Here is a 72,089-nt window from a genome sequence, read left to right as displayed (position 1 = left end):
GTCCCATGTGCGCTTGAGAAGAATGTATATTCTGTGGCTTTGGGGTGGAATGTTCTGAAAATGTCGATTAATTCCATCTGGTCTAGCGAGTCATTTAGGATTGATATTTCTTTGCTGATTTTTTGTTTAGATGATTTGTCAAAGGGTGACAGTGGGGTATTAAAATCTCCTACTATGATTGTATTGCTATTAATCTCTCCCTTAATGTCCTCCAGCAATTTTTTTATATATTGGGGTGCTCCCGTATTGGGTGCATATATATTTACCAGGGTTATTTCTTCTTGTTGGATTGCTCCCTTTAGTATTATGAAGTGGCCTTCATTATCTCTTGTTATGTCCTTCACTCTGAGATCTAATTTGTCAGATATAAGTATTGCTACCCCAGCTTTTTTTTCATTTCCATTCGCCTGGAAAACCTTTTTCCATCCCTTCACCCTCAGTCTGTGTGCATCCTTTTTTCTGAGGTGGGTTTCTTGTAGACAACAGATATATGGGTCTTGTTTTCTTATCCAATCCGTTACCCTATGTCTTTTGATTGGAGCATTTAGTCCATTTACATTTAAAGTTATTATTGATAGATACTGATTTGACGCCATTTTTATTCTATACCCCTGTGTTCCTTCTTTGCTTTCAATTTCTTTAATTTTACAGTAGACCCTTTAGCATTTCTTGCATTGCTGGTTTGGTGGAGATAAATTCCCTTAGTCTGTTTTTGTCTGTGAAGCTCCTGATTTCACCTTCACTTTTGATTGATAGCCTTGCTGGGTACAGTATTCTTGGATTCAGACCCTTCCTTTGCATGACGTTGTATATTTCATCCCATTCCCTTCTGGCCTGATAAGTTTCTGTGGAGAAATCAGTTGCTAGTCTGATGGGGGCTCCTTTATATGTAACTGTCTGTCTCTCTCTGGCTGCTTTTAAAATTCTTTTTTTGTCGTTGGTATTTGCCAGCTTAATTATAATGTGCCTAGGGGTGGATTTTCTGGGGTTCATTTTGCTTGGGACTCTGCGAGCATCTTGGATTTGTGTGGGTTTTTTCTTCTCTATCTCAGGAAAGTTTTCTGTCATTATTTCTTGAAATACGTTTTCCATGTCTTCCTCAATTCCCTTTCCTTCTGGAACCCCTATTATTCTAATATTGTTTTGTTTTGTATTGTCCCAAAGTTCCCTTAGACTTTCCTCCTGTTTTTTAATTTTTTTTTCCAGAAGCTGTTCTAATTGGGTATTTTTTTCCATCTTGTCTTCTAGCTCACTGATGCGGTCCTCTGCTTCTTCTAATCTACTCTTGATGCTTTCTATTGAGTTCTTTACAGTAGCAATGTCATTTTTCATTTCTTCTTGGTTCTTCTTCATTTCCTCTTGGGTCTTACTCATATTGTCAAATTTGTCTTCCATTCTTTTTAGCCATCTTATGATCATTACTCTGAATTCTTGCTCTGGTAGGTTGCTTGAGTCTATCTCGTTTACTTCCTTTTCTGGTGAAGCCTGCTTTTCTTTCATTTGCGGACTGTTTTTTGGTCTGCCCATTATCTAGGATGTCTGGTTGTGTAGTTCTCTCTCTCTCCTGCTTTGATTTAAGGGCACAAAATACAACACAACCAGGTACTACACACAGGCACTGAATAGAAATGTGTTTGCAATATTAATAACCACCAATAATGGTGACTAGAACCCGGCTAACAAAAACATACAATCAAACAAAAAGCATAGGCAAATCAATCTTATATAAAAAAAAAAGCATACAACTTCAGTATAGTTAACATTCAACATACAACTTCAAAGAGTTAGAGAGATAGACTGTTTTTTTGTTTTGTTTTGTTTTGTTTTGTTGTTAGGACAACTACGAGGGAGGTGTGAATGGGCTTGGAGCAGGTAGTTGGAAATTAGATATATACAAGTAGGGTGAAATTTTAGGAGGGGGTAGACAGAAGGAATGGGGAAAATCTAGAGCAGGAAAGGGTTAAGATAAACGGGGTACCAAAGGAAAAGATCGGAAAGAGGGTGAAGGCATAAAGGTAGGGTTGAGATAGAATAAAGCGTTGGAGAAGGAAAGATAGATAAAGACTGTAGAACAGTAATCCTGAGATAAAAAAAAAAAAATCTATATAATCAAATGAAATAAAAATAATAAAAAGAAATAAAAGAAAATAAGATGAAAAAGGTAAATTAATAGTAGTAATAATGTTGATTACATATACAATGTAATAATTATAAAGATAAAATCAAGTGAGGAAAAAGAAAAAAAAATAGTTTCTTGAGTAAACGTTGCAAATAATGAAAACAAAAATAAAAAACAAAAATTTAAAAATTAAAAAAATAATAATAAAATTTAAAAAATTTAAGTAAAATTTGCAGTAATGAAGGTCATTCGCTTCCTCTATTGTTATGATCCAGTCCTGATTTTTAGGCAGGTTTTGCTTTGTTTTTATTACACTAGAATCAATTTGTGAATTAGCCTCTGGGGGCAGCGTTTCTAGGTTGAGTTTCCAGACTCTAGTCTAGAGCCTCTCCAGCTTTTTTTTTTTTTTTCTCTCCGCCCTCTCTGCAGCAGGAACTATGGAGTGGGGAGGGGGCAGGCCCGAGCAACTGCAATCTCCCGCAACTCTCCGATATCCCTCCGAGCCAGATCCAAATGTGTTGCTCTTTAGATATCTCCCCTGTTAGGAGCCCCGTCCACTCTCACGGGTGACACCCGCCCAACAGCGGGGGCTTCTACTTGTAATCACTGCCTTTGTCCTCCAGCTTCCGCGAGCGCGGGCGCGCAGGCTTTTTATCTTCGCCGCGAGCACTCTCCACCCTCTCCCCGCGAAATCTGACCTTTTCGCCGAGCAGTGGGGTATTCCAATGCAGTCAGGTGTTCGCACCGCCTGGGATCCGCGTTCTGAGGGGCACCGCTGCTTGGTGGTCGCTGCGGCTGTGGATATTCAGGCCTCTGACACGATCCTATCTTCCTCTCAAGATGGTGAGGTTTCCCCGTGCAAGCCGGTAGGTAGCTCCGGGCAGGGACACAGCCCGCGTGGGTGCTTCCCTGTGAGGGGCACCTCCGTCAGCAGCCCCCCAGCAGTTTCTTCTGGTGTTCGCTGTCTCCCAGCTTGCTAATAAACACTCACAGCACAAGACCATCAGCTTCTCTCTCTTTCTGCTTCGGGAGCGGGCTCAGAATCCGCCCATCTATTCTTCCGCCATCTTACCTCCTCTCTGAAATCAATAAAAATATTTTTAAATGTAATGAACTTGACCTAAGGATGTCTTCTTGAGCATGCTACCCTCCATAATAGTTTCCTAAAGTAGTCACATTACCAACTTTAACACATTCGTTAAATGAAAACCACAATGAGGTATCAAACCTTCAAGCTTAGGCAAGAAGGCCCCACACAAGGAGCAGAGACTCGGCCTCTTCTGGAATTCCCAGGAGAATGCTGATGGCTACAGTGCACTGAGCCTTAGTCCTATCCCCCTCAAGCAGACCCACCTTTGTGAGAGGATGAGGTCTGAGATGCAGTCCATGACTATTAGTCTGCACTGGGCCCCTTAACTAACCTGTTCTCACTATATCTCCCTATGTGGTAGGGATATAGTTGGAACCCAGGTGCTGTCAATCTCTTACCCTTTGCCCCCACAGCAACTAAATATGATTTTTCACACACCTGCCAAAGTCTAGACCCCTGAATACACTGAACTATTCTCCATAGAACTTGATTGAATCACCTGCCAACCTAACCTGGGAAACTGATGGTTTGGTTCGCTCACCTATCTGGTTTACCCTACCAAGCCATGTATACTGTATGATTGGCACTGTGAGAATGGGTATGTTAACGAAAAAACCATTGAAACCTATAAAGAATTTTTTGTGAGTTTATTTGAGCCTTACTGTCGACATATGCCGGGAAGCAGAACCTCAACGGATTGAGATAATGCTCCGAAGAATGGCGGGTTACATTTCTCTATTTATACACTGAAATCAAAGGAGGGACATAAGTGGGTTACATGAAATTCATTGGTGATGGAGTAAGGAGGCGGGAGAAAGCAAAGCGGTGGGAAACTCCTGGGATTGGATAAAAAGGGAAACTCCTGGGATTGGATAAAAAGGGAAATGACTTGTACTCAGTGAGTTCAGGAACAATTAACATGATAACGAAGGAATTTGAGGCACCTGTCCTGGCGCTCACCACATTTGGTTGTGCCCCAGGGGCTCTGGAAAAAGGGAAGTTACAAGTTACCCAGACATCTCATAGATATGTTATCTTAGAGGCAAAAAGGCAAATGGACTCAGTAAAAAGATCAAAGTTGATCTTTGTCTGGGAAAATATCTGGGACATGACTACCTACTATAACCTGTTAGATATTTAATTTTCAAACCATCTTTTGTGGTTATCTTAGGTCTCTGGGTTTGCAAGACTGCCACACAGGCCTTCCCTGAGCTTGTCAGGTTAGCATGTGGCTCTTTTCTTTCAAAGGTAGTATCCAAAAGATGGGAGAGAACGAGTGCTAAAGAGGATATGGAGAAAAGGGAACCTTTGTGCATTGTTGGGGGAAACATAATTGGTGCAACCACTATGAAAAATAGTATGGAAGTTCCTCAAAAAATAGAACCACCATATGATTAAGCAATTCTACTCCTGAAAATATATCCAAAAGAAACAAAAGCACCGTGTTGAAGAGATATCTGCACCCTCATGTTCAAGGCAGCATCTGTGGGAACCCCTTTCACGTCCCACATGGTTCAGGGTTCAGGTTCAGGGTTCTGAAGGAGGCTGCACACAAATGAAAGTGACTAGAAAAGTATTAATTTGATGATATTGGGGACCAGGCGGGAGCCCACCTCTAGAGGGAGGACTATATCCCTGCTCTGGCCTTGCTATCCCTTTTATTAAGATTATGGGATACACCCATAGCCTTTAGGCAGGCAATTCCAATAATAGCCAATAAGCAAGAATTTACATAAGACTAACAGGTGGAGGCCGCTTCAGCTACCAGTGTCTCTACTAAACAGTGAGTGATTAGCTCTGATCTTTCAGAGCTTCCAAGGTTAACCAGCTTTCTGGGTTCCTTATCCACACCTTTCTGCTAGTCACTAGTGGGACAATGATTGGTTTCAACAAGCATCTATATATAAAAGGCTAATATGCAGTGTCCCCTTGGGAGTTCAACTGGGAGACTAGTAGTTCTATTGCTCACTAAGATATGCGCTGACCACCAGGGGAGGCGTGGAACAAAGGAAGGCCCAGCTGGCAGTGGCAGCCGAGGAAGGAAGGCCCCAGCCAGAAGTCAGAAGGCCAAGATCAGTCCTGATTGCTGACCAGACCTAGGGACAATACTCGTGCATGAATTTCATGCACTGGGCCTCTAGTTAAATGGCCACGACCTGGGAACAATGTAAGTTTTCATCAAGAGATTAATGTATGAAAGTTGTGGTACACACACACACACACACACACACACACACAGTAGAATATTCTAGAATGCTCTGAAGTCTAGGGGACTGTGTAGACAACTTTGTGTAATGTGGTTGTGGATTTGTTGTGGTTTATTTCCTGTAAGTTTGATTTTAGGTACTGAAGAAGACTCATCTGAGTGGAAAATTCTCCTGGAGAGTGATCTTACTGACATTTTATTCTGTGAATGCTAGAAGCTAAGCTCCTATATTAGAAATGATTGATCTAATTAGACCCTGAACTTACACTTGGCTGCTACTTTCTGATGTAATTGTTCTTGTCACTTCTGCTGAGACTTACACAATGAGCCGCTGACAAGTCATATACCATGACATTTTAGACTCTGGCCTCTACTTATGACCTCTTTGACTTCTTTCAGCTTTCTTTACAGATCAAGCATGAATCATTTCTTCCAGAAGCATTCTGATTCAGTTTATTCTCCTTGAAAATCCATTTCCCTGGAAGGCAAAATGCTGAGTAGTACTGAACTTTTGCTCTTTAGTTTGGCATATCTATCTTACCTCTAGGCCATTTTATTGTAATATAATTTCTTTTTCCTAACCTGCTGTCAAAAGCTTTTCAATACAAGAATCTTACCTAGGTTATAGAAAACCAAGGGGGAAATTCTGCAGCTGTGGGAGCAATGGGAAGAAGACCACCAGCTGTTTCAGAGGAGTTAGTACTGGCATGAGCCATAAACCCTTCATCCCCATGACCCATATCTCTTCTCTGGTCCTTTGTTCTCTACCTGCTCTTCTCTTCTCCTGCTCTACCTCCATTGTTACCAAATGCTCAGGCCCCCAGTCTACAGGTCAAGGGTAAATATTGGCTAAATATAGCTCATTTTTAAACCCAAGGTGGACTGTGGCCTGCTAACCTCCCTTTGGGATTTGTACCTGCAGTCAGTACTATTTCCTTGGCCTTGGGCATACTCTCCTTTTGCCAGCCTGGAGACTTCGTACATTTTGTCATTAGCCATTCAGCCACAGATTTTCCTTCTTCAGGAAGCCAAGAAATGGAGAGTCAGCTGGTTCCAGTGAGGCTGTTCCCCCACCACAATCCATCTAGGCTCACAGTGCCAATCATACAGTATACATGGCTTGGTAGGGTAAACCAGATAGGTGAGCGAACCAAACCATCAGTATCTCAGGTTAGGTTTGCAGGTGAGTCAGTCAAGGTTTTATGGAGACGAGTTCAGTATATTCAGGGGTCTAAACCTTGGCAGGTGTATGAAAAGTCATATTTAGTTGCTGTGGGGGCAAAGGATAAGAGATTGACAGCACCTGGGTTCCAACTATATCCCTACCACATAGGGAGATATAGTGAGAACAGGTTAGTTAAGGGGCCCAGTGCAGACTAATAGTCATGGACTGCATCTCAGACCTCATCCTCTCACAAAGATGGGTCTGCTTGAGGGGGATAGGACTAAGACTCAGTGCACTGTAGCCATCAGCATTCTCCTGGGAATTCCAGAAAAGGCCCAGTTTCTGTTCCTTGTCTGGGGGGGGGGGGGACCTTCTTGCCTAAGCTTGAAAGTGCCCTGGATACAGATGACCTGCTGTCATCCTTCGCCATATTCTGAAACACCCTAAAAACCCAGAAGGAGGATGGCTGGACTCTTGCATGGCTAACCCAACTTTCCCCCTGAACACTCCCTGACCACCTAGGCTTTAGTTACCCTTTGCTCACCCTGGCTACCCCACTACATTGTGCTGCCTATGCCTTAGGAGACAGAATTGGGCCAAGCATAGACTCCTACTTTCAGAGGGACTGACCACACAGATCCAGTTTTCCTAGACATTGAAGGATGTTATCTGCCAAGTGCTTGAAATCACCCATCTAATGCTAAACAACCTTCATGTTTTCCCAATACTGTCTTCTCTTTACCTAACCTGAAATTGCTACTGTGGACAGATTTATATGTGTGGCTGAGTGGGAGGGGTACGGGAGATGGAGGAGAAAGTTGGCCCAACTTTGAGAAGCCAGGGGTGTCGTTCCTGGGTGTGACCAGTGTCAGTCCTAGCCCTTCAAGTGAGCCAGAGTGAGACTGGATTTATTCCTTTCTGTGCTTGTTAATATTAATTTGTTAATTTTGTATTTCACCCTGATCTCCAGCTTCCCCTTGAGACTAGGCATGTCATAAATGATCGAGTGAAATAAATAATGAATAAATGCTTCTCTCTTGCATTCCAATTTAAATCCAAGGAGCCCTGGTGATATCTGAGGACTGGTCCTATCAATTGCTTCTTCCAGATTGACCTCTGGTTACTAATTGGCTCATTTAAATTCCTTCTTTTGAGGACATGTTACAATGGAAGTAAAATAATTAAAGAGTAGCAAACCGGAATTTGTGGTTGGATACCTTTGAAGCTATGTCATTACCATTATGATACTGGACACTGTATAAAATTGTTGTTCAAGGAAATGACAGTGGATTTTAATTTGTCTCCTACAAGTGATGTTTTATAGTAATATTGGAATATTAATAATGACCCTTGATCCTTGTTTGCTAATATTTCCATGTGCACTAAAAATACTGGCTTAAAGCAATGATTCCCAAAAATCTCCACATCATATAACACAGAATAAAAGACATGATTTCATTTGTATGGCATAAAGGGTAAATGGATAGGGTTATTCCATGCCTGGAAGTGAGTAGTTTGGGAGATCCAGCCACCAAAGACCCTGTACCTTTATCCAGAGAGCTGATGGCCTCCAAATTCCACATGCATATAACCCATTTGTGGTGGGACCTATCATTTAGGAAGACATGAAATATTATTTAAACAAACATATACAGTATTAGTAGAGGATAAAAGAAATTCAAGGTGTATTTTAGAAGTGGGAGTCATAGTAGACCATAAACTGATCTTGAATCTTTTTTATTGTTACTAACAGCTTATTGTTACTAACAGCTTTGCCTGCATTTTCCTACTGAATGCTGAGCACAACTGCAGAGCTCCACTTAACAGTCGAGAAATCTTATGTTTAATACCAAGATTCGAACCCAGGTCTAACTGACTTCAGAAACCCAAGCTCTTAACATGTATGCTCTTTTAGAAAGGAGTATGACAACAAAGAATCATCCGTTTCTAAAGAAAATTCTTAGGACTGATGTGTCAATGTGGATGTAGCAATAATAAGTATTTTTAGTTCTGTGCTAAACCTAAGAACGGAAACCATCATATTTTCCTATCCCTGAGCTGAACAATATGCGAACCAGTCAAAATAACTTGGCTACATGATACCAGGAAATACTTGCTCCTGGAATATAAAACTTTGAACTGACAAAACTTCATTATTTATCAAGACTAACTGCTTGCTCAAGATTCACTTCAAGACCCCGAGCTATTTATTATGTCATAGATTTTGCCAATCTCAACCAGTTTTCTGCCCTGCAAAACTGACCTTAAAAACCACCCAACCAGTCCTGGTTGGTTTGGCTCAGTGGCTAGAATGTCGGCCTGTGGACTAAAGGGTCCCAGGTTCAATTCTGGTCAAGGACATATACCTTAGTTACAGACACATCTCCAGTAGGGAGCGTGCAGGAGGCAGCTGATAGATGTTTCTCTCTCATTGATGTTTCTAACTATCCCTCTCCCTTCCTCTCTGTAAAAAAAAATAAATAAATAAATAAAATAAACCAATAAAATATAGAAAAAATAAATAAATGAGGCAGCTTTAAAAAACAAACAACAACAAAAAAAACACCCAACCCAGTTCCATCCACACTGTTGCAAACGGTAAGACCTCCTTCTTTTTTACCGCAGTGTAGTATTAGAGAGCATTATGCTAAGTGAAATAAGCCAGTCAGAGAAAGATAAATATCACGTGATCTCACTCATTTGTGGAATATAATGAACAACATAAACTGATGAACAAAAACAGATCCAGGGACAGAGAAGCATCGATCAAACCATCAAACCACAGAGGGAAGGTGGGGGAGAGTGGGGTAAGGGAGAGAGATCAACCAAAGAACTTATATGCATGCACATAAGCCTAACCAATGGACACAGACACAGGAGGGTGAGGGCATAAGTGGGGACGTGGAGGGGGGGCAATGTGGGGATAAGAACACATATGTAATACCTTCATCGATAAACCTATAAATCCTGTGCTAATTTCTCCTAATGTTTGAGACACTGTTAAGACTTTGCCAATGTGAGGTTCCCTTTATTGTAGCAAGTCTATCAAACTTAGCTTTCCTGGATCATGTTTTCTGGTAATCTTTTGGGAGGTCAATGATTAAGCAGTATCTGATAGGATACTTTACTTTGAGGCTCTGACTCCTAAAGGGGGGCTAAGAAGGTTCATATAAGAGCACAACATTCATGTACAGAGTGTCAAGGGATTTGGATTAGAGAATAGAAATTTCTGTTCTCTAGATGCAAATTTAGAGTCTCCTTTTTTTGATTATGCAAGGCAGATACATTTGCTTCTGGGGATCAGATTTCAATCTTTTTGTATCTAGAAGACAAAACTTAAAAAGTCTCTATCAAGGCGTGTGGTGGTAGAGGAGATGGGATTTATTGATGGGAGCAGGGGAGAGCCATAAGGTTTTAAATAATTAAACATTATATTTATTGCTCCAAATTCAGGTGCCTGGAATCACAGGAATTTGAAGACAGGCTGATACTGGCATTTAATTCTTGGGTTTCAAGAACATCAAGGCCTGTGTGATAAGCTGAATAATGGTCCTGACAAAGGCGTTCATGCCCTAACCCCCGAACCTATGAACATATTACTTTATATGACAAACAAGACTTTGCAGGATGATTAAGTTAAGGAATATAAAATAGGGAGATTATCCCGTATTATCCAAATGGTCCAACATAATAACAAGTGTCATCATCAGAGTGAGGCAAAAGGGTCAAAGTGGTAGCAAGAGATTGGAGTGATGTAGCTACAATCCAATGAATACCAGAACTTCTAGAAGCTGGAAGAGGCAAGAAATGGATTCTCCCCTGGAGCCTCCAGAAGGAACTGGGTTTGTTGCCACATTGATTGTTAGCGCTATAAGACTCATTTCAGACCTCTGGAAATAAAATATCCAAGTTTGTGTTGTGTTAAGCCCCTACGTTTGTGATCATGTGTTACAAGGAGCAATAGGAAACTAACGGAGCCCATACATTAAATTGGTTCCATAGCAAATGGTTGGGCTGCTTGTGGAAGAAGCTGAGCTGCCCTCACTCCCTTTGGCCTGAGTGGTTTCCACCTGCCAGGAAACTGGCCTGTAGGATGCACGTGGCAGCTCTGTACAGTCTAAACACAAGGCCCATCGAACGCTGGCAGCTTCATTGTGCCCATGTTAAGGGCCCTGCATTTGCATCTCCCGTTCACTGGTTGATGCTGATAAAACGCTAGCTGGCTGAAGACACATACCGGGCAAGCAGACCTCCTTTGCTCCTGTTTTGAAAACGAATCAGATTCACGACCAGCCCTATGTAGTGTCTATCTGGTTTGGGGAACACCGTTTCCCAGGCTAGATGCTGGTTTTTTCAGAGCAGAGTTGCAAAGATCTTTTCTGTTTCGTTCCACTGAGATTCCCTCCAATAATCTTACAGGACTCTCAGACAGCACTGGAGATGCCAGGAGCTATTAGCTACATATTTTTGGAATTTATTTAGCCCAGAATAACACAGGCTGTTTGGGGAACATCTCGGGTGGTCCCAGTACAATATAGTGTCTAAAACAAACACATCTTTGACGGCCAAAGCCTAGAGCATAGTGTACACCTTTATTGCACCACATGCTTCCTAGCCAAACTTCCCTAAAACCCTCCTAACTCTGTCTCCCTAGGGGCCTAGGCCAGTGGTCAGCAAACTGCGGCTTGGGAGCCACAGTTTGCTCTATGGCCTCTTGAGTGTGGCTCTTCCATAAAATACCACGGCCTGGGCGAGTCTATGTTGAAGAAGTGGCGTTAGAAGAAGTTTAAGTTTTAAAAATTTGGCTCTCCAAAGAAATTTCATTTGTTGTCCTGTGGATATTTGGCTCTGTGGACTAATGAGTTTGCCGACCACTGGCCTAGGCTGTCAAGGCAGCTTTTGAAAAACTCCCTTCTCCCCTCCAGCTGCACTCCATAATTCCAAGTTGATATTCTGAAAAATTCTCTTCTCCCCACCTTTTTTTTTTTTTTTTGCTTTTCCCAGATAAGTTCCTTGCCCTACAAAGCAATTCCACCCCTCCCTGTTCCCACAAACTTTCCCCCTCCCCCATTACCCAGCTGGATGCAACAGAAGCTGAGGAACCAAGCAGTTCCAAGAACAACAAAAATCTTCTCGGGAGATTAGGGCAGAGAAAAGGCTGTGGAGATGAGACATTAATGTTTTTATTTATGTTGCAACTGGAAAGTGAGAAGGACAGGCAAATGTGTTTGGAGGAAATTCTGGGTGGAGGTGATACCTTTTAGTTTCCTTTCCTCATGAGGGACTTGAATGCTTTAGGATTTCCGTCAATAAGGAAACAACAGTGTTTGACCACAAGATGGCGCTCTTCTACAACAAATTTAGGTGGCTCCTTGGCACAAGAGGCTGGGAGACAGTCTCAGTTGAGAAATCTCAGATTGCAGAGAAGGGCTAGTCAGGAACAACAGAAGACCAAAGGGGCGAACAAAGACAATGGAGCACATGGCATTTAACATTCAGAACTCACTGATGATGCTTGTGATTTGCTTTATCATTCAGCCATGCCATCTGATCTGATCTAAATGTCTGTGGCCCCCGCCACAAATTTGTTGAAATTCTAACCCCAAAGTTGAAGGTATAAGAGGTGGGGCCTTTGGGGGGTGATTAGGGGACGAGGGTGGAGCCTTTGTGAATGGGATCAGTGCCCTTATAAAACAGACCCCACAGAGATCCCCGCCCCTTCCATCCTGTGAAGATCAGCTAGAACCTTGGTCAGCAAACAGCGGCTCTCTAGCCACACGCTGCTCTTTGGCCCCTTAAGTGTGGCTCTTCCACAGAATACCACGGCCTGGGTGAGACCATTTTGAAGAAGTGGCATTAGAAGAAGTTTACGTTTAAAAAAATATGGTTCTCCAAAGAAATTTCAATCGTTGTACTGTTGGTATTTGGCTCTGCTGACTAATGAGTTTGCTGACCACTGAGCTAGAAGCCAATGAACCAGAAAGTGGGTCCTTACTAGACACCAAATCTGCTGGCGTTTATGGCATTTTGTTAATAGCAGCCCAAATGGACCAAGACACCATCTCACTTTTTATTTCCTACCTCTGCCCTATGCAGTGTCCTTACCAACTTGCTACACAGTGAGTTACAGAGGCCTGAGGACAGATCCTAGAAACCGCCTCTTAAATCTCATGTCCTTCTAGAAACTTCCCCTGCATTCGTAGTATTTTATACTTATGATAGCACTGGCCAGAGCCTAACCAAATTTCTTGCTTGGTATCTACAGTAGATTATGTGCTCCGTGAGGTAAATTCTGTCTTTTCACTGCTGAAGTTCAGTGGTACCTACCAGCACATAGTAGGTGCTCAATATTTGTTGAATGATTGTAAAAATACAGGGCAATAACTGCTCACAAAAATTCAAAAGTGCCTTCTTTCTGCTTCTATTCTAAGAGGTCAATGAATAACAGCTAATGCTTGTTGTTTGCTACAACCCAAATTACTTAATTTTCCCATCAATTATAGGGCAAGTTTAGGTGTGTCCTATTTATTTTGGTGCTAGCAACCCATCCAGTGTCTCATGGTGTTGCTCTGCGGACATTTAAACAACCCTCCTACCCACCCATTTTCCTTCTCTTTTTCTTGCTCCCATCCCACCACCCAAGGATACACCCACACCACCACCCCGTGCCACAGTTTTCCCTATGGATCTCGGTGGTTCTTAGAAAATATCTGAGGCCCATTAAATAGGCAAACATGGTTCCCACTGAGGTGTGGCTATAAAGGAGTATAAATAAATGTCTTGTATGAGTCATGCATGCATGGAGTGAAGTCTTGCTTGAGGGACCTGCTATACACCTTGAAGGAATCCCAAGTTCCCTGGAGCCAATTTTTTCACATGAGGCCCTTAAACTGCCCTTTCAAACCTGAATCCAGGTAAGACAACTAGTTGACATCAGCTGGTATTGAGACCTGCATTGGAATTCTGAAGAGCCTGGCTTTGGTCAAGGAAGGAAACCAAGCCCTGGGCGCTGACAAAGGAAAGGGGGGTTGTTACTATTGCCCAGTACCTTCATTTGTTTCCTTCCAGTTCCTCCAGTGACTCTACGCTAAGGCACACGCTTTGCATTTTACCACCACCTCAGAGTAGTGGTCAGTCTAGTTTTAAAAAATGTATTCATTCCCTGTTGATGTCCTGCTTATTGGAATTACATTATAGGCAACAGAGATTAAACACTGACAAAAGAGTTGTGATTTCCACCTCATAGTAAGGGTGCAGTTTTTCCAATTAACTTTGGCACTGCTCATCAATTCTGACATTGACATAGTAGGAGATAAGCATTGCCTTGGGATGGACTGGGCGCCAGGTTACTTCTTGTGGGAGATTTTTGATCTAAGAGGACTTTATTCCTCTCTCTCCCCTACTTCTCTTTGTATCCTTTACTGTGGGGAGCTGGCACCGCCATGGCATACTCAGCCCAGGCGGCCTATGTACCAGCCAGCTCAGCCAGGGTCAGTGACCCTGAGAGGGGGCAGTGAAGGATTAGAAAAGACTGACAAGAGAAGGAAAGCTGGGTCTTGGTGAGACGCTGCTTCTGTGATGGAGAGACAGCGCCACAGACTACAAGCCCATCTTTATTTTACAGCCGATGCCACGAGGCAAAGGAAGGTCTTGGTCAAGATGTTTACAACATTCTGGCGGGTTTCCATCCCACTCAACTCATGTACCTGATCAAGCTGTGTTTACTTGCAGCCTATATCACTCAGGCATGTGGGGCCACGTGTTTGGACCACAGGTTCAAGCTGACAACCACAGCTGTTGGCTGTCATGGTGCTGGGAGAGCTCTGCCCTCCATGCTGGGACTTGCACATGACCATGAGGGGACTGTGCCCTCTCGTCAGTCCGAGGCTTCAACCTGTCGGAACACTGTGGCCGCACCCCACACTTTATCAGGCCTTTCTTACCTGCTCCAGGAAGTTTTACAAAATGATTGCTGGCCTTGCCGCTTGTTCCTCAGGAAATCGAAGACATCCGAAAAGACTTTATCATTCATGTAATGTAAAAACAAGCCTTGCATTTATTTATGAGACTTGAGAACCATTTGGACATGTGAGCAAAAACTTCAAATATATCTTGATTGGTCAGCAATCTTTGAAAGAAACTTGAATGTAAATGATTTTCTCAGGGACAGATACTCTCCAGGTCAACCACAGTTCCCACTACTTCTTAATCATCATGCCTGCTGCTCATTTTTGGCTAACTCCTGAAGACGTCTGCTTAGAAATGCATATTCTCCCCCACCATCCACTTTGATCTTTCTACTGATATATTGTAGAGGGGGCTCCTTTATTGAGACAGAGTTTGAAACATTTTCAGAGTTCCTTCCAAATCAGATTTTTTTTTCGTTTACAGAAAGAATAGTGCAGAAACATCACCATTTATTTATTTATTTATTTATTTATTTATTTATTTGCCATCCATTTATTTACTTATATATTTGTCCACAGTCACGGAAGCCTCACATTGAGGCAGAGGCCATGCTTTGCACATAGTACATGCTAAATACACATCGGTGGCATGAATAGCTGAAGCTACTGATTTCTCTGTGGAGCAAATTGCTTGTTCCCCTTCTAGTCCTCTGTCTCTCCAAACCTTTATCATCACTGGTTTGAGGGCCAGGGAAGAGGTGCAGGTTGGGGTGAAGACCACCTACTCCTTGATGTGAGAAGGCTGGGTTTTGGGTGTGATGAAGAATGCTAATTATACACCAATTGAAGCAATATAGTCTGCTTTGACCCGAAAATGCCCTCAAAATGGGTCAGTGAGCAAGGGAGGCCTGGGAAGGAGCATCTGCCCTTCCTCTTTGCCCAGAAGAGAATGTGAATTTGCTTCTGAGCAGGGCTGGAAGCTGCCAGTCCTTGCCATCAGCAGCTTGAAGGTTTGTGGGGCAATTGGGGAAGGATTAGGAGGTGAAGGTCAGACAACCAAACGACTAAATAAGCAGGCTGTGTGGGGCAACCAGGCCTGGCGGGGGTGGGGTGGGGGGTATGAAGGGTGACCAGGCTGGCAGAGGGGGGCAGTTGAGGGTGACCAGGCTGGCAGGGGGGGCAGTTGGGGGTGACCTAGTCAGCAGGGGGCAGTTAGGGGTGACCAGGGAGGCAGGCAGGTGAGCGATTAGGAGCCAGTGGTCCAGGATTGTGAGAGGGATGTCTGACTGCCGGTTTAGGCCCGATCCCAGGGCTCCCCCAAGAGAGGGAGAAACCACAACAGCAAACTGAACAAAGAGGCCAAGCCATCAAGGAGAACCGGTAGGCAGAAGCTGCTTCCAGTGTCAACCTCCAGGAGGCAACTGCAGCTGTGGCTCTGCTGACATTCCACATCCTTGGAAGTGAACTGGGTTCCTCCTTCCCAGCCAGGCCAGGGAGGAGCAAGGGAGGGGCGCAGCTCTGGGCAGCCGTCTGCATCTGCTCCACCAAGGCCTGGAGTGAGCCTTCCCTAATTTGCTGAGCAGATGTGGATGGCGGTGGGTCCAGCTAGTCAGGGCTGTCCCTGGCATCTCTGACTTCACCTCCCTGCAGACCCTCAACCTGTGAGAGCAATGGCAACTCCACCCCCATGGGCTGGGGCAGACCTGGAGGTGAGGAAGGATTTTCTGCTCTGGACCGGCTCCTCTTGATTTTTTTCCTCTCAAACGTTTGTCGTCTCAATAGATCCCAGGAGGGGCACAAACTTGAACTCGGCCGTAGAGCTGAGGAGGGCGCCCCAGGGAAGTAGGAGTCAGGTGCAACCTTCCCCAAAGTGGAGGCTGAAGCAGTTACCTGGAGAGGGAACATGCAAGGGTCCAGGGCAAGGGCTAGGCTGTCAGCCCTGGGACTGCCAGGGGACTGAGAGGGCGCTAAGGAGGGAGTGTCCAGCGGGGCCTGCCCTGCTGAGGAACTGGAAGAAAAGGGCCCTGGGTCCTTGGTGACATTTCTCCCTTCCTCCAGTTTGTGTTGTCCGGGGTGTGTCCCAGCCCACGACATTCTCTCCCCCTTCTGGTGTGCACTCAAGGCTGGGATAAGGCTGGAGGGAGGAGGGGTGTCTGGCGAAGAGACCCCAGTAGCCCCACGCCACCACTCCCTCCTTTCTCTGCCCAGAGCCCAAGAAATACAACCTTTTAAAAATAATTACCTTACTGTAAAAAAGAAAGAACTCTATTTTCAACAGCATGGATGGACCTGGAGAGCATTATGCTAAGCAAAATAAGCCAGTCAGGGAAAGATGAATATCACATGACCTCACTCATTTGCGGAATATAATGGACAGCATAAACTGATGAACAAAAACAGATCCAGAGACAGGGAAGCATCAGTCAAACTTCAGAGGGAAGTCAGGGGATTGTGTGTGTGTGTGTGTGGGGGGGGGGGTGTTGTGGAGAAGAGATCAACCAACGGGCTTGTATGCTTGCATATGAGCATAACCAATGGACACAGACACTAGGAGGGCGGGGGTGAGGGTCTGTGCTGGGGGGTGGGAACAGCAGGGGAGAGGTCAGTGGGGGAGGGGAAAGGAGACATGTAATATTTTCTACAATAAAGAATTTAAATTTTTTTTTTTAAAGAAAAGCAATCACCTTATCTAACAGGGGCAGTTTCACAGCGATAGCTCCATTCTATCTATAAAACCCAAAGCTCAAGTCCACAGCATCCTTTACATGACCAAGGGCACCATACATTTTCACAGCAAGTGAAGTGGATCTGTGGGTGCACGCCCTGGGTCCCCTGGTTCTGGGAATACAAGCTGATGTCAGTTCACAGCTGCAGTTCCGCACCCCAAGTAGCACTCCCCCCAGAGGATGGCTAATGAAGGGATGCGGAGGCCGGACCCCCCTGGCCTCAGTGGGGGGTAATTCTGAAAGGCCTTCCCAGCTCCTCCTCAGGATCTGCTGAGGCCTCTTTTGCAACTGTTTTGAAGGTCAACTCCGGTCTAATTCCGCCTTCCTCATCCCTGTACTTGGGAGCTGTCCTCACAAACTTTTTGCCCTGACTGCATCTCAGAGTCTATTTCCAGGAAACCTAGCCTAAGGCAAAGGAGTGAATCAAGATCCAGAAAGGCCCAGTGATTTGCACGTAGTCTACTGTAGATACTGATAAGCACCAAATACATAAATCCCATAATGCTGCCATTTAAAGGCCCTTAGAAACCATCAAGTACAACTCCCCGTTTTCCAGACGGGAAAGTTAGGCAGAGAACTGAAGTGATTTGTTCTAAGTTAATTAGCTGAGAAAGCTTCTACCAGACTCTACACTGACTGATGAGAGTCCGGGCAGACAATACTCTGAAATGTAATCAGCCCCCAAGAAACCTTGGTAAAACACGAGAGAAAACCAACTATGAGAAGGTGAAGTCAAAACAAAGTGGCTTGTTAAACCCATCATCCATGGACCCCTATTACCCTCATTGGACCCTCCTGCCGTAAGAAGCCATTTCATCTTGGGACTAGCCACTAAATGGGGAAGCCAGGTCTGAGTCAGGTGACAGTGCACTTTATTAAGAAATGAAACAGTACCATACACACAGAAGCATATTTCATTTGCAAACAAAAACACACATATGCAGAGTCCCACAAGTAGCAATGGGGCACATTTCAGACAGAACATTAGGCATCAAGTTCACAAACAAAATGTAGTTTGTGACCTTACAATATTTCTCTTCAGTGTAGTATAAATACTTAACAGTTATGACCAAAAAAAAAAAAAGGATAACTTTTAAAATTAAATTCTTGATCTTACAATGGAGTAAGGCCAACTCAGTCTTCAGAACTGTGAAACAAGACGCCTTAACAGGGCAACCCACTATCAGCTGCGTGAACTAACTAGTTTCTCTGGATTGAAAAGACCTATGGTATCTGGTGTTGAACAATCTCTTATAAGGTGGGAGCTCTGAGCTCTGATTTCAAGTTTATGCACATTTGGACTGACATCCATTTTGATTATCTGTAGCTTAGGACTTTTCTAAAAATTCTGAGAAGAGGGTAATTGCATACTCAGGAGTTTTTTAACATTCAAGACTTGCATATCCTATCAACCTAATTACTGTGAAATTTGCCAGTTAATTTTCCCCCATAAGGTTCACGACTGAGTTAACCATTAACTGAACAAACAACTGAAATAGGTCAGGGATGTGACCTCGCCAAGCGGTTTGGTATATGTGGCACCTCCTTATGTAATAGAACATATGCAAGACATTGCCAACACTCGTAAATTAGCTAAGACACTTTTCAAATGAAAGGCAAAGAGCAGCATAAAAACCCTGCTCTTTGCTCTTAGGATAGGCAAAACAAATACCTTAAGTCCTCACACCAGGGCCATTACTTAATTTTGGACTTATGATAAGGTTAATTATGCAATAAACTTGGGTTGGTTTCCTAGGGCAGTCTTTAATTCCCATTCAATAAAAAATAGATTAGGTTAAGGAGTGTTAGGAGATAAAGATATGGGGGGAAAAAACGCTGAATACAGAAGACAGAAGAAGCAGTTGACTCAACAGCTATAAAACAAATGTGATACTTAGTGAAGGGGCAAACACAATGGTATCTGCTCTATGATAAAAGCATAAGACAACTGAGGCATATAACCGACCTGAGAAAAAATAACATTTTGAATCTAGCCTGTTTAACAATGTGTGGAAGTATGTTCTTCAATACTTGTATTTAAATTTTTTGGCACATAAAAGAGTAAGTTTCAGCTATCATTCATTGAGGATGCAGGAGAAGGTGTTACTGTATCCCCACCACTTGTGTACCTGAGTCCACTGAACCTTCTCAACTGCTTTATTTGATCACATGTGTGTTGATATTTTCCCCAGGTATTGATACTAAGAAAATATGTGTTTTGTGGCTGAAACCTTTGGAAGCAGCTTTCAAATTCTGACAGTTTTTAAAATGCAAAAGACAAGAGGTAGGCACTGTTCTTGGCCCACATTACTCCTTAAGAGAACTTAGTGTTCATATGTGAAATCACTCAATTCCATTTCTTTTAGAAAACTTAATAACTAAGGCAAGTGAATTTATAATACAGAGCCCTAATTTCCTTTCTGTATCTGATAGTCTCAACAAATAATAAGAAAATTTTAATGTCTATTTCCGTTATTTGAGAAAAATTATCATGCTAACGTTTACTCTAAGCTAACTATGTTAAAGACATATTTAAATTAACAGCTCTGTAATCCTATTATGGTCATAGGAAAAAAAGAAAAAAATATATATGTCACTAGGGGCTTTCAGACAGCCAGGGTCTACCTGAAATAGAAATTACAAAAGGAAAATACTGCTTTCTTGAAATTGGCAGAGAATATTGTCAATAATGAGTGAAGTGATGTCTAGCCATCTTCCAGGAAGAAAAGATGCTTCATGGAGAGCTAGCCAGCGAGGCCTCATGGGGACAACCCTGTCACTAGTTCACTCTGCTCACCCGGAGAGATGCACAGAAGCCACAGAAAGTCAGTTTAGTGATTATGCCTTGGTAAACACTCTACTCTTTAAGAAGAAAAACGGGAAACTAGGCAGACAAGCTAACCCTGGGCATTCACCTCTTCAACCTCTACAGAAAGTGAAAGGTTTCATTTCTGCAATCACCAGGCATTTTATGTTAAAGGGGAGAAAAACAGGTCACAGAAATCATTTCTGATGAGCACTTGAACTTGAAATTAAGAAACTGATCACAAGAATTTACTCTACCAAACAATATGAGTCTACACAGACAAATAAGATGGAGCATGCTCTTTACCGGTTATTATTAGGTGGGATTCTGTAAGTTGTTTTTACTTTAACACAGGCTAAACTAAGGTGTTACATCCATTGCACTTAATAATAGTCTAATGAGACACAGCCATTAATTTGTCAACGTTTTCCTTCTGATGGTACTGGAAAAGAGTAAGCACAGAGTGCTTCAGCATCGTTCTAGCAGCCTGTACTTGCACACCAGAAAACACACGGCGGACACTGATGTGGAGAACCCAATGACCTTGAACAGGCCTGGCACGGAGGGGAGGTTTCTTTCCCAGAAGGTGTGTGTGATTTCCTTAGCTGGGACATCCTAGATGGAAAAACAGAGATCATTAGCTGAAGACTTCTGCACTAACAAAGAGGGGCAGAACATATCTGTAAAACTAGTGCACAAATACGCTTTGGAGAGTGGCACCTACAATTACACCAGAGGCTAGAAGATGAAAATATGCGTTTTTCACGTAGTTACTGGTCTATGGTGATGAAGATGACAAACTTACCTCTGACTCAGGCTCCTCGATGTCTTGCTTTGTCTCTTTTCCCAGAGCATTCAAGATCTGAAAGAAAGTGGCAATGGTATTGTGAAGTGAGGTTTTGTAATTTTGACAGATTCAAGGCCCTACTGGCCACCAATGAGCCCCCTGGGTGAAGTAAGGGGCAGAGAAGTAGACATACAGATTTATCAACGTCAAGATCTAGAAAGGCCAGGTACCAAAAACACTGCTAGACTCAGGAGGGAGGTTGACTTGGCTTCATCCCTTACCGATCTAGCTGCTCGCTCTCCGGCTTCCACAGCTCCTTCCATGTATCCGCTCCAATGTGTGGCAGTCTCCGTTCCAGCAAAATGAACCCTGCCTACTGGTTCTCGAATTATCCTTCAAGGGAACAGAGAGATCACACAGTTACCTGAGAAGGCACTGAGGATTAATGAGTCAATTGCTGCCCTCCTTTATCCCAGAGAAAACAGGGTAACTCAAATTGTTTCAAAAAGGCCCACTCGACTCAGCCAAAGGTGAAAGGCTCTTCCTTATTCCCAGGGCCTGCACCCAAGGGTCCAAACTTTCAAACCAGAGAGAATCAGGCTGTCAGATCATCAATCACTACAGGTGATGTTGACCTTTTCCTAGCCATCTAGAATTGGAATATAAGCACATCCATTAAATCCAGTCAGATTTATTTGCTGTATGTTTTATATCTGAATTCCATTCTGTTCTCTACACTGTCTTTCCAAAGTGGATCACATCTGATGGCACACCCCAGCCATGCAGGCACTCCCAGGTTGTCAGGAATAACTATACTGGCAAGTAGGAAGACAGGAAGATTACATGATTTCTGGCAAAGAAAAGACTTGAGGGGAGCCCGGCCAGCATGGGTCAGGGGTTCGATTCCTGGTCAGGGCACAGTCCTGGGTTGCAGGCTTGATCCCCAGTGTGGGGTGTCCAGGAGGCAGCTGATCAATGATTCTCTCTTCCTCTCCCTTCCTCTCTGAAATCAATAAAAACATATTTTAAAAAAACCCCTGAAGGATTATATATGTCTCCTTAAAAAATACTCTGTACAGTTGGTGTCTATGAATTTATCTGTAGACTGGCTGAGGGCAGGGTAAAGGACCTTCTCTTACAGAGAGTTCTTGCCAAAGAGAACCACGGAAGGGCTGGGTTGAATGGGCAGCTGTCCTCTCCAACATTGCTGGCTTTGACCCCTACCATGCCTGCAGCCACTTTCATAAAATCTCCCAAGCTGCACAGTTCTAACCCAAAGGCCTCTACCTCAACCTACTGCCATACCTTTTCCCAACTTAGGACTCTTTGCTTCATCTATTGCTGATCCTAGTCCCATCTTATAGACTTCAGAACTACTCCAGTTACCCAATCCTGCTATTACTAACGATGAGTATTTCATTCAATTAATAATAAAAAATAATCTCATGTAAGGAAAGGGTTAATAAATTCTTCTTCCTCATGACAAATGTGACCTTCAGTTAACTTTCTAGCTCTGATCCTTTAAAAACCTGATGAAGGTATAATGCCATGTGTGGTATCAGGCAATACTGCCCCGCAATGATAAATTGCATCTGGGCAGGGAAGACTGGCATGAATTGTAAATACCTAGCAGGAGGCTATCATGTGGAGCTTCACTGAGTGTGGTGCCCCTTGCAGGGACCCCAAACACCATGCCTATGAGGTTGTTGCAAAAGACAATGACTCCAATTGGGCTTCTAAGCCAAGAAGAAATCCTCCACCTTCGGTGGCTATCACCTCCTCACGCCTTAGCTGTATGCAATGGGGATGCCTCCCCCTGAAGATGAATATGTCTCCTGGCAAGACATGTTTAGCCCACGTCCTTCTATGTAGACTGGTGCCCAGGAGCCTAGAGTGGTCGTGTGCGACTAAATGTCTAATTGAGCTCAAGAAGGCCTCTTGGAAGACACTGCAACTTGCAGAATTCTCACATGTACTGCTGATATCTGAAACCCTCACCAGTATCTGCTATTGACCGCTGTGCTGACAGCTATTGTTCTATGTACCCATAAACTTGTTTTTCTATGGACATCTAGAGATATACAAACTGACTACTTATGAGATTAGAAATAAAAATGCTGACTACTATTTCTAAAATTCCTGTTGAATTTTGCTCATATTGTAAGTTTAGGGTATGTCTTATATTAATCGATATAGTGTCTGGGTAGTACCTTCCATATTTAGTCATAATGCCAGGAGGAAAGTAGGCGGTGTAGCAGCCTCCAGAATACTGTTCTTCGCACCAATTCTTTTCTTCATAATGCACTGGCTGGAGTTCAATGGGAAGAAAATTCCAAAGAAAAGAGAAAGCTGAAATTCTACGTCAACAATGAAGGCTCTTGTGTATTTTACTTTAACAAAAAGTTCACAGTTTTTAAAAAGGTGGACCTGTTTTTCTAGCACAATAAGGGAAACATAGCAAAACCAAGTAATGGTCTTTTGTGAGGTACCATGTATACTGTCACTTTCACAACCTCCTGACTAGGGGAGACGTGAAGCATTCCAATATCTGGGCACTGAACATCTCCAGGCAGATTGTAAAGTCTACTAGTAGACCTAAGTCTACAGGAAACCCCATCGGTAACCAGGCCCTGGAAAAGTCTCCTCAAAGCTCTGGATTCTCTAAATAGAATAGATGGATGCTTCCCCAACCACCAGCGCATTACTGCTGGAAAAAAAAAAAAAAAAAAAAGGTGAATGAAGGAAGTCTAAGAATTAATAAGCAGTGTCTAAGATTTACTTTTTCAGAACCACTTCTCTAAGCTAGAAAAGTGAATGACAGAAATTCTGATAAAAAGGGGAGAATTAAAGATGAAGATGTTTCTTAAGGGACATAAGCGGACCTCCTATGATTTTCCTAACATGTTCTGCAAATTTATTATTTGAACAGATCAGAGATAATCTCCTAAAAAAGCCCTAAGCTACCTGGTAGGATCTTCAGAAAGAATTTCATGCTCATGATTGCTTTCAGTGGTGGATTGGAAGCACTGAAATTCCTAAGTGAGCTGTGAATCAAGTCTACAAATGGGAAAACAAATTAGCATGACTTTGACCTGGGCAGAGTCTACATTCAGTTACATTGTCAAGCATAAACTGCGGTGCCTTCACCACCAAATAATAAAGTATCTGGGATTTTATTTCACAGCAGTCAGTTGACAATGACAGGAAAGGACAGCCCTCAGTTCTGGGAACTGATCTTATCTACCCTGGAGATAATACCTGCAGCTCCAGGCTCTGACTACAACTGGTTGCCAATTATTCAGTGAACCTTTAAAGTTTAAACAGTCCAAGGAATTACTACATCAGAAACTGCTTGCACCTGACAGCGGCTTTTAATGACGTGTAATTGCTGAAGTTACTCCCCCAGTAAGCATATCCCTTTATACTCTCTTCATAAGACTGGCAGAAAACATGAATCTGCTTTGTGTATTCATTTGGAGCAAACTGAGAACAACCTGCTAGGTATTAAAGCTGGGTGTTCTTACCTGTAAAGCTTCCTCGCTTCCCAGCACTTTGGAGTACAACTCACAGATTATTTTCTTTCTATAAAAAATGAACCAAAATGTTAAGGAAGTAATAGCTTATGAGTATAGTATAAACACTGTCAGTTCCAGGGCTCTTGCCAACATTTTACCATGGAACTTTTTAAGGAAGAGACAAATGCTGGTCCTGAGGTGATGTCACACAACATTAGGTGGCTATTTAAGTTCCAGTACAGACAGGAAAAGTTTGTTTTCCCTTCAAGGAGCTGTTTGTACTAGTCGTAAAGGAAAGGCAGAACTGGAAGTACTCTCAAAACTACTGTCATCTTGCCTGGTGTGGTTCAGTGGTTAGCTTCTACCCATGAATCAAGAGGTCACAGTCAGGGCATATGCCCAAGTTGTAGGCTTGATCCCCAGTAGGGGGTGTGCAGGAGACAGCCGATTAGTGATTCTCTCTCATCATTGCTGTTTCTATCTCTCTCTCCTTCTCCCGTCCTCTCTGAAATCAATAAAAATGTATTTTTAGCCGGGACCGGTTTGGCTCAATGGATAGAGCGTCGGCCTGCGGACTGAAAAGTCCTGGGTTCGATTCTGGTCAAGGGCATGTGCCTTGGTTGTGGGCACATCCCCAGTAGGAGGTGTGCAAGAGGCAGCTGATCAATGGTTCTCTCTCATCGATGTTTCTAACTCTCTATCCCTCTCTCTTCCTCTCTGTGAAAAATCAATAAAAAATATTTTTTAAAAAATGTATTTTTTAAAAACCTACTATGCTCTGTCTCTCTCTGTCTAATCCAAGCCCCTCATTTTAGAGATGAGAAGGTTGGGGCTCAGTGCACTGAAGAGAATTGTTCCACATCACTCAGCTAATTAATGACAGGGCTGAGGTTCAACACTCTTGAGTGTCCCACCTGTAGTAAGTGCTCAATAAAACATTTATTAAAAGAAAGTCCATCCTCAGACTAGAATGGTACCCTCTATGATGTAGATATAGATGACTGATACTTACGTACTTCACATGAAGTTACAAGGAATAATGCCAACATTCTGAGTCGATTAGAAAGCAAAAGTATTGATCATCATTCTGAAAAACTTAATGATGTTTAACTTATTTTTGGGACATATAATAAATCTTTATTAAAACAGCCCTAGCTGGTTTTGCTCAGTGGGTAGAGCATCACCCTGCAGACAGAAGGGTCACTGGTTTGATTCTGGTCAAGGAAAACATACTTGGATTGCAGACCCCATCCTCAGTGGGGAGGCATGCAGGAGGCAACTGATCAATGATTCTCTCTCATCATTGATCTCTCTCTTCCTTCCCCTCTGAAATCAATAAAAATATTTTTTAAAATATTTATTAAAACAGAGTGAAACCTAAAATCTAATCAACCTACATTGCAGCTAATTTTTCATGCATGAGTGATAAATCAGTTATAATAGAAATATGTCATTATTTACTATATTTAATATTATTAGTTGAGTCAAGAATAAGTTCATACAAATATATCAGGAAATTCTCTTCCCCATTCCTTGCTCCCATTAAAATTAAAAAATTTTGGAAAAGTTAACACACTGGAGCAATACACTGACTATTCAGTTGGGCTCTAAAAATGAGAGGACATATTTTAATGATGGCCAAAAGAGGTCACTTGTAAATCACTTTGTAGTTGAATTTACCCACTGGTTTCTAAACCTGGCTGCTCATCACAAACACTTGAAAAACTTGTTAAAAAATACTCAGGCCCCACTTCTAACCTACCGAATCATAATCTATCATCCTCAGAAAAATATTTTTCCAAACATTTTTAAAAATTTAAGTATAGTTGTTACACAATCTTATATTGGTTCTATTAGTTTCAGGTATACAATGTAGTGAGATCACCTCACTAATTCTAGTCATCATGTAAACTTATCACAGCATTAGTGACTATATTCCCCTTCCCCTTTTTGCTCATCCCACTGCAACCCTTCCCTCTGGCAACCATCCCTTTTGGCCTCTTTTTCTATGAGTTTGGTTTTGTTTGTTTCAGATTTCACATGTAAGAGAAACCACACAGTATTTGTCTTTCTCTGTGTGACTTATTCCACTTAGCATAATAGCCTTTAGGTCTATCCATGTTGTCACAAATGGCAAGATTTCATTCATTGTTATTGCTGTGTAACATTCATGTGTGTATGCGGGCATACACACAACATCAAACATTCTATGGAAGATTTTGATACAGTGGGTTCTTGAACTGTTGCTCCAGTCAATGACATATTCAGGCTTCTAAAGGTTTTGTCGTATAAAAACTTTTGAGAAGTTCAGATACCATTTGGAATCATAACCAATGTCTACACTCAGGCTGATATTTATTTTACTATTAGTAAAGAGGGGAAGCAGGAAATCCAAAAGAAAATGTCAAGCTTAGTATGACATAATGAAAGTATGCATTAGATGCCTTTCCTGACTTTGTGATAAGCTAGATGTGCCTTCGCCAAATCATTCCCGATCACTGGACCCACAATTCTTTCTCTATTGAGTTGAAACAGGTAGAAACACATATGTATGGATTTTGCTTTTCAGAAAAAGTGCATGTCAGAGAACCGTAGTAAAGGGATAATGGACTTGCAAGGTGATTGGGACTGGGCCTCTAAAACTTTCTTCACAGCTAACGTCTTTGTGATTTTTCTCCATCCACCTTACAGGAAAACCCTGACTTCTCAACCACTATAAAAGTCAAGAAAAATATGCAAACTAAATTAATATAAGCTTATGGGTAAGGACTGTGTTGAGGGGCTGTAGCAAAATACAAAAGGTTGATTTATTAGGATTTTGAGAATAATAGTGATTTGTTTTTCATAATGATATTATATTGTCAGTGCAAAAACACACAATATAAAGCTAACCTATATTTGATAAGTAAAATCTTACCTTTGGTCTTTCTGAAGGTTAGCGAGGTGGATAGCTTTCCGAGCAAGAATGAAGCTGGAAAGAGAGGTTACATTTGAACGATTAGGTGACAATGGTTTATCTTAAGAGATGTCTCTTGTTTTTGAAGTGTTCTTGCTTCCATATACTCAGAATTAACAAAACCACCCACATCCTCCTAATATTTATCTCTACTAGAACAAATGCCATGCTGTTGCCAGTCTGCCTCTGAATCCAAAACCCCAGCTAAGCTGTGGGCTTCTAAATGACAGGTGGCGTCCTATTCAATATTTACCCTGAAAGTTTTACTGTTTTTGGCATACAGTAGGAAATCAAATGACAGAAAAATTAATGTTGCATTAAATTATTATCCTGGTAATGACTACTGCCTTCTGTTAAATACTTTATAAAATCTGGAAAAAGTAAATATAAATAAGTCTTTGTACTGGATGCCAGGGTAGGTCACCCAGATTCCTCTTCAGCACCAAGCACCCATTGCCTGCAGCTCACAGCTGACTCCACTCTGCATCAGGAAACTACCTGCCTCTCCCCAGAAGGACCAGCTTGGGAGTGCAGTGGGTACCAAGGCCCAGCCCTTGTCTCAATGCAGGACACTCTGAAGGGTCCCCCAGCTCCAGAGCTCACTGTGGGAGAGCTTAGGCCTCCACCGGATCAACATTGGAAACCAACCTCTCCCTCCGCCTGATCCAGATTCCTTCCCTTCCCCACAGGCGGAAAGCCGGGAGCACTTCCCAGCAAGCCTCCTGCACCCAGATCTCCTATCTGAGCGGGCTTCCTGGAAACTCACTGAGCACATTCTCCAAATCTAGTAACTTAGTAAAATTCAGTTAGAATCTGTTTGTTTCCCTTTAATCAAACAGATTCTATTTATTATACTGATCCTACTAATAGCATGTATATTTTAAAGAACTGAATTGTAACAAGAAATCCTTAGTTATACTCTTATTAGAAAATAATTTTTTAAAAATGCAAATGAGTTAAGGGACATTGATATTATATCTCCATTTTAAAGGGTTTAAAAATTGTATTTTGTTCTAGCCAAAAAGACAAATAGATCAGGAATGAAAATGCAAGGGCTAAAAACCAGTATTTCGTCCTCTCCCTCACCTCCTAATAAATTGTTTCTCAATTTGATTGGCAAATCATTTAGAGCCATTATTTGAGATCATTCTGAGAAGCAAAGATACAAAACATATTGGTGTTAATCCAGAGAACAGTATTTTAGATGAAGTTGTAGTCTGTTTAAGAAATTTGAACTATTTTACTTTATGGGATATAATCATAATTTTGCCTGACTTAACACTTTATGTTCTGTCTTGCTAGTAATGATTTTAAATGTTAAGCCTATGCAAGAATCTATCATTTTAGACTTATGTAATTATTTCAGTGAAACCACCAATATCTGATGAAAGATTAAATCATTTAGCTGGAAAAAAAAACTGTTTAGATCATATAGTTTCTTTTTTAAAGGGCAGTTGGTGGTTATTTCTGTTGAACCTCAGATTGAGAATGAAATAACCTCTTTGATTTACTTCTATATGGACCACTATCCTTTACATTTCTTTGGTGCTTTATTGAGGAAATCAAACACATTGGCTTTGGGTTGGGAACATTACACAGTTCTAAAGTACAAGTTCCTTTCTAGTTTCCAAAAGGCGCTAATAATCACAAACACAATACTGGGCAATGAGTACTCCTATCTTCAAGGCTTTCCTTGCCCAGAGCAAAGAGCAGGGTGGAGGCAATCTAGTTTCAAGGCAAGAACAGGGTGGAGGCAGTAGTCCAGATAAAATGTTTTAGGAACTGCCTAAATAACCCCATTACCATCTGGGACCTGTCGGCTTCTGCTATCCAGGTCCTTGTTAATAAAGCTGAAGAAAGCCCAGCCAGGCAGATGCTCCAATGTCTAACTCCCAGGGCAAGAAGAGGAACGCTGTTCTTCCATCCCCAAGTGGACTCATCTTGATTGAGTCTCCCAAAATCTCTATGTCTGCCTCCTGCTTTCCTTTGGCATCGAGAAGCTGATGCCAAACTGCACAGACAATCTGAAGACGTGTTGTTACTGTGGTTATTTCGTTGTGAGCACCTGCCGTTGGAGAGAGGCTGAGGCTGCTGCTTCTGTTTTACAGCCAGAGAACCACAGAATGTGTTGTTGGCAGCCTGGTAGCCCGGCCTGTTCTCTAAGTCCCTTGGATCATGGGTCTGGCTCCTTTCGTTTTTGTAATTTTCCTTCGAAGATGCCACATGCATGAGCTCAACTCTCCCAGTGGTAAGGGGAAAATCACTGGTCCCTAAAAGTCACCTGACTGCTAGATGAGCTGTTTTCTTTTGTTGTCATGTGGTAGGATAAACAGCCTTCTTCTTTGTAGAGCTTTGAAGAGGGCTAAAAGGCATGACAACTAGGAGACGGGGGCACTCCTTAGCAGTCTATGGCAACCCCCTTCCCTCTCTGGAGCTCTAGTCCTCAAAGGCAGAGCAGTTGTGTATGGGTTGGGAGGAGAAGAGAAGAGCTCTCCTCTTCCAGACACTGAACTTGCTGTACCATCCTTGGTGAAGGACAGCCATGGAGTGACCTACTAGGAAAATTGCCATCTACTTGAGGTCGGCTCTGCTTCAAACTGCACTTCCTAATTAGACACCCATTTTATATCCCAGGGAAACAATGAACACATTAACAGTTTCCATGTAGCAATGCTTGCAATGGAGAAATCCCAGAAACCGTAACTTCAGAAGATTTTACACTATAAAAACTTCTCATTCCAGAATGGTTGTGGACATTCTATCTCTAGGCAGGGCTGTTTACCATACCAACTATTTTATTGTGTCTTTCACTGCCACCAATATATAAGTTTTATGGAGGAAAAATATATGGGCACAAATTCAAATGGTGTCAATTTGGCTAAAGCTTCCCAGTGTTCTTGTGCTAAGTCAAAATATTACTCGAACGTTTTAATACATGGAAACATTATGTTTTTCTGTAGGGTTATATCATCATTGCTTGAGCTCAATTCGAAAACAATATGCTCTGCCAGGGTCCACAACAATACACCAACACCATTTGGAAAATGCAGAACACCCAGCACAAACTTACCCCATGATAGCAGGGTATGATCCATCAGGCTTGGTGTCATCCAGGGTTATTGAAATCGGAGCCTCCTCATCTTCAATGATCATACAACCACAGTAGCCTTAACCAGAAGAAAATCAATAGGCTATTGAGAATCACCAAATCAGAGATTCAAGGGGAAATGTATAAACTATTTTGCTAAGGGAAAGGCAAAGCTTAAACTATTGGTCTTTGCCCTAACCCTATAATCTATTTCCTGTCAAAAACACACACTTGATTATACAAGATGTATGTTCACCAGACACATAGAAAATGATGTATCTTGATGGCCTTTACATAAATGCATGACTAAAATTGTAAGATGATCTTGGAACCCTGGAATACATAGGGGAAAAATAGGGGTGTGTTAGAGTGAATCACCCCAATGTACTCATGAAGAAGTGGCAGGAAGGAATCCTCTGAGTGTGAGCAGAAGGCTTATCAACAATAGCTACCATATCTGCCCAGAACCTGCCTCATTTAATCTTCACAATAATCTGACAGGTCTCATTGTTACCATTTTAAATAAAGAGACTGATGCTAAGAGAGGTGAAGTGTCACACCATAGGCCACATGGCTACCGTGTTTTCCCGAGAATAAGACATCCTCCGAAAATAAGACCTAGTGCAACTTTGGGGAAAAAAATTATTATAAGACACTGTCTTATTTTCGGGGAAACAGGGTAGCAAGCAAGGGAAACCCAGGAAAGTGAGATTTCAGAGCAGTGCTTTTTCCATGATGGCCCTTTGTCTCACTCTGCTCATGAAGAATAAGTGGGAGGCCATATGCCAGGAGCCAGGGTAATGGTGGCCATGCAACTAGAGGGATCTCTTCCTTCTCTTTCACTGCCAGCAAGTATTCTTGGGGGCATTTTGTGTTATGAGGAAATGAACAAACTGGAATTTCTGCTCCTTTTCCTATCAGTTTGAAACCACTTAGGTTTTTTTTTTTTTTTCTATTCAGTGTTTAGTATAATGCTACTTAAAAAAAAATAGTTTCTTCAGTTAGTACAATTTAAACATGAATGAATGCAGCCTACCCTTCTTCCTCCAAAAGGCTTCCTTATAATACATCATACACTTAATGATAGCTCCCATTGGAAGGCGTTGCACTAACTGGTTTCTCTCAGTTGGCAGCTCTGGAATGAAGTGAATCTTGGTCGTCAGAGTGGGCGGGATGGCACTGATTACATATTTGCACTAAAAGACACAAACACAAAATACCACCTCAAATGTAAGTCAGAATATTTGCAGAGAGCATGAAACATATGTATCATTTTGAATGATACTGAGCAGAAACAGCATTCAAAATGAGGTCGCTATAAGAGAAAAAACAAGACAGGTCAACCAAGGCTGGTCATTTGAAAGAGACTGAGTAGGAAACATGCCAGCTTTAATTGTGCCACTGCTGGGATTATATTTGGTTAGAAGTTACGGAAGACATAAGGCCTATTTAATATATGCTCCTTTTGACTAGACTGCATTACCTGATAAACTTCACCATTCAACGTATGTACGATGATGTTGTCACCTGACTGGTCAACACAGGTGACAGGCTGACATAGCTTCACTCTGTCCCCGAGACGCTCCATTATCAGTTCGCTCACTTGACCAGAGCCACCTACAAACTTCCGTTCCTGCGGGAGCAGGCAGGCAGGAAACGTTATAAAAGCCCAAGGAAGGAATATCCTGTTTGCCACTGATGAGAAAACTTCTAGTAAGCCAGAAGCCAAACCTTCACCCTCTGTACACTTAAACATTGGAAGAATTCATTAGGTCAGAGGCAAAGTCTATCAAGAGACCTCTATTATCATGCTCTGCAGTTTCTGGCAATGAAAAGCAGGTCCTAGTTTATAAAGTCACAGAATCAAAAGAAATGTCCCCTTACAACATGTTCCCTTGACTGAATGCAAATATCAGCAAGTCTGAGGGCTTCCAATGCCCAGGGGTGCAGTGCATGGGGGGAACCTTGGGAGGGGCTGTGCTCCCCCCCAAGGGATATGGTTTCTTTTATTTAAAAAATAGTATTTTTTCTAGGTTCATTGAAATGGGGATTCAGTTTCTAACTCCCTTTGGTTTCTCAAAGCGCTAGCCAAGGGTTGTCCAGGCAAATTAAAGTGCTCTCCAAGAGAACAGGCTCAGAGTGCCCTTGTAAATAAATATCTGGTCATCACCCAATGACGTTCTAAGCATCTGAATCTCAGACATTGAGTAACTTCTTGAAAAAATGTGTAAAAGTTTCAATGCAAGGCCAGCAAGGTGAAAGCTAAGCACCTGTCTGTTCCTCCAGAGATTAAGAAATTCCCTTGAGCAGCCCTCTAAGTGCTCTGCCTCACTGCGATCTGCTATACTCACCATGGGGAAAAAAAAAAAGCTTTATGTCTGGAGCAGAAATTACTTTAAGTACAATAATTTTACAAGTACAGTAATCCCCTCCTTGTCTGATGCGATATGTTCTAAGACACACAGATGCCTGAAACCTTAGAACCAAACCATATATATATACATTGCTTTTCATACACACACACACACACACACACACACACACACACACACACCCTTTGTGACTTCTCTTTGGCATATGTGAATTGCCAGCATCGGGACTTTGCACTAGACAAAGGGACAGTTCAAGTCCCAGGCAAGATACAATAGGAGGATGTGACATTGCACCTTGCTTCTTAAAACACTGCACAATTTAAATGTATTAGTTGGTTATTTCTGGAATTTTTCATAAATATTCTCAGACTGTAATTAACTGCAGCTAACTGAAATCACTAAGAGAAAAACCGTGGATGGGAGAGGGGGAGAACAGCTGTCCTATAAATCTTTGGAAGTTAGTTATTATAGTAATTTAGCTCCCCCTTACATAGATAGCCTAATTTTACCTACCTCCAAAAGGAAAGAAGTTAATTCCCAAGATGTAATTAATTCAAAATAAAAATTCTTAAGCTGTAAATTTATTTTCAGAAATAAGAAAAAGAAGTGAGAAATTTTGTTTTCAGAAAATATTTTTGGGATCATTTCAAGCTGCTCATTGTTTGTATTCAAAATGTAGAAGCAATTTTTAAGATACTAGAGGCCAGATGCACGAAATTCGTGCAAGAGCAGGCCTTCCTTGCCCTGGCTGCCAGCACTGGCTTCCCTCCAGCAACTAGGACCCGAGCTTCCCTCGCAGCCCCAGCTTCGTCTGGAAGGCCATCTGGAAGGACATCCAGTCTAATTAGCATAAGATGCTCTTATTATTATAGATTGATCTGGATGAGGGCAAAACTCTCAAATGAAGGTATATTTGCAAAAGGACACTCCATACCTGGCCCCCATTGGTAACCGAGAAAATCCGGGTAGTGCCACCACACTGCTTCACATACCACAGGAACCACAGGGCAGACACCTCGTGAGGCTCAGAGGTCACATTGATGTTCACAAAGAGAGAAGCAAACCGCCTAGCTGTCCTGGTCACAGAACAACAGCAGATATCAGAGGTAAATACAGATATACTTCACAGGATATTATGGTTTTAAAACACAATTTAGTATGGTTACAAAACATTTCTATGGCTATTAAAAAACACTCATGAATTCCATATATGAATGAATGCATATTTTAACTCTTTGGAAAAATAAACTTTCCCCTTATTTTTAGGAATTATGGGTCAACTCTAAATATGCTAACCCCAGTGGAGTCTAAAGGATCAATATGCTTCTCAAGGATAATTAAAGATACCTGTTCTCACATATTTGAATAACCATCCTCTACTCGCTACCTCCACAGCCCCCACCTTGGTCCAGGCCACCAATGACTATCAACTGGGTTACAATGGTGCCTGCTCATGGTTATCCCTAAATGGTTCTCTTATATTCCCTCTTTATGCCTCTCTAAATTGTAGCCAATGAATTTTTTTAAAGAGAGAGTGAGGGGATGGGAGAGGGAGAGAGGAACTTTGATGTGAGAGTGGACCATCAATCGGCTGCTTCCCAAAACCCAGGCATGTGTCCTGGTCAGTGTGGGCATTGTCCTATGCACCAAAGGGTTGCACAGCCGTTAGAAAAACTGTTTGCTATTCTCTGCACCTGGGAAATAACTTCTCCAAATCATCTACCCTTTCATAATTCCCACCACTCACGGTGGCTCATTCCTGGAATATACCATGCATCCTTTCAGATCTGTACCCATACACAGTATACAAATACCATCCCCTTACACCATCCATGTTTCCCCCATCATACCCCAACTACTGTGGTTCATTCCTGGAAGATACCATCAACAAGCACCATCCATCTTTTATGTCTCCCCTTAGTCCACTGACTCATCCTTGGAAGATATCACCCCTCTACACCATCCTTTAGTGCCTCCATCATGCACTGTGGCTCATTCCTGGAAGATACCATCCCCCACAGAATCCCTCCATCTTGTATACCCCCATAAAATGTGGTTTATAGCTGGAAGGTACCATCCTTCTACATCATATATCCTTCCTGTCTCCCTACACAGTCTCTCCAATCTTTAAACAGAATACCACCTTTATTCTATGACATTTCAAGTTCATTCTTACACTCTCCTAGCACTATGTAACTTTTCCCATACTGCCAATCTCCTGCTAAGAGGGGGTCGGGGTCTTGTTTGACAAATTCACCACCCTTCCTCAATGCTTGGTACAGTGCCATCACACAGCAGCCCCACATGGTGACTGAATAATCTGTAACTCGGGTAATAACACAGATTTTCATTGAAAAGAGTATATAGTTTATATTTTTGTTAAATATACTAGTGTCCCTCTAGTTTCACATTTTTATATCTACATGGAATTACTTTAATATCTTTCCAAATTGCTTCTGTAGCGGACTGCTATATAATCTGAAAACATTAGTACTTGTTTTATTGCAAATCACAGAACCTTTTTATTTAAAAAAAGTTCTACTTCATTCACCTACTTTCTACTTATGTTTTAGGTTCATTTTACGTTCAAACCTGCTCTGAAATCTCTAAGTGCCCTCAATGTTGCTACTGACTGGAGAACCATTAGGTTTCCTCAACTCTTTCCCAGTGACTTTTAAAGAAAAATGCTGCAGTTCAAGATGAGATAGAAAGAATCAGGATGGAATATAAAAGTAAATTTTAAATAATCAAAATTACTCTGTCCAGCAGATTTTATCAAAGAGTTCTTTCATCGTAATTCTGTCCCATTCTTCGGCATGCGGGGCATCCCATGGTGCATCAGCTGGAATCTACAGAGAAAGAAGGGCTCATATGCGGGTGTAATGGTTACTGCCCACTGCTCTGCCAAGATGTCCTAAGAAAAAACCTCTGAAAACTGGTAAGTAGGGGATGGATACCCCTTTGGACTCTATGCCCTAATGCTGTTGCAATAATAACAACAACAACAATAGCAGCATATACATACGTGTGTTAATATGTAATACATATATAAAATTAATAAATTTTGATGATAATTATTATCTGAAGTTAACACCCATTTTTAAGTCCCCAATTTAGGCTTGAGAGAGTGATGTTACAAAGCCTGAGACTAAGACAAAAAGCTTTAGGGATGCAAACATTTCTCTCCTTTACTACTGAAGTGGCATCACATAGGGGTAAGACAACTCTAAGTAGGATACCTGGTGAACATAAATCACTAGGTTCTCAGTGGCACAGAGCGGAAAGCACACAGGCATTAGTATTAGATGGATGTAGGTTTGAATACTGGCTACCTTGCTGTGTGGTCTTGGGAAATTACATAACCCGTTGGAACTAATTTCCCTTGTTTATAAAGTGGAAATACTACCAACTTTGCAGAGCTATGGGTGTATTGGAAATGATTTGTGTCATTATCCAGAGCAATGTTCCCTGTGCTGTGGAAGGATATTAAAGAGCTGCTATTGTTGTTTTAGAAACAGGTCATGTGCTAGCTGAGCACACTGTTTACCTCCTTTCCCATGTTATCCATTGTCCGCCACAGATTGTTGTAATCCAGATATGCAATGGGGTTCCAGACTGGAGGGAAGGCACCGCGAAATGGGTAAGATTTCCCCTGTAACATAAAAACAAAAGGATAATGCGTTGAATGAGGTCAGCATTTTAACCTGTAAACCGGTGAGTTCCCTTTTTAATTAAGCAACGTACGACGGGTGCATACTCTTTCACTAGGACGTGTCAGTACGTCACGCCCAGCGGACGTAATTTTATATTATTATTTTTTTATTTATACTTAATTAAAATAAATGAAATATATTTTTTTCATTTATTTATATATAAAGCACAAAGGAAAATACAAAATTACAAACAAATAGAAAAGAATACCAACAAAAAAATGGAAACATCGAATTAAAAAATAAATTTTATAAACAATTATAAAGATTACAAAAAATATATACCATCCCTCTTAGGGCGCAACATATATTTCAAGGACGTATTCATATGTCCTACCCGTTCCCGATAGTGTTTACGTTTGACTTATTTATAGGTCCGGCTCGGTTAACAGGTTAAAAACTCAAAACCAGCGAACCTAAGAGCCATTTTCAAAGTAACAGGATCCTCAAAAATAACAGGTCTAGGTAGTTTTTAAGGCCTTATTTCTTAATGCAATTCTTTTTTTTCTTTAAAAATAAACATCTTGTAAATCTTTGTAAGGTCGCAATACCTACTAATTTTGCATGAGATATTGATTTTTATCAAATAAAAACATTAGATATTTGTAGAAGGCCTACTGTGTGTGCTTTACAACATTAATAGCTGTGTTGGATGTTTTAGAAAGGGCTAACACAAAACTCTTGACCATCAAGGCAGGGACATAAAACATAACAGCATCTGAATTCATGTGTGCACACACACTCCAACTGAGTAAAAATATATGCAGCCAGTAAGCGACAAAGAAATGATTTTCTTCTCCACAGTAACAAATTCAAATAACCTTGGCAGATTACATGATCTGATTTCTTATCTGAAAATACCATGTTGTTCTGCTGTAATACTTTTCAAGCCTCCAAATTCTTTATCATCATTACTAACATTTATTAAGATCTTTCTCCATGCCTGGCAGTGGCCTAAGCTCTTCATATGCATTATCTTATGTAATGCTTACCCCAATCCTGAAGAGGCAAGCACTATGAATATCCCAATTTTATATATGAGGAAATTAAATCCCAGGGACATTAGCTAGAAACTAGTAGAAAGGAAATTCTCTGTTCCCAAAGCATTTGCTCATAAACATTGTTTTCCGGCTTCCCATATGCTTGATGAAATGTTGAGATAGGCTTGTTCTAGAGACATCTTAAACTTCCCTAGAGAGAACTTTGAAATGTGATACTTATTATATAAACCTTCCCCTCATACTTTTTATAATTCTAAAGAGTAAAAACAGAGACCAAAAAGCTCTGGGGCATATGATGGTGTTGAGGAAACAAGGTCATCTTTGGAAAATGCCGGACTATATTCTGAGAGAAACGGGCAGAGACATTTTACCAAGAACAGAGAAATAGCTATGGAGAGGGAAAAGAATGAGATTAGGTAAGTTCACCAGCAGTCTTCACAACAGCTGGTTCTTGTTATAATTCTTCCCTTAATTAAAATTGGGAAATTTTACATTTTCCTCTATAAGATGAATTTATACTCAAGTTAATAGCCTCACAAAAACTTATCTTTGCTTTGTAACATTATTTTTAAAAAATTAAATATGCTCAATCGTCTGAGAACATTAAGAAAAGTATTACAGCCATAACTGGTTGGGCTCAGTGGATAGAGCATTGGCCTGCGGACTGAAGGGTCCCAGGTTCGATTCCAGTCAAGGGCATGTACCTTGGTTGCAGGCACATTCCCAGTAAGGGTGTGCAGGAGGCAGCTAATTGATGTTTCTCTCTCATCGATGTTTCTAACTCTCTATCCCTCTCCCTTCCTCTCTGTAAAAAGTCAATAAAATATATTTTAAAAAAGAAAAGTATTATAAATATAATTCAACAAAACATGCCCCACATTCCTAATGGAAGTTCTTCTCAGGGCAGCGCCAAACACAGTATGGTTTCATGTAAGCTCCTAAAGCCCCCATGAGCTTAGCCTTGTTGAACAGAAATGGCAGAAATGAAGAGTTCCGTGAGAGAGAAGAGCCTAGCTTGGCAATCTTTGTTACCCTGTTTCCCCGAAAATAAGACAGTGTCTTATATTAATTTTTTCTCCCAAAGTTGCGCTAGGTCTTATTTTCAGGGGATGTCTTATCTTTCCACGCGCTAGGTCTTATTTTCGGAGGATGTCTTATTTTCGGCGAAACACGGGTAGGAATGGGTGCCATGGAATATTCTAAAAAGTTAATAAAGACCCACCGTTACATTAATTTTTATCCTGCTGACAGAGGCACCAAGTTGATAAAGGGATTTTATTAATTTCACTCAGCATTTCCTAGCTTCTCTGCTCTTATTCCACAGAAAACCAAAATCTACTAAACAAATGCATATATGTAGAAACTGTCACATACATGTCACCTCTGACTTTCTCAGAAGCCCCTGGAAGACTTAGTTCCTCTATGGCCTACTTCTACACAAGATAACTCTTGAGACTACTTTTTGCATGTTTGAATCTCCAAAGTAGTGCAGTGGGAGGGGCCTGAGATGTCTGTTCGCTGAGAACTGCCTGCTAATCAGATTTTCTCAGCCTCTTAAATGTAATGCGTAGTTTTCTCACAAAGGTATCAGTAGTTTCTCAATCCTAAACCACAGAATCTTAAATCCTAAATCTTATCAGCAGAAATGCCTTTACAACCAAAAAGAGTGAGGCCGGAACTTCAGGAATACTCCCATATGTCTAGCGCTCTTTAAAAATAAAAGAAAAAAGTCTTGAACAAAGGTCAAGTTCATTTTGTGCCTGTACTGCACACGGAAACGTTCAGACCCTTCCAGAGTGGCCTCTAATCTTTAAAGGATATCTTTGATTGGACAGAGATTGTTGATGTCCAGTAGAACACAGTGTCCTGGAAATTTTGCCCAAAATACTAAGTCCCTTTGAGAACCACAACCTCAATCCACCAATGTTCCTAAGAACAGGAGACTGCTGCCAGATGACGGCAGTTTATGGCTCCCACGTTATTTTTGATTGTTGTTCATATAAGATAAGCCAAGTTTATAGTAAGAAGGTAACATTTACTGATTGGCATGTTAGAGTTTCTTCTCTCTTTATTTTTATATTTTAAACAAAAGGAAGTGAGTGTTATTAGAGAGTATCATAGGCCACTGAGGAAAGCTGCCAACTATTTTTCTTTAATCATTTTGAAAATAAACAGATAGATATATTCTGGATTGGTTTAGGAACATGTGTGTCCAACCCATTTGAGTTACTTGGCTCCCTTCTAGGCCCATTGTCTTGTGACAACACTATAAGGGAAATCTTTTAGTGGTTTCTCTTCTATAGTTCACAATAATGCTTTAAATAAAGAAATAATCTAAAGAGATGCATTAAATAGGATGGCAGTACTGTGCTGTATTAATAATTAATGCAGGTAGCCAAGCTCTCTTCAAACATACATAGTTCTACTCCACCTTGAAAAAGCCAGCATAATAGACAAGGAAGAAATCTATCCCATTGGGATGTTCTCCCCAGTCTTTACCTAGTTCCCATTCTTTGCCATACCCTGACTGACTCCCATCCGCTGACTCCCCTAGGGCCCAGTCCCCAGCCTGTTCCTTTTCCTCTGCCCAGCTGTTTCCACAGAAACTCACCCACCATCTGGGTTTGTTGTTATATTTGCACAACTGTTATGGTTTGCATTTTCATGCCTCTGCTCCCTCTATGTTTATGAGTACTACCAAACTGTTATCTACAACCTCATACATACTTCAAGGGCTGGGAGCGTGTCCCTGGAAGTTTGTTCATGGCCTGGCATTTCATCTTATTCTCAGCCCTTCTTCTCAAGACTTGCACAGCTATCAGCTAACACAGTGGGCACTTGAGTTGTGCAATCCCATCTTTGGCAAAAGATAACCATTATGCTCAGGTATAAATGATGATACATCATCAAGAATGAAAGGTTTCAAGTAAAAAGTTATGCCATCTTTCCCAAAACCTTTTCTCTAATTATATAGAGAAATTACAAACAAAGCAATTGCAATGTAAATAATATGAGTTCTTCTGGAAGCTGTTAGGTAGGTAAAAATAATTGACAGAGCATTTTAACAGCTTTAAGATATCACTCACACGCTATATAGGTCATCCATTTAAACTGCACAATGCGCCGAAACCGGTTTGGCTCAGCGGTAGAGCATCGGCCTGCAGACTGAAAGGTCCCAGGTTCAATTCCGGTCAAGGGCATGTACATTGGTTGCGGGCACATCCCCAGTAGAGGGTGTGCAAGAGGCAGCTGGTCGATGTTTCTCTCTCATCGACGTTTCTGGCTCTCTATCTCTCTCCCTTCCTCTCTGTAAGAAAATCAATAAAATATATTTAAAAAAAAAATAAAATAAACTGCACAATGCAATGGTTTGGGGTATATTCAGAGTTGTGTGACCATCACATTTAATTTTATAGCATTTGTCACAGGAAGAAGTCCTTACTCATTAACAGTCGCTCTCCATTCTCCCCCACTACATGTGAAGAACTACCACACTATTTTCCAAAGCAGCCGCACCATTTTCCATTACCACCAGCAGTGTGTGAGGGTTCTGATTTCTCCTAATCCTTACAACACTGGTTATGGTCTATCTTTTCTATTAGAGTCATCCTGGTGGGTGCAAAGCAGTATCTTCCAGTTTTGACTTGCATTTCCCTAATGACTAATGATGGCCAATGCTAAATCGGGCTTGATGAGTGGAATGTCAGGTTGCTGAGCCCATCCTTGTTGCCATGACACTTTGGTGTGGGCCCACTGAGAAAGTGAGAGTGGAAAGCGATGGTGTGATGGCTCTATCTATACTGTGTCAACTTGTTCAGGCTGCACTGGATTTCCCAGAATTTTATTTCCTATATATTTATGGTTAGGGCAGGTCACAAGATAGAGGCTTATCTGAGATTTAGAGAACAAAAGTGAAGCAGCATTCATTTTGTAGTTCACACCCATTAGTGCTTATCTCATCTCATCGCACAAGGTGCCTATGGCGCCTCGCCATTTTATACATGTATTAAACTGATTTATGTACATGTCTTACTTTCCTGACTAGTCTCAATGTGCCCGAGAAGGACTATGCCTCACACATGTTTATCTCCTACAGTGTCTTGTAAATAGCAAGGTTCCAATAAATGCACCTTAAATGAAGAAATAAAATGGAGTATGGAGTCCTTGCTTTTATAGCCCATCTAATATCACGTTTAGCTCTCTCATTTATGAGTTCTACCAAATTGTTACCTACAACCTTTTGCATACTTCAAGGGCTGGGAGCACATTCCTGGATGTGTGCACGTTCCTGGATGTTATTCTCAGCCCCTCTTCTCAAGATTCGCACAGCTATCAGCTAACACAGTGGGCACTGAGTTGTACAGTCCAATCCTATTTTTTTCTACACAAATGACTTTCTCTTTTCCCAACTCACAAAAGACCTTCTAATGAATGCCAATTTAACACTGATTTTTATATCAGTACCACACACATACCTTTTCTACAACAGCCATACTCAATATTACCAAAATTTAGTAGAATTCACTACATGCAAGATGCTGAAGGGAAAAAGAAAAAGATGGAAGACCCAGTTCCCTAGGGAGCCTAAACTCTGAAAACATTTCCTATGTTAGCATTTCTGACTCTGATCTTTATGGACAGTATATGAAAACAGGTTCCATGGTCAGAAATTTGGAAATCCTGGCTTATAGTTAACTAGCTTAAACAAAAATTTTAACTGTCAATCCTCATAGGACTCCTAATTTGCCAATGAACATCTTGGCCCTCAAAGATAGAATATGGAGCACTTCCAAAATTTATGTGACCAACAAAACCCTTCTTTGGAAAACAACTTTTGGGATTAATGTTGCTAAGAAAAATATTCCCTTAAGCATTCTTTCTTCCTATTCTGGCTGGCACTGGCTGAAGCCTGGGAGAACATGGGAAAACAAAGGCTAGAAAGAGGAGCTGCTATAACCAGAAGACTCATTTTCTAAATGCTATAAATGGAAATGAATTCTCATGTACATCTCTCCTGGACAAGAGCACATCATCCCACAACAAGGAGTTGAATAAGAGGCATGCAATGAAATCATGTGTACATTTGCCTCAAACTGAAAGTGCTCTGTGCTGAGTCTCTGGCTTGGACTCCTGCCCCCTGCAACTAGAACTGGGCAGGACAGAGTAAGTACATCAGAGCAGGTCAAGATGGTCAAGGGGTGTTAACTGAGTGCCTTTGCCTTGTGCATCCTGGTGACTGGGCAGATGCAGCCCTGACCCTCTACTGGATGGAGTTACCTCAGACATGGCTCCTGTGATCATGATGGCGAAGACAAGATGAGGATTTCCAGTGGGAGGGAGGGTGGACCAGGAGGGTGGACCAGGAGCCATAAGATTCCTAGCACAGTCTTTCCAACATTTATACCATCAGAAAAATATTTATTTTTAAATCTATATATTGGGAAAAGTCACAGATACTCATGACTTCTTTGGTGGGTGCCCAATTATGTAGATTAGCAACTTCACCCAAGTCTGTGCTATTTTTATTAGCCGCTGCTGGTCAGCAAGTGTGAGCCAATAGTGATGTTTTCCCATCGTCTCTGAAGCCTGATGCTTTTTCAGAGACATTTATCTGCTGAATACGGAGTGAAAACTAGGCCATGGGGTACTTTGGCAAACACACAAAATTAAATCTCAGCCTGACGTTTACTGTGTATAATTTGAGCCTGACAAATTACATGAGAGCTACGGGAATGAGATGAAATGTACTAGGAGTACAGTAATTGTTCTGTTTGTTGAAAAATCTAACAAAGGTGGTCTTTTAAAGGAAAAGGATTCAGTTCCACAGCTTTCAGGATCAAAGTGTTCATTACATTTAAGTATAATTTACACTAACATTTTCTGTGATCCCATCTAGAATTATTTTCTTCTGGTTGCATTAAACTCAAACACAAAGCAAAAAAAAAAAAAAAAAAAAATGACTGCACCAGTCTGCAGTCCAACCAGCAGTGCACAAGGGTTCCTTTTTCTCTGCATCCTCGCTAGCACTTGTCATTTGTTGATTTGTTGATGACAGCCATTCTGACAGGTGTAAGAGGGTACAACACTGTCGTTTCGATTTGCATTTCTTGGATGATTAGTGACTTTGAGTATGTTTTCATATGTCTCTGGCCTTCCTTATGTCCTCTTTCAAAAAGTATCTATTTAGATCCATTGCCCATTTTTTTAATTGGGTTTTTTATCTTCCTTTTGTTAAGTTGTATGAGTACCTTATAGATGTTATAGATTAAACTGGTATCGGTGATAACATTAGCAAATACACTGAGTGGTTAGAGTATTATGATCTCTGAATGCATAATGATCTTGCCACTCAGTGTATATACTATATAATAAAAGGCTAATATGCAAATTGTCCCCTCCACCAGGAGTTCAACCAGCAGGCAGGCCAGCCAACCGCCCATATCGCCTCCTCTTGGCCAGACCCCACCCATGCACAAATTCATGCACCGGGCCTCCTCTAATACACACACACACACACACACACACACACACACACACACACACTGAGTGGCCAGATTATTATACTTTCAATCATAATAATCTGACCACTAAGTGTATGTTCTCCCATGCAGTGGGCTTTCTTGTTGTTTTGTTGATGGTTTCTTTTGCTATACAGATGCTTTCTATTTTGATGTAGTTACATTTGTTTATTTTCTCTTTAGTTTCTATTGCCCTAGGAGCTGTATCAGTGAAGATATTGCTTTTGCATATGTCTGAGATTTTGCTGCCTGTGGATTTCTCTAATATTTTTTATGGTTTCCCATCATATATTTAAGTTCTTTATCCATTTTGAGTTTATTTTTGTGTATGATGTAAGTTGGTGGTCTAGTTTCATTTTTTTGCATGTATCTGTCCAATTTTCTCAACACCATTTATTGAAGAGACTATCTTGACTCCATTGTGCACTGCTAGTGGGAATGCAGACTGTGCAGCCACTGTGGAGAACAGTATGAAGTTTCCTCAAAAATCTAAAAATGGAACTCCCATTTGACCCAGTGATCCCACTTCCAGGAATATATCCCAAGAAACTAGAAACACCAATCAGAAAGTATATATGCACCCCGAGGTTCATAGCAGCACAATTTACCATAGCTAAGATTTGGAAACAGCCTAAGTGCCCATCAACAGATCAGTGAATTAAAAAACTGTGGTACTTCTACACAATGGAATAGTACTCTGTGGTAAAAAAAGAAGGAAGGAAATCTTATCATTTGCAACAGCATGGATAGAACTAGAGAGCATTATGCTAACTAAGCGAAATAAGCCAGTCAGAGAAAGATATAAATACCACATGATCTCACTCATTTGTGGAATATAATGAACAACATAAACTGATGAACAAAAACAGATCTAGAGAAAGAGAAGCATCGATCAGGTGCTCAAACCTCAGAGGGAAGGCAAGAGAGGGTGGGGTAAGGGGAGAGATGAACCAAAGGACCTGAATGCATGCATATGAGCCTAACCAATGAACACAGACACCAGGAGAGTGAGGACATGAGTGGGGGTGGATAGGGGCAATGGGGGGATAAGGACACATATATAATACCTTAATCAATATATCAATAGAAAAAAAGAAGAAAAATGAAATGCTATGAAAAAGTACTGACTGTTCAAATATAAGGTATCAACATTATTATCATTATTTGTCTCTCCAGTTTTTTCTGTTTGCTAAGGTTAGTTATCAACTAAATTATCTATCTGTCTGTCCTTCTCGCTTATATTTCTGTAGGACCTTAAACCAAATACTTGTACTCTAACAACTTTCTCCCGTCTCTAAAGTAAGGATAACTGTCACTTACTGAAACTCTGAGGTCCACTAGGTTTTCAAGTTATTTGTTCATTGAGTTTGACACAGTAGTGAAAACCTTGGAGTCCACAGCTGAGAGAGAAGGCTATATAGCAGAGTCAATCCTGTTAAGTGGCAGGACAGGACAATGACAAAAAAGATGTTCTGGTTGTATCAGAGCGAGCCCATAGGACAAGGGAACTTCCCTTCTTCTGGAAGTGCCCAGCATGGAGCAGGTATGGAATTCATGGGACATAATAAGTTATTTTAAGGTTTTAACAGTTAGAAGGCTATTCTGCAAAAGTTTGAAAATTCTGGACCAATGATTAAGCCTTTTGGTTGGGATAGTGGGTGCATACTCCGGTAGGGGTAGTGACTTCAGAGTAGGGAGGAAGTAGAAAGCAAGAAGTGGGGAGGAAGGAGGAGATGTTAAATTCGATCTGGCAACTACATGCCAACCTGAGAGATCAAAACCTCCAGAAGTTGGGTTATCATGGAAACTAGAGTCATTTCTCTTGAGGAATCTGCTTACGTAATGTTTCATTCTGTTCATAAGGTTCTTTTTGCCATTAGCCAAAATGTTGAAGCCCCAGTTGAGGAGTTCATTGCAAAGGTCCACAGCCTAGTGAGAGAAATCCTTTGTCTGATTTACAACAAGGCAGGAGGGGGATTTCTAAACTATTGTTCAGTTTCTGTAATAATTAACTCCCTATTAAAAATGAATGGAAGATGAAAAGAGTTCTGTGGATTATGGTAGTATAACAGTGTGGATGTACTTAACATCACCGAAATATACACCTAAACATGGTTCAGATGGTATCTTTCATGTGTATTATGTGCCACAATTGTTTAAACATTAATGAAGGAAAATATTTAATAATTAAGCTGAGTTTGCTACATATTGGGCTGTCACTTCAACTGAATAGAAACTTTATTCTCTTGGAAACTAAAGCAGAGGCTCATCCCTAAAAGTTTATAGGGGAATAAAAGAAGCCTTTGAGAGAAAATGGCTAATGCTGACCTAGCTTTCTAAACAAGGCTTTAAAAATAATTTCTGTCACTAAGCTTTCTTGTGACTACGAGAAGTAGATGAAATCTTTTAAAAATGGATGTGAAAAACAAAGGGAGTTATTAAAAAACTATTTTTTACCAGCTACATCAATATACCTTTATAGTGAATACATGATACATCAAAATGAAAATATGTAAACATTTTTAGCTGAAACCGGTTTGGCTCAGTAGATAGAGCGTCGGCTTGTGGACTCAAGGGTCCCGAGTTCGATTCTGGTCAAGGGCATGTACCTTGGTTGCGGACACATCCCCAGCTGGGGGTGTGCAGGAGGAAGCTGATCGATGTTCCTCTCTCATCAACATTTCTAACTTACTATCCCTCTCCCTTCCTCTCTGTAAAAAATCAATAAAATATGTTTTTAAAAATAATTTTTTAGTCTCTCTGCTTTTAAAAACATACATCTAATTGTAATTTAGAGAGAAAACAAATAATCCTTCTGGCATTATCTCATTTCTACAATCAAAACTAAATTTCATATCACGAGCACAGGCCCATTATTATTTGCCTATCTTTAACCCTAATTTATAAAAATTACTTTAAATCCTCTTTCTCTTTCCTTTTTAAAAATAAGGCAGAATATATTGGCATACAATAAAGTACTATTATCTTGAATATAATTTCACTAATGAATTTATATAAGTCATTTATCACAAAGTATAACCAATAATTCCAAACCAGGCGCTAGACCTCTGGACTTAGTAGTTAGCACAATAATAAAAGCCATCTGTAGTCTTCAGCCTGCTAAGTGTAGCTGCTCCCTGAAGGCCATGGGGGTCCAGATGTGGGACTCAGGGACTTCTCAAGAAAAGAGAGGAAGCCTCCCCGGTGAATGGAACACATAAGTCCCCCAGGCACAGCTCATGCCTCAGGAGCCCCTACTGCCAAAATGGCAGGTCCTTTTTGTTGTGTCTTGAAACAGTTTATTAGAGGGACTCTTTAATAAACAAGTTGACTTTCTGCCCATTGAATAAGGGGAAAAGTGGTTTAGCCCACAGAACCCTGAGCTTGAGTGCTGGAAAGCCTCATTTTGGCTTCTAAATTCCCTGAGCCTCTGTTTTTTTTCATCTTTAATATCTGGGGGAGGGGGAGGGAGGTAATGCTTATTACTTGGGAAGCTCAAATGAGATAACTCAGAAGAGATGAATTTGGGGGATGAATAAAAAGGAGACAAAGACATGATAAGTAGCATCTCTTCAAGTGCCTAAACACCTTTAAATTACTTTCCTACTGAGAGGGATTGAAAGTAAAAGTATAACTTTCTTTAAAGACAAAACAAACACCTCTGTGAACTGGTATGGAAAGGTGTTAAAAGCACCTTTAATATAAATGTCCCTAGTCCTGGCCTTGTGGCTCAGTTGGGTAGAGTGTTGTCCCATACACGAAAAGGTTGTGGCTTTGATTCATGGTCAGGGCTCATACCTAGGTCGCAGGTTTGATCCTGGTGAGGGTGTGTATGGGAGGCAACCAATTGGTGTGTTCTCTCTTCCTGTTCCTCTCCCTCTCCCTCTCCCTCTCTCTTTCTATCTGTTCTCAGGTGAGGATTAAAAAGAATAATAAGTAAATAGATAAATAACTAAATGTCCCTACTCCAAAAGAAACACTATTGCAAGCAAGGGATACAACACATACGTGGCAGACATTAAAACAAACAAAAAATACATCTTCTGCTTTCAACACAGCCCACTGGCTAAACCAAAGTTCACCCTTTAGCAATAACTACAAGAAATTACTTAGCATTCCACATTCTGAAAAGGCTTTGATTACAGTCGTTGGCATAGAAACCTGGAGTAAATAGATATGGAAAGAGAATAAGTGAAAGGAAAAAAATGCTTGCTGAGCTGTTACTATTAGGAAAGCGTACGTTGTTTCAAATGAGTCTTTATCACACCATTCTCTTAAAAAGTCTGTGTGGTATATATTTATAGTCTCTAATTTTACTTTGAGAGGATGTGAAAAGGAGAAAGTCAGAATAAATGAAAATGCTAATTTATCCTTCAAAGCGGCTCCTGAAAAAACCGTGTTGCTCCTTCTCTGGTAGTGTTCTTGCTCTCCACCCCTGCCTGCATTATAATGATCTGAAGGAGCTGATGGGCAAAACATCAAGCATTTCCTCCTTTCTCCCCAAGACCTGGCAGTGCAAAATTTAATAAAAAGCTTCCACAACCCAATGAAACTCACTTGTGAAACAATCACAATAATGTGCATTTTATTTACTAATACTTAAATGAATGAACCAATCCAAGTGGTATTCAAGTCCATCTGCTTCCCTTACAACATCCAAAGAAAAAGAATCATTACAGAGGACATTTTAAACCTATCTAGCTGATGCCACTTCAAATCCACATTTTAGGTTAAACATACATGATTAATTTATAATATTTTCACAAATCAGAGCTAATCTCCCAAATAAAGCCATATCCAATTCACAATATTCATAAAACCTGTTCACTGTAAATACCAGTCAAGAACCTTTTATATAATAACTAGAAGCCTGGTGCACAAATCCGTGCACCACTGGGGGGTCCCTTGGCCTGGCCTGAGGGATCAGGCCAAAATTGGCTCTCCGACATCCCCCGAGGGGTCCTGAATTGCAAGAGGGTGCAGGCCAGGCTGAGGAACCCCACCAGTGCATGATCAGGGCAAGGGAGAGACATGGGAGCTTGGCCAGCCAGGGAGGGACCGCAAGTGGGCCCCAGGGTATGTCTGACCCCTCTTGCTCAGTCCTATCAGTTAGACCCCAGCAGCAAGTTAACCTACCAGTCACAGCATCTGCTCCCTGGTGGTCAGTGCATATCATAGCAAGTGGTTGAGTGGCCTTAGCATATCATTAGCATGTTATGTTTTGATTGGTTGAATGGCCACTTAGCATACTGGATGACCAGACACTTAGCATATTAGGCTTTTATTATATAGGATAAGATTCTACTAAACCAAAATTAGAATATGGACTCTCTTCACACAAGATCCATGAAGGACAAAGACAGAAATGCTAGATATAATTTTTTAACCCTCACCTGGGGATATGTTTTTGTTGACTTTTAGATGGCCAGCTCCATGTGAGCAGCAACTTAGCTCATGTGCCCACCACTGTGGTTCCAGCCTAGAAGGATATCTGGTCCAGAGTAGACTGCTTCAGGAAACTAGATAGTGAGATACCTTCAAATGGACTTGTGTTCAGCCAAAAACTATTGGAGGGCCAGTACACTTTATTAAGGACCCTCAGTCTCATTTCCTAAGCCATATACACTGAGTGGCCAGATTATTATGTTCTCTGAACACATAATAATATGGCCACTCAGTGTATATCCTATAAAAGGCTAATATGCAAATTGTCCCCTCAACCAGGAGTTCGATCAGCAGGCAGGCTGGCAACCACCCATGCCCCGTCCCCCTGGCAAGGCTGGCTGGACCCCACCCATGCACAAATTCATGCACTGGGCCTCTAACACACACACACACACACACACACACACACACACACACACACATACTGAGTGGCCATTATTATGCATTCAAAGATCATAATAATCTGGCCTCTCAGTGTATTGGAATCACAAAGAGCATGCAGTCAGGCAGTAGGCATGCTGTTACTAGTTATATGGCCTGTCAAGTCACTTTACCTGTCTGAGCCTCTGTTTTCTCCTGTGTAAAAAGGAGATAACCATGCCTGCCCCACAGGGTGGATGCAAGTGTTTAATGAGTTGATGTATAAAAAACACTTAAGTGTTTATTGTGAGGCTCCCGGAAAAAAAAAAAAAAAATTTCTCAGCACCTGAAAGTTAGGGAGGAAGAGATTATGAGCATGAATCTGCTCAGGTTCTAGGATAACCATTAGCTTCATTTGCTTCCCAATTGGACTGGAGAGTAAATTTACATGACTACTTAACTAGTAGTTAAGTGCAAAGGATTTGGTCTCTCTCCCTATATTAAATGTACTAATACACATAAAAGTACTCAATATGTTAGCTGCTCTTATTCTTACCATTGTTATTTTTTTTAAAAATATATTTTATTGATTTTGTACAGAGAAGAAGGGAGAGAGATAGAGTTAGAAACATCGATGAGAGAGAGTCATCAATCAGCTGCCTCTTGCACACCCCCTACTGGGGATATGCCCGCAACCAAGGTACATGCCCTTGACCGGAATCCAACCCGGGACCCTTCAGTCCCCAAGCCGACGCTCTATCCATTGAGCCAAACCGGTTTCGGCTCTTACCATTGTTATTACTTACCAGTCCAGAGAAAAGCCAGGCCCTGCAGAAAAGAGGAAGTGGGAAAGCAACAGGATTTTTTCCTTCTTGACTGTGGCCTATTGAAGCCAGTATTCCTAAACACTTTTTGTACTTTTTTTCATTCCTTTGTGGACCTCTGAACCCACAGTCTTTCTAAAAGCTACTGGTTTGTTTTTTCCTCTTATGTCACTGCCAAGACTCTCCCAAACATCCCAAACCATGTGGGTATCAGTTTCCCAAGATTCCCGACCTACCTGATTGGGCATTGGTGTGCATACATCTCGAGCATCCTTAACTCCTAGCTCCAAAAGGCCTGGGAGACACCAGGCTCACCTAATTGCCTGGAGTTTAGTGGGGGGTAGCTGGGTATATTGAGAAGTGATGCCGATAATGGTATAGGAATCCTGATTTTAGAATGAGTAAGCAATGCTAGTTCCGGGATGTGAGCTGCAATGTCAGATTGGAAACCTGCCTTCTTAAGACACAGTTCCAGACTCCAGCCGCTCTGTTTGGCTTCACAAAGACACTAACACTGGCAACAGCTGCTGCTTCTTGAGTGGATATCAGCATTTAGAGTTTAAACAATCATTTGCTTAAACAGTAGGAGACTCTACAACCAAGCTAGACTTTGCCAGCGTCAAGGCTAGGTACAGAGAAAATCACCAAGGTGTGTAAAGAAATGCCAGATAAGAAAGATGAAGCCCTAGCCTAGTTGGTTTGGCGCAGGGGATAGAGCGTTGGCCTGCACACCAAAGGATCATAGGTTCAATTCTGGTCAAGGGCACATGCCTGAGTTGCAGCCTAAAAGACCCCCAGATCGTGCAGGAGGCAGCCAATCATGATTCTCTCTCGTCATTGATGTTTTTATGTCTCTCCCTTTCCCTTCCTCTCTGAAATCAATAAAAAGTATGTTTTTAAAAAGAAGAATGAATAACCTAGTCAGAGTCTTAAAAAGTGGCCTCTGCCAGGCCAGTGTGGCTCAATGGATTGAGTATCATCCCATGCACCAAGAGGTCACTGGTTCAATTCCCAGTTAGGACACATGCCAGGGTTGCAATCTCAAACCCCCCAATAGGTAGGGGCATGCAGGAGGCAGCCGAATGACATTTCTCTCTCATCAATGTTTCTCTCTATATATATCTCCCTTCCCCTTTCTAAAAAACTATTAAAAACATATTTTTTTAAAAGTGGCCCCCAAACTATTGTACAACTTGGGACCTTAGAATTGCATCATAGATGCCTCAAGGGCTTCCATGGGCTGTTTTGTGTGTGTGTGTGTGTGTGTGTGTGTGTGTGTGTGTGTGTGTCTATCATAGGCACCCCATACTCCAGAGAGGGGAGGAAAGGAAACTGAGAGCCTCCCACCCTACTCTGGTGGGACTGGGATAGGGGTGAAGACTTCAAGGGCCACATTGGGTGATGTGGAAGAGAGCCAGGCTGAGACAGGACCTCTTACAGTAAGTACCTCCAGGAGTTCACAAACACTTTTTTAAGGTAAAGAAAAAAGAAAAGAAAGGTAGAACGCTACTTGAAAGCCGAGAACCTATCTTTATGATTGCTTTGAGGAAAAAAGTCAAAAACCCAACCACACATTTTCCCAAACACATACTCCCCCACTGGGCCCTTGAGTAAAATGTCAGGCTTACCTTGACATGCTGAACAACACGTTCGTTTACGTTCACTTTGTAGGTTCTTAAGCCCAGCTCCTTAGATAACCTTAGGATCCTGTTCTGGGTGGGTCCCACATAAGCCCCACCAACATCCACGTAACCAACATGTTTGTTCTGCAAAGAGAAAAAAGTGTTCAGAGAACTTTAGTTAAAACTTGAAAAAAAAAGTTTGTCTTATAGCAATAAAGCATTTATTTTTTATAACTGAAATGTGCCTTACATCTCTCTAATGAATTGCAACTCAAAAATAGTAATCCTTTCTCTCCACTCATAAATCCTATATGATATTTATCACCAATCAATGCCATTTGCATAGTTATTGGTGAGGCCAATTCAACAATGACATACATAAAGAACAAAGAACACTGTAGTGCATCCTGCCAATCTAGAACCTTTGTAAACTGTTCAGGTTTTTTATATATGCTTTTCTTTGGGGTGTGTTACTGGAGGAGTCACCCAAGGGTTTATTAGGCCTAATTCTCTGATTTCCAAAGATGAAATCTTAAATCAGCCTACGCCATTGGTTTCTTCAGCTGATTTTAAACACTTGCAGGCATCTAAAAGTCAAGTGAATAAAAAATTGATGAACAGAATAGACTGATGAATATAATAGAATCAGGGACATAGAAAGGGAGTGGACTGACAATTCTCAGGGGGAAGGGAGTGTGAGGGGTGTGGGAAGAGATTGGACAAAAATCTTACACCTATGGATGAAGACAGTGGCGTGGGGGCAGGTAAAGGCATGGGGTAGGGTGGGGAATCAGGTAGAGGGGAGGTATGGAGAGGGGGAGAGGAACACCTGTAATAATCTGAACAATAAAGATTTATTTACATTTCTATGAAAAAAATAAAATTAAAACACTTGCAGGGAAGAACGAATCATAGGAAAAAGAGTACAAAAAGGTATTAGAGATTCATATGCCTAACAAAGCATTCTTTCTTAAACTGAATTTTACTTTACTCCTCTTAAATCCAGTTCTACTTTTTCCCAGCTTCTTTATTTAACACATTCCCCAATGATTTAATCAGTAAATTAAATATTGGCGAGTTATAAGTCCTTCATGTGTTTGTCATGAGTCCATATGTGTCTTACTACTTTGTTGTTTATATCAGTTCTTATTCCTGTTGCCTCTTCTCCTGGTTTGCCTAATTGTATTTTATTGCATGCCACTCATTGAATTTGAAAAACATGGAAATAATTTTAATCCTAGGAGAAGAATATCTTTCTTAGAAACGACTCATGTCTGCTTCTGCCCAACATCGAGGTTCGTTAACAATACCAGAGAACTGTAGTGCATTTTCTGTGCATGAATGGTTTGAAGCTGGGCTGAAATGCACACATGGACTAATCCTTTTGCAATTTGCCCTTAGTCCTAGGACACAGTCCAGCTCAAAGCCCAAGGAATTTACCAATACCTCCCTAAACTCACACACATACTTTTCTGAACTCTGGACTTGACCTTCAGTTGCCCTAGCTTTGTAAGACTTTTGAAAGTACTACTCAGCCTCTCACTTGCTCAGCAAACTCCTCCCTCCCCACCACACTGGTAGGGGGATAAGTAGGTCAGTCTTTTCCTTCTGGATGTAAAAGGGTTGGGACAATTTACCTAATCTCTTATTTCCATAATATTGTCAAGTATTACTCAACCTTGATTTCCTAGAGTAACCCAACCTCATATTATCTTATTGCAGAAAATACTTTGCTACCTTTTTTTCAAGCTTTTTGTTTATGTTCACATATGAGATTGAGATCATCCCATGATTCTCCTTTCTTCTACAGCCCTTGTCTATTTTGTACATTAGAGTATAGCTAATCTCATGAATCATACTTTCACATCATAATTAATATACAAAATTAATTAAATGATCTCTTTGAACATTAGGTAGGACACACCGATAGAGCTATCTGGGCTTAGTGTTTTCATTGTGGGAAAATAAACTAAAAATTCAATTTATTTTGAGGCAAAAGCACTACTCATACTTTCTATATCTCCTTAACTCAGTGTTAATTTTGATAAATTATATCTTTCTTATGGTATATGCATTATGTGTATGCTTCAAAACTATTGATTTAAAGTTCATGACATCTTCTTTTCATTTATTAATTAATTTTTGGATCTCTTTTTTCTTTAAAAATATTATGACAGTTATCTATTTTCCATAAATCTCTCCAAAGAATCAACCTTTGTTTCACTGATCCTCTTTAATAGGTGTTTATTTTCTTATTGATTTAATTTTCTAACTACTTGCATGCTTAGCTTATTCATACTGAACTTTTTTTCCATTTCTATTTAGGCTATAAATTTTCTTCTAAGTATCGTTTTAGTTATATCCACAAATTTATTCTATTATTTCCCTTATTGTGCAGTTCTAAGTATTTTCAAATTTCCATTACACTTTCTCCCTAAATCCATGTTTCTAAAAGTCTGTATTTTAATTTCCATAGAAAGAATGGTTTTTAGTTATGTTTCTGTCATAACTGTATTGTGGTCAAAGAATGTGGTTTATATTATAACAATCCTTGAGGCTCACTTTATGACATATCACATGGTCAATTTTCAAAGATTTTCCCACTTGTAAACATACAGTCTATAAGCTTTATGCATATTCTATATATATATATCCATTAGAATAAGATTTAATTGTGCTCAGCCTTTTTTGTTTGCTTACTCTATTATTTAGAAATGTATGCTTAAAATCTCGTCTATAGGGCATTTATAATTTATTTTATTTTATTTTGCTTAATCACTTCACATATTTCACCTAACCCTGCAACTTCCTCCCCCTGCAACTTCATCCCTCTGACAGCTATAGCCTGTTCTCTATCTATAAGTCTATATCTCTTTTTGTTTGTTAGTTTATTTTGTTCATTAGCTTCCAAATGTAAGCAAAATCATATGGTGTTTGTCTTTTTCTGACTGGCTTATTTCACTTAGCACTGGCTTGACTCTGAGTAGGAGAGCCATTGAAAGGTTTGCACAAGAAAAGTACCAAGGTCTGATTTAGATTAGGAAGGCTCATTCTAAATGCTGCAATAAGACTTGGTTATAAGAAGACATTGTGAAAACAGGGAAATCAGTTAGAAAGCTATTGCAGTAATTTGCCCTAGAGATGGATTCTGGATATATTCTGGATCTATTCTGAAGGCAGAGCTAAAAGAATTTTCTGACAGAATGAATGTTGAGCATGACTCCACATTTTTTAAAAAGTTGTCATCCTCTGATATGAGGAAGGCTGCTGGAATAGAGATGTTGATGAAGAAGATCAAAAATTTAATTTAGATATGTTAAATTTGAGATATCTGTTCAAGGTCTTGGAGATCTGCAAATTTCTAACTTTCCTGACAGAGCAGCATGCATATTTTATTCAGCATTTTACTTACTTCAATGGGGAGAGGTAACCGGGGTTTGCATTCTGCCATAATACTAGGAATGAAGTGTTCCTTTGACCTTTCATTCTGTCCCTCATTATAACCCTTCTGTCCCCTTTACTATTGGTGCTTTCCTCCAAACTCTCTCTAGTCTCCACATCTTTTTTAAGATATGAAGAAGGAAACTGGCATTAGTGCTCCCATAAATTTCTAGGCTTTCCACAAACACTGCAAGAGAACTTTGAAACATGAAGCAGTAAAAGAAAATATGGAACAGGAACAGAATGTTTCTTTATAAAGTTGAAACATTCTAAAGGAGTTGCCCCAGATACAGTCTGTAGATACTAATATTATAATACCACATTCTGCCATGTTGTACTTCAGTCTTTAGGGTTTTGACTTCAATCTCATTACTCAGTCTTTGAAGCGGACACGGACATGTAACCCTATTAGAAAACAAATGTACTATGCTTGTGGTAGCCCTATAGGCATTTCACTTCATTAACTTTGTTCTGAAAAATTATACAGGTGTCACACCAGAAAAAAAATTGGGAAGCTCTGAACAAATAGAAAATCTATCTTAACCCAGCTGCCAAGTGACAATATAAAATTTGACATTTCAGTACTTAAAGATCCAGAGTAATTTTTATGACACCTCCTCACCAAGTAATCCTAATTGATTATACTATTAGAGACAATTATAATAATATTCAAATCAGTTTCTTATTAAATGCCATTTCCGTCCCTATTTCCTAAAACCCTTTTTTTCTCTTATTCATTTGAAATATTATAAATGTTAAATATTAGTTTCCAAGCATTTCAGAGTTACTTTCCCATAAACCTAAAGGGAGCTATAATATCATGATCAATACACAATAGTTCCTGTACAGTATTGACATATATAAATTATGCAGCATGAAAAAGCAGCCTGGGCAATAACAAGTTAGAATTCTCATTTCCTTCATGCAAATAAATTTGTTCTTAACTGAAAATCTCCAGCATGACTGATGCTCCTATTTAATAACCAAAAGGTTTGAGAGATAAGAAAAGTTGGGTTAAGGGACAACTTAATAACTAGCTCTAAAATGAAGGAAGTTTCCAGAAAATGACACTAGAATCATATCTAATAAGGTCATACAGGCAGAATATGCAAATCTTCTTTTGAACTACAAACACTTGCCTTCAATTAGAATTTGAGTTGGAAGGGAACTCCATATAAATTATATCTCAGTGCTCAGATGAGAAAACTTGGGTAGAAGGCGCTAATAGGACTTACCAGGGGTAAGTCAGTGTATCAAGCCAGTACAGGGGCCAGAACCCCAGGCTCCTAACTCCGAGACCAATAGCCTCCCAGCAGGCTACACCTGAGGAAGTACTCAGAAATTCTCCAGATACAATTAATCTGGATTTATAGTAACTTACAGCAAGCAGGCAGACAAGTATCATAGAGCAGCACTTCTGTAGTATTTCTTGGCAAAATGCAGATTCAGCTTCAGCAGGTCTGGGGCAGGGCCTGAGGTTCTGCATTTCTATCAAGCTCTCAGGTGCTTCTGAAACTGCTGGTCTACAGGACACTTTGAGTAGCAAGGCTATAGAGCACTCTTGGAGCTGAGCAAAATGGAATGGGCCCATCATACAGCCCTGTACACCCAAATATGTAGGAAGTGAATGACTGAGGGGAGCATAGCATGGTGTGTTAAACAGCTGGTATAATATCCGGGTTTAGATGTTCTTTGTTGGCTATTCCATACCCATTCATATTTCTTTTCCCATGCTGCTTTTAGTATGCATCTTGAAAAAGTTACTTTCCCAGACTCCCTAGCAGCCAAGGATAGCTATGTGCCCCAACTCTGGCTGATGGGACTCAGGCAAATGTCTGCTGGGGTCTTCCAGTAGAGAAAAAACTTAGTTGCAGGTAAGACGTGGGCCACCTCTTCATGCCTTTTCTGCCTTAAAAGAGAATGTGATGCTTAGAGAGGCAGCACCCATCTGGTTACCATGAGGCAAGAAGCCAACATATAAAGAATGGCTGAGTTGAAAGACTGAAAGAGCATAGTCTTGATGACAAAGCTGAACCCCTGCCCTAGCCTGGACTACCTACCACCAGACTTCTTCTTATGTAAATTAACTGAAGGTTTGTATTGCTTAAGCCATTCTTATTATCACTGTGTATATATCCTTTTATAAGTCAGATACATATTCTAATTAGAAGGATGCTTCTTCTCTCCTTCCAGTCATTTCAACAGTTCAGTTTTGTCCTGACAGCCAAGCCCCAGCCTTTAACACTCTGTGTGCCCTAACAAAGAGTCTCATAAATGCTTTTCTAACTGACAAACACGAGGGTCTTTTCAGTCTTCATTGTACATCAAATGCTCATGGTATTGGACTCTATCATCCATTCCTCTTTCCTCTACTGATTTGCATGGCACTGCTCTAGTCTGGTCCTCTTCCTCTGCCTCTACTGCTTTCCTCTAACCTCTGCCTCTGCCCCCGCTTAAGCCTGCATGCTCCCCACACTTCCATGTTTGGCCCTATTTCCTTCCCACCCTATGTCCCCCCACTGTGTACTTCCATCAGCTACCACCGAGTCAACCACCTGCAACCATTTCACTGAATTAGTAGCAAACAGTAGTTAGTGTTCATTTTTCCAGAATGGTGCTATAAGCCCGAGTACAAACATACCTTGGAGAGATTGTGCATTTGGCTCCAGACCACAGAAATAAAGCAAATATCCAATAAAGGGAGTCACGTCACTATTTTTTTTTTGATATCTCAGTGCATATAAAAGTTATGTTTATACTATACTGCAGTCTATTTAGTGTATAACAGCATTATGTCTAAAAAACAATGTATACACCTTAATTTTTTTTTAAAAAAAATATATATTTTATTGATGTTTTTACAGAGAGGAAGAGAGAGGGATAGAGTTAGAAACATTGATGAGAGAGAATCATCGATCAGCTGACTCTTGTGCACCCCCTGCTGGGGATGTGCCCACAACCAAGGTACATGCCCTTGACCAGAATCCAACCTGGGACCTTCCAGTCCGCAGTCTGAAGCTCTATCCACTGAGCCAAACCGATTTCGGCTACACCTTAAGTTTAAAAAAAAAAAATATTGCTAAAAAAATGCTAACCATCATCTGAGCCTTCAGCAAGTCATAATCCTTTTCCTGGTAGAGAGTTCTACCTTCAACTTGTAAGATATGCAATGTCTACAAAGGACCATAAATCAATGTGCAATAAAACACAGTGTGCACGTATAAAAAGCAGTGATGTAATGAAAACTGGGTTTCTTCTCAAGTCTAGCTGACCCCACCTGAGCAAAAAGTGTCTCTGGCAGCAGCACACCTCTAAGGGAACAAGGACCATGGAAAAAGTTGCGCAAAAATATGTTGTATTCGTTTGTCCTTACTGTAGCTACATTTCTTTTAAGTTGTGAATCCTTGGATAAATAAATAAGGAACCTATATTAAGTGCGTGTGTGTGCACACACATGGGCATGTGCGTTTGCTTTGAGTCCAGTCAAACCATAACCCGCCCCTAAGACACTACAAACTGTTTAAATCTTTAGTATGGAAATAAAGTTATTTGTACTAAAGTTATTTGTCCTTGTTTGTGTTCTTCATTAAAATGTAAGCTCCTGAACGTCAGAGGCTGTTACTGAGTGCTTGTTGAAAAGAAGGGACACTACGCCAAAACCGGTTTGGCTCAGTGGACAGAGCAGGTGTCGGCAACCCACGGCTCCAGAGCCGCATGCAGCTCTTTTGAAGCTTTACCGCGTCTCCGACAACTTGCAAGCCTGTGTGAAAATGAAGGTAACGTCTTACAGCCCTGATGTGCTGACACTGTGCACTGAGGTTCAGGAGCAAAAATCCCATTAACCAGGTAAATTAAATATTTTAATTAGCTATTAATTTGCAAAAATATATTTTACATTGTTAAGTGAAAAAGTCCTTTTTTTCTTCAGATTGACAGCTAACTGCATGATCCGGTATATGGCATTAAGGTAAGAAACAATATATGCAGTGTTATATTTGTTTTAAATGTCGCAATGGTTTTGCGGCTCCCAGGTTTTTTTTCCTTCGGAAACGGGTCCAAGTGGCTCTTTATGTCTTAAAGGTTGCAGACCCCTGGGATAGAGCATCAGCCTGCGGACTAAAGGGTCCCAGGTTCGATTCCAGTCAAGGGCATGTACCTTGGTTGCGGGCACATACCCACTGGGGGCCATGCAAGAGGCAGCTGATCGATGACTCTCTCTCATCAATGTTTCTAGCTCTCTATCTCTTTCCCTTCCTCTCTGTAAAAAATGAATAAAATATATTTTTTTAAAAAGTAGAGAAGGGACACTTATTTGATGGAGTACTTTAGGCCTATGGAGGACAAATGGCTTCACTTTGTGAACTACTGAGATCTCTTTTAGTTCTGTGTATTTAATGACCCCACTTCTAGTTTGTGTGAGATATCTACACTAATAAAGGAGAAACATGCTAACTGACCATACCTTCATGATGCCCTCCAGCCAATTAGGAGTATGCAAATTAACCCAGCAAAGATGGTGGTTAATTTGCATACACAGGCGCTCCAGGACTCGGAGCAGCGTGGGAAGGCGGAAAGGTAGCTTGGCCTGGATCGAAGGCAGTGCCAGCAGCCAGAAGGAAGGCCCTTTCTTGCACGCATTGGGTCTCTAGTTATATATAAAGTATTTAAGCCACTTACTCGTATAGTGTACGTTCTACCTCCAACTCTGCCCCGAGCTTCTAAAACCAAAACATTAACTTCATGTTCAGCTAACAGTTTAGCAGCAGATAATCCTAAAAGGGGAAAAGAAGAAAAACAAAACCAAAGAACATATTAACATATAAAGATGAAACATACAAAATTTAACCAGGTCTACACTTAAAACTAATGCAGGGCACAATACACAACCCATTGATTTTGCTTTCTAATAAATTCTGACCACAGTGATTAACTGGACCACCAATTTTATAATCTGTCATATATATTATATTATCTATCATACTTTTATTATCTATCATAAGGTTGGTTAAAAAAGTATACTATAATTTTTAAAGTATATATTTTTTGGTTTTTGATGATAATCAAATCACATTTAAGAGGATTTTAGTGCAAGGTGGGTACTGGAAATATTGGGATGAGAAGGAATCACTTTGATTTTCTAACCACTATGCTGTATACGTGAAACTAATACAAATTAATATTGAATAAAAACTGTAATTGAAAAATTAAATAAAAAAATAATGTGGAGTTATGTCCTACTTCCTTGAGGGTGAAATATGGACATGAATTATTTAGAATTCTTCTGCTCAAGAGATATTTATTTATTTATTTATTTATTTATATTAGTATTGACTCATGAATGTTTTATACTTTGGGTTATAATCCAACTAGAGACCCAGTGCATGACATTCATGCACTGGGAGGCGGGGGTCCCTCAGCCCGGCTGCGCCCTCTTGCAGTCTGGGACCCCTCAGGGGATGTCTGCCTGCTGGCTTACATCTGTAATTAAACTTTCAAGGAAAAGGTTCTTTGCTTCCTGAGATATAAATCTCAATTATCTTGTCACTGTGAAACCTAGTTTGACACTCCTGCCTTCTTTACCTCACCCAGGTTTTTCCTTTACCTTGCATCTTTAAGCATATTCACAATGCTCTCTTTCAGGAAAAAAAATAAAAGAAAAAGAAATTGGCCCATTTCAATCATGCCACCCTTTCCAGTTAAATTTCTGGATTTCCTTCCACAACAGATGATCTAGTGCCTCCACCTCCTCACCAGAACAAACCTTGAAAAGCAGTCTATTCCTCACGGAAAAAAAATTCCAGTGACTCTACTATTTTTTTTTTTGCCTTTGAAATTGTCTTTAATTCTGATCATTCCTTTAAAATCATCCACCCCAGGATTCACTCCCACACAAGAAGCTCAAGCCCCAATTCTGCCCCCTCCCCACGCAAATGAGATTCATGTTTCTGCTTGTAGGACACATTGCCTTTGAGGTCCCATGAACTCTCCAATTTTCACCCTGCAATCCTGTACCCAGGCTGTGTCCCTCCCTTTCCCCATTTACCCTGAGCTTGAACCTGAAACATGGGGTGGCCCCTGTATAATGCACCCCGGTCCGAGGTTTCAGCTTTGAAAGGCCCAGAAAGAAGCTCAGGTGTACAAACTGAGCAAGGTTATTACAGCAGTGACCCTACTATTAATATAGATAAGTGATATAATCATCGGTCACACCATCCCTGTTATATTTTTCTTCTTAGCATACATTGCCACCTGGCACATTATAAATGTTAGAAGTCAGCAGAGTCTAAATGCTACTAGTACATTTTCTGGTCTTTGGACTAGTATTGAAATTTTTTTAGCAAAATACAAGAGAATATCGTGTGCACATACATTTATTTGGTACATACAACCTTTCCTATCTATCTACCCACCCATCCATACATTCACACATACATACACACATCTAGATCAATCTATATTTTCTACTTCCTTTCAGAAATAATCACTGCTTTTGAAAACACCAAATCTTCTAATCCCTTTAATAAGCTCAAAGACAGTGTTGTCTCAAATGATAAATAGATAAAAACTAACAATTAACTTCAATTTGTACTGAATTGGACAGACTGTCTAGACAGCCCTAATCTATTTAATTATTGTTCAGCATTCATCTTCACTTTACATAAATAGATCTCACCCAAGTTAGGGAATGCAATTACCGTTTAATTCATTATTTGCTCTAGTTTTTCATTGAAACTTAAAATACACCAAGGGCACTCCACACTGCTTTCCTTAGAATCTGCACACTAAGATGCACTGGGGTTTAAAGCAGTAGATTCCAAATGTTTTACGGAACGCTAATCCTCAAGATGCTCAAGGGAAAGTATCAATATTCATGGAGGTTGGAATATCTCATGCGGTTTCTCTTTCTGGGAAATGTGTGGTGTGCACTGGCATATTAAAGGCCCTGGTAAGTCCTACAGTGAAGACACCTGTTTAACTTCGCATTTTTCTACCCTCTGCCTTTAAAAAAATAAAATTAAAAACAAAAAACTATACCTCAGAACAAACTTTTCAAAAGCTGAATTCATATTGTGAAACGTTGTTCACATATTTACAGTAATGAAGTCCCCTGAGCAGGTTTTCAGATGAACAATGCCTAGAGCACAAGCTAAGAGTATTGAAACAAAGTTTTAATGTAGCTCTGGCTTATGTTCTGCTCACTCTCCTAGTTCTGTTTATTCTTAAAAGTGACATGTTTCTTTAACTTTGACATTTGTTACCACTCTGGAATGTGTATAATATGCATCATATTAAATTTTTTAAGTTAATGTTCTATTATTCAGTGAAATGGTCTCTGGTCAACAGAATTCTTACATAACTACATATTTGGATTCTTGGGCCGAATACTCTGAGGACAATAAAAAATATACTCAAACATCAGTGGATAGAGCGTCGGTCTGTGGACTGAAAGGTCCCAGGTTTAATTCCAGTCAAGGGCATGTACCTTGGTTGCGGGCACATCCCCAGTAGGGAGTGTGCAGGAGGCAGCTGGTCGATGTTTCTCTCTCATTGATGTTTCTAGCTTTCTATCCCTCTCCCTTCCTCTCTGTAAAAAATCAATAAAATATATTTAAATATATATATAAGTCCTGTCCTCACCAGTTTTTCAGTGGTTAGAGCATCGGCTCGAAGGCCAAAGGTTGAGGGTTCAATTCCGGTTCAAGGGCACGTACCTTGGTTGCAGACTCAACCCCTGGGTCCCATTGGGGCACATGTGGAGGCAACCAATTGATGTGTTTCTCTTATCAATGCTTCTCTCTCTCTCTCTCTCTCTCTCTCTCTCTCTCTCTCTCTCTCTCTCTCTCTCTCCCTCCCTCCCTCCCTCCCTCCCTCCCTCCCTCCCTCCTTCCTCCTCCCTCCTCCCTCCTCTCCACTCTAAAAAAAAATAATTCAATGGAAAAAAATATCCTCAGGTAAGGATTTAAAAAAATGTACAAATCTTGACAAAAGTTACAAGAAATATCCAAAAGCATTTACAACTGACATAGGGACTATTAAGGCACTCATGAAATCCTGCTAAGCACACACAAAGATGATGTGTCTGACTTCTCAGGAACCCTTGGGAAGGAATGCCTCTCCCATCTGCTTATGAAACACCCAGTCTGTGTGCAAAGTTTATCAAGAGCCAGACTTGCAGCTGTGAACTCTCTGGGGAGACACAACAGCCATAAGGCAATGTTTCTAGTCAGTTTTGCATTAAAAAATCTCTCCAATCTGACGCATAGAGCTAAGATGAGAGGAAGCCCAGTGCCTTTTCCATTGTTAGTGATGCACTGAGACTTAGCTTCTGGAACAGGGACTCTGCGCAAGAAATGCCCTTTACTTCCCCCAAATGGAGAACACCAAATTAATAGCAGCAACCATGGACAGAGCCAGGTTTCAAAGGGCCTGAAGCTTATAGAATGTGGGTGCCCTTCTTAAGAAAAAAGAATGCAAAGTTAAAAATATAAGATTCAGCATGAAGCTGGTTGTTTCTTTAGAGTGAGAACCAAAGGGGACCTGCAGTTGTAAGGCCATAAAGCATGAAGGTCATGAGCTGCATGGTTAAGGAGAAAGAGCAGGTAATCAGAGAGAGAAAAAATAAAAGATAAAACATTCCTGAAGAAATACTGGGGCACAGAACTAGGAAAAGGCAAGAGCAATATCTCAGAAAGAACCCTGAATTGTGAAATATGGATGGTATGGAGATAGGAAAGGAGACAGAACTAATCAGTTGACATTACACATTCTCATATTTGTTTTCCAGAATCATATTGCTTTAGGATTTTGGAAAAGCAGTCCATTGCAGGCACTCAACAAGTGTTTGTTGTGTGAGTGAATGAAAGAATGAATGAAAGCAAGGGAACTACTCCTTTTTACATTTTTGTTTATTGAGTGAGAGAGAGAGATCAATTTGTTGTTCCATGAATAGATGTATTCATTGGTTGGTTCTTCTTGTATGTACCCTGACCAGGGATCAAACCTGCAACCTTGATTTATCCATCTAACCAACTGAGCTTCCTGCCCAGGGCTGGGAAAAATTCATAAACATACATGCATGTTTTTGCTGGCACTGGCTGGAGTTGTCAAAGCAACAGCTTATGTCAATCTCTTTTCCGGTGATAAGAGACTCTTTATCCTCAACAGGCCCAGTAAAAAGCTAACTTCACCCAAAATTAATTTTGGTAAGCATGTTGGGAATCTCCTCAAAAGGAGTGTACATAAAAATGGCTTCTGCGGGCCACCCTACTTACTCCCTTCCTGCCTTTCTCCCTCTTTCTAAATCAGACCCTGCAGCTATACTTCAGAAATGATTACCACCCTTCTGAGTTGTGGACAGATTAGTGTGGGATTCTCGCTAGGGCTGAAACATAATGTGTGAATTTCAAACATTTATATGAATTATGACAACACAAGTGACCATTTAATATATCAATCATGATTGGGGGGGGGCTCTTATTAAAAGACACAGGAGGGCATACCCTGACTTGACCTTGATCCCAGCTTCACAAAGGGATTGATTCTCTTTGGGCAATATATGCCCTACATCTTCCTGCAAGTTCTAAACAATACACTGGGAGTAGGATAAAATTAAAACCTGCCCCTCTTTTTCTGGATCTTTCTCATTGAGGTAGCACAGGTTAATAATATTATGTAAGTTTCAGGTATGCAGCATTCATATTTGATATCTGTATACACTATATTGTGCTCACCACCAAAATTCTAGTTGTCATCTGCCAGCATGTATTTGAACCTTTTCCTTTAGCAATTCTTCCTCTTTCCTGTTCACTTACCCAATTTTCTAAGGAAAGGCACTTTAAAAAGAGCAGGGCTGGAATAACATGATTACTACATCAACACTACAAAAATCCGGGTACTGATGTCCTTTGCCTGTTTCGGGCAAAAGACATGCAATCCGCGAGGCAGCGCAGCCACCTCGGGAATTAGAAGTGAGAGCCTTAAAGGGGAGACTATCCTTCAGCCACTTCCCGGCTAGGTGACTGGACTCTAAACACTTCAGTTTTGTAAAATGGAGGCGACCATACCAACCCCCTGTCAGGACTGCGGAGGACCAAGAAAATCCACCTAAAGTGCTTCAGATAACGGCACAGCAAGAGCTCATGGTTAGCATGGAACAGCAGCGACAGGCGATGGTTCCAGCTTCTCCCAATGCACACCCCCACCCAAACGGGCACAGCCCCCGCTTCTGCTCTGCTGGGTCTGGGGCAGTGGCTGCCCTCTCTCCGATGCCCCAGAGAGACACCCCGTATCCCCCAAACGCCAGGGCGCTGCAGAAAACCCCCTCCTCCCAGGGACCCCGGGCTGCCCCGGAGGCTCACACTGACCTGAGATGCCACCTCCTATCACGACCACGTCGAACATGTGGCCCGAGACACTCGCCTTCTCCCGACTCGCCATGCTCTGCTGGACAGCCTCCTGGGGAGAGCGGCTGGCCAGGGCTGGGGAGGGCTCTTCTACCCACTCTCTCGCGGAGCCCGGGGGCGGAGCCAGCTCGTCGGCTGACGTCCAGTCGGGGTCCCGCCCATAGGGCGGGGCGCACACTTGGACGGACACCCCGCGGGAGTCCCGGGCCGGCCCCGACGCCTCCATGGGCATCCGGCCGGTGGCCATTCTGCCCAGCACCTGGGCGGAGTCCAGGGGCGGAGGTTGGGGTCCAGAGTGCCGAAAGGGGCGGGCCTCTGGGGCCAGCCCCCGGGGGGAGCCGGACACCGAGATCGTTTCTAGGGACCAGCTGCGCAGGGTGCTGAGCTGCGAGGACTGGTGGGAGCCCTGGCTGAACATCAGCGAGGAGTTGGCGGACAAGGGCCGCTCCTGCACTGAGCTGCGGGCGGTGCTGAGCAGGGAGGCCGGCGAGGACCCCCGCTCGGTCTCTAGCGACGAGTGGGAGGAAGCGGTTATTTCTTGGCCCGAACTCCTCTCGCTGCCGCCCGCCGGGTACGGGGGAGACCCCTGAATCGAAGCTAGGGAAGAGCTCAGGAGATGGCTAGGTCTCAGCCCAGCCCCCAGGGACAAGCGGGTCGCTAAGGACCGCAGGGATTCCTGGGACGACCCCTGGGGGGTGTTGTGCGGCGCCCCGGGGATCACCACCGAGTCCGGGGTGTAGGGAAGGGATGCGCGGCGGGGGTACTCTCGGATAGAGATGCCCGACGTGCTACTGGGCTCGACGGACGAGGACAGTTCTGATTCTCGGAACACGCTGCCCGCGGACGGCTGGGCGGGCTCCTGGACGGGCATCGTCTTCGGGGTGTCACTGGGTTGGGGAGGTTCGGTGGCCGTTACCGGGAGGCTGTCGGGGGCCACCCCCTCGGAGACGTTGGAGTGAGTGTCTGAACTGGAGGGCCGGGTCCTCTGGTCGTAGGCTGGGACGCCCGGGAGGTCGACGTCGGATCCTTGGCCTGAAGCGGCAGCGGCCTGAGGAGGCCCATGCGAGCCCCAGGGGTCCTCGGCGGCCAGGGTGGCCAGGGGGGAGAGGGTGCTGGAAGGCAGATAAGACACGGGCCGCCTCTCAGAAATGGCGCTGGAGCCCGTGGCGGAGGCCGGGCCGGGGGTCTGCGCTGAGGCGGCCAAGAGGCCTCGGCCGCTGCCGCCCCGGCCCCCGCCCCGGCCTCCGCCCCAGGAGACGTCGGGTGGCTGCGCGCTCATGGCTCAGGCCCGGCCTGCGGGGAGGTGCTCCTCGCTTCGCTCCGCCCCTAAGGCTGCCGGCCCTCTTCTCCGCCCGCGCTCCACGCCCTCGGAGGCGCCTCCCGGAAGTGAGGCGCGCGAGTTCCGGTGGGCGAGCTGTTGGGCGAGGCCACCGAGGGGGCGCCGGGGGGGAGAGCGAGATGGCCCGGATGGCCAGCTGAGGAGACGGGTGTGGCCGCGAGGGAGGGGGTCCGGACCCGGAGCTGTTTTTACCCTTACACTTGAACTCAAGAAGACTGGGCAAGGTGGATTTTAGAAATCGGGGACCGTAAGGGAGGGGCCGGGGTGGTAGGGTCGCCGGCCCCCCCTCCACTTGGTTTGGCCCGAATCTGATATCCCGGGGGCCTGTGAGGGCCGCGGGCCTGGCGCCCTCCCTAGGAGGGGGCGGGGCGAAGCGGCACCTGTCACTCAGGGTGGCGTCGATGATTGGTTTTCTCTGGGTTTCTCCAACCCCACGTGCTTGACCAACCTTGACCATCACAGATCAAGTGGGATCTGCTGTTTCAAGTCGAAGGTCAGGGGGTGGCTTGGGTGCAGAGAGGAAACAAAGCAAAAATAACACATGCCCCCCCCCCAACACACACACACACACACACACACACACACACACACACACACACACTTACTGAAAAGAGGACTGTCTACTACACATATTTTACTGTCTTCCAGGCCCTCATCTTGCTACTTTTATCTCTTAAATTTGCCCTTTTCCCAACAGAACTCAATTTGTCATCACAAAACCCTCAAAAACAGCTGTAATTATAACTTGGATTCAAAGTAAATGATGAGAACTCTAGGAAGTTAACTAGTATCTGTTCCAGCCTCTAAACATATCTAAAACCTACCCTCACCCCATTCTGTATCAAACAATATCCTGTTGTAGAAACTGTAAGGAAATAGAGATTTAGTGTTTTCTTTATCCAGTTTTAATAGCTTTTGCTACTAAAAAGATATCATTTTTATCTTGTTAGATTTTGAAGTAGAACAAATTTTATATATATAAATTCAGCCCTTTGGCCAGCCGACATGGCTCAGTGATTGAGCATTGGCCCATGATCAGGAGGTCAAGGTTCCATTCCCTGTCAGTACACATTCCTGGGTCATGGGCTTGATCCCCAGCGTGGGGCGTGCAAGAGGCAGCTGATCAATGATTCTCTCACATCATTGATGTCTCTCACTCTTCCTCTCTGAAATTGATAATATATATATATATATATATATATATATATATCGATATATTAAAAGAATTCAGCCCTTTAAAATATGATTCTGTCCAAATTTCTCCTTATTCCTGTTGTTTCCATTTATTTTCATTAAAATATTTTATTTCATACTCTATTCAAGCTATGGGGCAGGGTACAGAGGATACAGAAGTGACACAAGACAGTTGGAGACCTTCATCAAGCATGTGGTCACTAGAGGAGCTAGTACAGGAAATAGACAACCCAAAGCTTGATTGTCCATCCAAACTCTAATCAATCTTATTTTGGAAAGGACTGTAGTACTAAGACAGAGTTAAGATGTCCTGACCACTTGCGAGGTTAACTTTGGGGGGAAGGGTTTAAAAATGTTCCAGAATGAACAATGTGGACAAAGGTTCCGTGGTAGATAGAAGCATTGTTTACTGAAGCCACTGAAAGCCAGCCAGTGGAACTGTAGCAAGGGGAGAAGCCAGAAACAAAGTTACTGAGATCTGCTGGGCCAAATACTGTCTTGACATGTATTCTTTTATATATATTTATATATTTTTAGAAAGAGAGGAAGAAAGAACGATAGAGAGATAGAAACACTAATGAGAGAGAACTATGGATCAGCTCCCTCCATCAAGCCCACAACTGGGAATGGAGCCTGCAACCAGGGCCTGTTCCCTGACAGGAAATCAAACCAGTGACCTCTTGGTTCATGGGTCTGTGCTCAACCCCTAAGCCACACTGGTCAGGCTTGGTATATATTCTAAAGCAATGCAAGCCACTGTAATTTTTAAGCAGGGAGCAATAGGACTAGATTGCATTTAGAAAAGGTCTATCTGCCTGCAGTCTGAATAATGGATTGGAGACAAAAATAATTAGATATAGAGAAACCAAACTTTCAAATTCTTTAAAGAGGTGACAGTTAAGGCAGCAGTGGAACTGGACAGATGTGGAATATTAGAGACATTTACATGTCAAATTGATAGGAATTGGACGGGGCTAGGATTTAAAAGATCTTGACCATGTCTTTGGACATGTTGAGTTTCAAATGACTTTGAAACCCTGAGATGAAGGTATAGAGTAGGCCTGTGATTTTGACTGGAGATAAAAATATGGAAGTCTCATGAAATGAATGATAGATAAAATAGATGGGTAGAAATAGGAGTGTTTTTCTCCATTTTATTGTTTGTATTATGTATTTTGTATTTCTATTAGAATAAAAATGATTTTAAAATAGAGTAATCAAGAAATAATTGCGACATCGTACAAGTATTATTTCTTCCCTTGTGTGTCCTGGGGCAACTTACCTAACTTCTCTCAGCCTATCTCCTCAGCATCCAGTCTCATAAATTGTTCTGTCAGGATTCCAGCAGGAAACAGCCAACTGCAGATCATTTGAAGATCGTTATCTTAAAGGAAGTATTTTAAAACAAGTAGATAAAGTGGAGAGAAACCACAAGGAATTGTGCTGTTATCCAGACTGGTGACAGCAAGAAAGCATTACTACAGGGGAGAGAGCAGTGAGCAGAACCTGGCAATACTGGTTTTGGGAAAGGACTGCCTGGTTCAAGCTGTGTTCTTGAGTTCAGAGAGGCCCTCAGCCCACAGGAACCCCTTAGAGGGGGAGCCAGGACAAAAACCACCCAATCCTCCCTCCCTCCTGTCTCCTGATGGTCCTCTCTACTGACTTACCCTAACCAGAAGCTGCAAGGCAAGGGAGCCTGTTAATGAGTCCTTACAGGGCAACCCTTAGGGGACAGAACAGGCTAGAGAATAGTGTTGGGTGCACCTGGAAGGACCAAGGAAAAATACCCAGTATCATGGTAGTGAGGATTCAATGAGCAAATAAATATAAAATACTTCAGCCTGAATCGGTTTGGCTCAGTGGATGGATCGTCGGCCTGAGGACTGAGGGTCCCAGGTTCGATTCTGGTCAAGGGCATGTACCTTGGTTGCAGGCACAGCCCCAGTGGGGGGGGGGGGGTGTGCAGGTGGCAGCTGATTGATGTTTCTCTCATTGATGTTTCTATCTCTCTCCCTTCCTCTCTGTAAAAAAAACAATAAAATATATTTTAATATATTATATAATACTTTATTATATAAATAATATATATAATACTTCAGTAATCACACAATGCAGACATTTTCATTTCTAAAAACTACATTATACCATATTCATGTCATGAACTATAATTTACTTAACCATTACCTTCTAACATTAAGCATTTAGTACTTTCCATTTTTTATATAATACATGACATGGCATGAACATTTTTGTGCAGAAAATATTGTACATATTTCTCAGGATTTTCTTGAGCTAGAATACTAAAAATAGAATTATTGGATAAGAAAGTAGGAACATTTTTTAATCTCTTTGAAGTTACCAATTTATAGTATTCGCCCAAAAGATCATATAAATTTATACCTCATCAGCAATGTCTAAGAATGGCTGTCTTCTTACTGCCCCCACTCCAATATTAAGCAAGTTAACTTTTTTTCACCTTTCTTAACTTGACAGGTGAATAATCAGCATGGTGTTGCTCTTTTAGTCAGTGTTTCCTTGATTACTAATGGAACATGTTATCAGTAATCAATATATTTATCAGTAATACACACTGAGTGGCCAGATTATTATGATCTCTGAACGCATAATAATCTGGCCACTCAGTGTATTTGTATCTCAAATGGGTACCAAAGGTATTCTAGGCTTTTGCTGGAGATCAACCACCTATTTTCCCTGAGCTTTCTACCAGGCAGTGTAAAGGGGAAAACTGATTAGGTGCACAAGTTACAGTATCTTTGATATCAAATCAATGAGATACTCAAGAGAAGCACACTGAGTGGCCATATTATGGGTTCAGAGATCATAATAATCTGGCCACAGTGTATTTATTAACCATTTCATCTTCTGTTGTGAATGATCCGTTTATGCCTTTCTGTAGTTGATTTCTGTAAGTGCTTTAATAATAAGATGTTAACCCCTCATTTGGTATTTTCACTGCAAATGTGCGAGGTTATTTGTTTTGGAATTATTTTTTAAGTATATTTTATTGATTATTTTACAGAGAGGAATAGAGAGTTAAAGACATCAATGAGCAAGAAACACCGATCAACTGCTTCCTGCACACTTCCTACTGGGGATGTGCCCACAGCCAAGGTACATGCTCTTGACTGGAATGAACCTGGGACCTTTCAATCCATAGGCTCACTCTCTATCCACTGAGTCAGACTGGTTAGGGCAGGAATTATTTTTAACAACAAAATATTCTAAACAATTTGCAGGCCCAAAGATCCTGAAGAAAATCACAGCCAGGGGGCTGTCAGCTAACCACACTCCTCACTTCTTTGCAGAGGGTCCTTTCCTGAAGGGGGAAAGAAATAGTAGACTGAGTGGCCAGATGATGATGATATCTGAACGCATAATAATCTGGCCACTCAGTGTATATGCTATATCATAAAAGGCTAATATGCAAACTGTGCCTTCAACCAGGAGTTCAACCAACAGGCAGGCCATGTCCCC

At 41.5% G+C, this 72,089-nt stretch overlaps 1 protein-coding gene across 1 annotated transcript; it reads right to left on the bottom strand.

Moving 5' to 3' along the window:
• Positions 1-18,068: 18,068 nt before the first annotated feature.
• LOC311614994 (amine oxidase [flavin-containing] A-like) lies at positions 18,069-67,367 on the bottom strand. Its single transcript, XM_084870114.1, has 15 exons — positions 66,023-67,367; positions 60,336-60,430; positions 52,224-52,361; positions 36,285-36,389; positions 35,495-35,586; positions 33,672-33,813; positions 31,849-31,998; positions 31,402-31,561; positions 30,348-30,444; positions 27,239-27,292; positions 24,331-24,388; positions 23,017-23,114; positions 21,088-21,199; positions 20,825-20,881; positions 18,069-20,634 (listed from the first exon to the last, which is right to left on the bottom strand). Exons 1-15 carry the CDS (start codon positions 67,338-67,340, stop codon positions 20,488-20,490), a joined length of 2,823 nt encoding a protein of 940 aa, XP_084726240.1. The 5' UTR covers positions 67,341-67,367; the 3' UTR covers positions 18,069-20,487.
• Between the last annotated feature and the right edge of the window lie 4,722 nt (positions 67,368-72,089).

This window comes from Pipistrellus hanaki (genome assembly GCF_964339955.1).
Source record: "Pipistrellus hanaki genome assembly, chromosome: X".
NCBI classification, from domain to species: domain Eukaryota; kingdom Metazoa; phylum Chordata; class Mammalia; order Chiroptera; family Vespertilionidae; genus Pipistrellus; species Pipistrellus hanaki.
The sequence above is the reverse complement of the archived record's forward strand: the minus strand, read 5'-3'. Positions and strand labels throughout refer to the sequence as shown.

Coding starts and splice junctions, on each gene's coding strand:
- LOC311614994 (XM_084870114.1), bottom strand. CDS start 67,340: ATGAGCGCGCAGCCACCCGACGTCTCCTGGGGCGGAGGCCGGGGCGGG. Junction 27,293..30,347: donor TCATACCCTGCTATCATGGG/GTAAGTTTGTGC, acceptor CTCTCTTTCCAG/CTTCATTCTTGCTCGGAAAG. Junction 24,389..27,238: donor AACCTTCAGAAAGACCAAAG/GTAAGATTTTAC, acceptor CATTTTTTATAG/AAAGAAAATAATCTGTGAGT.